The sequence below is a fragment of the Budorcas taxicolor genome, chromosome 15 (genome assembly GCF_023091745.1).
Source record: "Budorcas taxicolor isolate Tak-1 chromosome 15, Takin1.1, whole genome shotgun sequence".
NCBI lineage: Eukaryota > Metazoa > Chordata > Mammalia > Artiodactyla > Bovidae > Budorcas > Budorcas taxicolor.
Genome location: NC_068924.1, coordinates 48,583,253 through 48,655,341, shown reverse-complemented (window position 1 = coordinate 48,655,341; position 72,089 = coordinate 48,583,253). Strand labels below are relative to the sequence as shown.

Genomic DNA, 72,089 nt, shown 5'->3' with positions numbered 1-72,089 from the left:
CAGCTATACTCCAAAAAATAAAAAAACAATTCTAAAAATAGAAATGCAGAATATCAGGCAATTTGTAAGATGCCTAACAAACTCATTGGCGTTCACATTTGAGAAGCACTGATGTAGATCACTGGTTGGGGCATAGGCTGGGATTACCGTGATATTGAATGGTTTGCCTTGGAAACGAACAGAGATCATTCTGTAGTTTTTGAGATTGCATCCAAGTTCTGCATTTTGGAATCTTTTGTTGACCATGATGGCTACCCCATTTCTTCTGAGGGATTCCTGCCCACAGTAGTAGATATAATGGTTATCTGAGTTAAATTCACCCATTCCAGTCCATTTTAGTTCACTGATTTCTAGAATGTTGACGTTCACTCTTGTCATCTCCTGTTTGACCACTTCCAATTTGCCTTAATTCATGGACCTGACATTCCAGGTTCCTATGCAATATTGCTCTTTACAGCATCGGACCTTACTTCTATCACCAGTCACATCCACAACTGGGTATTGTTTTTGCTTTGGCTCTATCCTTTCATTCTTTCTGGAGTTATTTCTTCAGTAGCATATTTGGGCACCTACCAACCTGGGGAGTTCCTCTTTCAGTATCTTATCATTTTGGCTTTTCATACTGTTCATGGGGTTCTCAAGGCAAGAATGATGAAGTGGTTTGCCATTCCCTTCTCCAGTGTACCACCTTCTGTCAGACCTCTCCACCATGACCCGCCCGTCTTGGGTGGCCCCACATGGCATGGCTTAGTTTCATTGAGTTAGACAAGGCTGTGGTCCATGTGATCAGATTGGCTAGTTTTCTGTGATTATGGTTTCAGTGTGTCTGCCCTCTGATGCCCTCTCGCAACACCTCCCATCTTACTTGGGTTTCTCTTACCTTGGACGTGGAGTATCTCTTCGTGGCTGCTCCAGCAAAGCGCAGCCACTGCTTCTTATCTTGGATGAGGGGTATCTTCTCAGGGCCGCCCCTCCTGACCTTGAATGTGGAGTAGCTCCTCTCAGCCCTCCTCCACCCGTGCAGCCACTGCTCCTTGGATGTGGGGTAGCTCCTCTCGGCCGCCGGCCTCTGACCTCTAGCATGGGTAACTGGTCTCGGCCGCTGCCCCTGACGTCGGATGTGGGGTAGCTCCTCTTGGCCGCTCCTGTGCCATCGCAGCCTGGCACTCTCTCTCGCTGCCCCTGACCTTGGGCGAGGGATAACTCCTCTTGGCCATGCTTGTGCAGTCTCTCGCCGCCGGAGAGCTTCTGCGTGGTGTGTTGCAGCCATCCAATATGCAAAGAAATAGAGGAAAACAACAGAATGGGAAAGACTAGAGATATCTCCAAGAAAATTAGAGATACCAAGAGAACATTTCATGCAAAGATGGGCTCGATAAAGGACAGACATGGTGTGGACCTAACAGAAGCAGAAGATATTAAGAAGATGTGGCAAGAATACATAGAAGAACTGTATAAAAAAGAGCTTCATGACCCAGATAATCACAATGGTGTGATCACTCACCTAGAGCCAGATATCCTGGAATGTGAAGTCAAGTGGGCCTTAGAAAGCATTACTATGAACAAAGCTACTGGAGGTAATGAAATTCCAGTTGAGCTATTGCAAATCCTGAAAGATAATGCTGTGAAAGTGCTGCACTCAATATGCCAGCAAATGTGGAAAACTCAGCAGTGGCCACAGGACTGGAAAAGGTCAGTTTTCATTCAAATTCCAAAGAAAGGCAATGCAAAAGAATGCTCAAACTACTGCACAATTGCACTCATCTCACACACTAGTAAAGTAATGCTCAAAATTCTCCAGGCCAGGCTTCAGCAATACATGAACCATGAATTTCCAGATATTCAAGCTGGTTTTAGAAAAGGCAGAGGAACCAGAGATCAAATTCCCAACATCCGCTGGATCATCGAAAAAGCAAAAGAGTTCCAGAAAAGCATCTATTTCTGCTTTATTGACTACACCAAAGCCTTTGACGGTGTGGATCACAATAAACTGTGTATGATTCTTCAAGAGATGGGAATACCAGGTCACCTGACCCACCTCCTGAGAAACCTGTATGCAGATCAGGAAGCAACAGTTAGAACTGGACATGGAATAACAGATTGGTTCCAAATAGGAAAAGTGGTACATCAAGGCTGTGTATTGTCACCCTGCTTATTTAACTTCTATGCAGAGAACATCATGAGAAACGCTGGGCTGGAAGAAGCACAAGCTGGAATCAAGATTGCCGGGAGAAATATCAATAACCTCAGATACGCAGATAACACCACCCTTATGGCAGAAAGTGAAGAGGAACTAAAGAGCCTCTTGATGACAGTGAAAGAGGAGAGTGAAAAATTTGGCTTAAAGCTCAACATTCAGAAAACTAAGATAATGGTATCTGGTCCCATCACTTCATGGGAAATAGATGGGGAAACAGTGGAAACAGTGTCTGACTTTATTTTTGGGGGCTCCAAAATCATTCTAGATCGTGACTGCAGCCATGAAATTAAAAGATGCTTGCTCCTTGGAAGGAAAATTATAACCAACCTAAATAGCATATTCATAAGCAGAGACATTACTTTGCCAAGTAAGGTCCGTCTAGTCAAGGCTATGGTTTTTCCAGTGGTCATGAATGGATGTGAGACTTGGACTGTGAACAAAACTGAGTGCTGAAGAATTGATGCTTTTGAACTGTGGTGTTGGGGAAGACTCTTGAGAGTCCCTTGGACTTCAGGGAGGTCCAACCAGTCCATCCTAAAGGAGATCAGTCCTGGATGTTCATTGGAATGACTGATTCTAAAGCTGAAACTCCAATACTTTGGCCACCTCATGCGAAGAATTGACTCATTGGAAAAGGCCCTGATCCTGGGAGGCATTGGGGCCAGGAGGAGAAGGGGAAGACGGAAGATGAGATGGCTGGATGGCATCACCGACTCAATGGACATGAGTTTGAGTGAACTCTGGGAGTTGGTGATGGACAGGAGGCCTGGTGTACTGTGATTCATGGGGTCGCAAAGAGTCAGACACGACTCAGTGACTGAACTGAACTGAACTGAACTGAACTGATGTAGATCACAAAAATGGCAACCCACTCCAGTCCTCTTGCCTGGAAAATCCCATGGATGGAGGAGCCTAGTAGGCTGCAGTCCATGGGGTTGTGAAGAATCAGTCATGACTGAGTAACTTCACTTTCACTTTTCACTTCCACGCACTGGAGAAGGAAATGGCAACCCACTCCAGTGTTCTTGCCTGGAGAATCCCAGGGACGGGGAAGCCTGGTGGGCTGCTGTCTATGGGGTTGCACAGAGTCGGACACGACTGAAGCAACTTAGCAGCAGCCCCATACAATCAAGGGGAGCTAACAAAATATAAATACTAAAATGAGATTTTAGGAAATGAGGATTTTCCCATGGGGAGTTAGGGATGAAGGTAGGAGAGCAGAGGATAGAAGGAGATCAGTTCAGTTCAGTTCAGTCCCTCAGTCATGTCTGCCTCTTTGTGACCCCATCAATCGCAGGACACCAGGCCTCCCTGCCCACCACCAACTCCCGGAGTTCACTCAGACTCACGTTCATTGAGTCAGTGATGCCATCCAGGCGTTTCATCTTCTGTCGTCCCCTTCTCCTGCTGCCCCCAATCCTTCCCAGCATCAGTGTCTTTTCCAATGAGTCAACTCTTTGCATGAGGTGGCCAAAGAACTGGAGTTTCAGCTTTAGCATCATTCCTCCAAAGAAATCCCAGGGCTTATCTCCTTCAGAATGGACTGGTTGGATCTCCTTGCAGTCCAAGGGACTCTCAAGAGTCTTCTCCAACACCACAGTTCAAAAGCATCAATTTTTCTGCACACAGTCCAACTCTCACATCCATACATGACCACAGGAAAAACCATAGCCTTGACTAGACAGACCTTTGTTGGCAAAGAAATGTCTCTACTTTTCAATATGCTATCTAGGTTGGTCATAACTTTTCTTCCAAGGAGATAATAGAAGGTTAAAGAAATGCTGCAGACACAGGCCGCAGCTGTGGTGTGTTTTATCATAAAGGCAGATTGAGCACAATATTAGGAAATTGTGAAGCAGGAGAACTAAAATACAAAGTGAAAAAAAAAAAAAACCAAAATCAAAACAAAATTTTTAAAAATTCACAATACTCCACTGTCATTAATTTATCCTTAAGTTTGAAATTAGGACATCTAGGAGAAAAAAGCTATTTTAATACAAACACAAATTTCATGTCAATACAAAATAAAATCTCTTTTCTGCTAGCATTCGAGGCAGAATTTTGGAATAAATAAACACCTTAATATTACCTTGGAGAACAGAATGAAACAAGGCTTAGAGGAGGAAAAATAGAACATGTCATTTTCAGGGAGTTGAAGATGTGTTCAGGAGGGCTGAAGCAGAAAAAGTAGAAAGACAGCATTTCACGATAGAATTCTAGCTGGGTAGGTGTGTGCAGAGAAAGTATTTGAACTGGTCAAATCTTGGGACAGGTCATTAGACAAGACACTCTGAAGAAACATTGATCATTTTCCCCTCTGTCTGTGTACCCACTGCTTATTATTCCTGGGCTGATGAATAATTTAAAACCATTTGGCTTGTGCTGAGAAAGCTTGAGGTTCTGCTGTGTAGCCTCTCCTGTAGCCCCGCTCATGGACTGCTGCTGCTGCTAAGTCACTTCAGTTATGTCCGATTCTGTGTGACCCTATAGATGGCAGCCCACCAGGCTTCCCCTTCCCTAGGATTCTCCAGGCAAGAACACTGGAGTGGGTTGCCATTTCCTTCGCCAATGCATGAAAGTAAAAAGTGAAAGTGAAGCCACTCAGTCGTGTCTGACTCTTAGCGACCCCATGACTGCAGCCTACCAGGCTCCTCTGTCCATGGATTTTCCAGGCAAGAGTACTGGAGTGGGGTGCCATTGCCTTTTCTGGCTCATGGACTAGCACCATTCTAATTGGAATCCTTAGCATAGCCAGCAGGACTTTCATTTTTATATCCCTATAACAGCCTGGGCATCTCTGTTTGCTTTTATATCTTGGAAACTTATTTCAATTGTACATTTTTTTCCACCGAGTTTCAAATATTTCCCGGCAAACATATCCAGGGTTTTATAAAAAGCCTCCCCCATCTGCTGAAGTGCTTTCTGGGGGAAGACAAAGCTTCTATTAATGCAGAAGATATAAAAATTAGCAGCATATCTTATCAGGTTCTTGATGAACTCCTGGAAACAAACATGTCTTTTCAGACTTTCCTGGTATCTCGCTGAACCCAGGGCAGGCAAGGGGCAAATGGAGAAGCTGGAAAAAGACGTAAGGAACTGTAGGTTTATTCTCTGCTGGTTGGAAGGCAACAGCAGCAGCCATGCTGTACTCTCCTATGGTTGACCCAGTGGACACAGCCTACTCAACTCAACTACAAGAGCTTTTCAGGTTGTGTTGATATAGGTCATTGCATATGTGCAGTGCTATAAATCATCTCAGTTGTTACATAATCATGTATTTACTAAAGGTGGAGGGAGAGTGAGAGGGCATGGAGCAAGAGAGACTGACCACTTTTGACAAACTGCTCTTTCCTTACACTGGGAATCTAGAATCTTGCAACAGAAGGGGAAAAAATTGAATAGGATAAGTAAGGTCTCTGATCTGCAATAATTCTAGTGGTATAGTTAGCTCATCCTCTTCTTCCATATAGCAGACCTTTGCAAGGCAATGTTCTCTTAGCATAGCCTTCTATGCCAAGAAGCAAGTTTAATTCATTATTGGATTTGAAACTCACCAACCTCAGTTTACCACAAATTGTCAAAGACTGTATAAAGAGGACAAAGACTGAAAACCGCTAATGTGTTTCCATAAGTTTTGACAGAGACTGTCCGTTAAACATGGTTAATACCTCCATCATGGGCATGAATACACTAGTGGCAGTTTCAGGCCAGTCATCAGAATAGCCTATTACTTCTGTAAGCTGGCAAGGGACACACCAGGACATAAAGTTTCATCATCTTTAGCTGTTTTCTTTTAAAAAAAAGAATAGGCTTTACTCTTTAGAGAAGTTTTAGGTTCACAACAAATTGAGGGGAAGGTGGAGAGATTTCCCATTTATTTCTTGCCCCTACATATGTGTATGCTCTCTATCCATTAACAACAGTGACCCCCGCCCCCTACAATAGAATGTTTCATTGGTTGCAACTGATAAACCTACATTAATGAATACATCATTATCACCCAAAGTCAATAGTTTACATTAGGCTTTATGCTTGGTGTTGTGTAGTCTGTGGTTATGGACAAATTATAATGCCATGTATCCAACATTACAGTATCATACAGAGTATTATCACTGTCCTAAAAATCCTCAATGTTCCATGTATGAATTCCTCCCTCCCCCCAAATTCTGTTTATCACTGATCTTTTTATTATCTCCAATAGTTTGCCTTTTCCAGAAAGTCATATATAGCCATTATGATTGCCTTCTAACAGGTTTTCTTCATGTTTTTTCATGACTTAACAGTTAATTCCTTTTCAGCCCTACAAATAATCCATTTTTTGGATATATCAGTTTATCCACTCATCTACTGATGGGCATATTTGTTGTTTCCAAATTTTGGCAATTATGAATAAAACTTCTGTAAACATCCATGTGTGATCTTTGGTTTACAAACTTCAGATTTTGACTCTTCTGGGTATATAGTAAGGAGTATAGCTGGTTGGTTTTATGATATGAGTATGTTTAATTTTGTAAGAAACCACCCTTCCAAAGGGGCAATACCATCTTGCATTTCCATCAACAATGAATGGGAGTTGTTGCTCCAAATCCTCAACAGAATTTGATATCAGTTTTGGAAGTTTTGCATTTTACCAGGTATGCAGTGGTATTTTATTACTATCTTAATTTCATATCCCTGATGACTTATGATGTGGAGTATATAGTGGCATTTTATTACTAGCTTAATTTCATTTCCTTGATGACATGATGTGGAATATGTTTTCATATGCTCATTAGTTGAGTTGCTGTCTTGTAAGTTCTACAGTGGTAAAATTCCTTTCAATGAGAACTACAATCATAATCCATTTTCAGGATTATCTTTTGGGGGTAAAAAAAGAGAAGTTAGTCTGAAAAGAAACTGCTGTCCACAGTCAGTTGTTTGGGGAGTAAAGGGTTAGCAGGACACAACTGTGTGGAGTTCTCTCCTAGGAATTGTTTTTCTGCTGAGTAAACTGCTCTCACCCAGCAGATCCTGGGCTCCTTATAAAGTCTTCTCAAGTCTGAGAGTTTGATCATTCCAGAAAAGTCCCTATGAGTTCTCCTGAAAAAAGAGAGCTTCTTTGGAAATGGATTAAGGGGGAAGGGCTGATGAGGAAGTATTCCCCCAGCCTTAGGACAGAGACCTTTTTGCTTGTAAGTTTGTGAGGTGAAGATAATTCTCTCTTTTAAAGACTCTCTACTAATGCCTGGGCTGACTTTCAAAGGATCAAATCTCCTTTTCCAGACCCAGAAAGTCTTTGCTTGAGGTCAGTGTTTCAGTGCAGCGAAGTCTTTTCTGAATACATCAGGTACTGTATAAATCTTCATATAGTTTATAAAGCCAACTGTTCACAGGAAACTGGTGAACTCAGTAGTACATATTAAAGAGGTTTGTATATTATATATATATATGCATTTGTTGTTGTGTTGTTACTAAGTCTAACTCTTTTTGTGACCCCATAGACTGTAGCATAACAGGCTCCTCTGTTCATGGGATTTCCCAAGAAAAAAAAAACTGGAGTGGGTTGCCATTTCTTTCTCCAGGGGATCTTCCCAATCCAGGGACTGAACTGATATCTCCTGCATTGTAGACAGGTTCTTTACCACTGAGCCATCAGGGAAGCCCCCCATAAATATCAATATATTGTATCAATTGAAAACAATTGTTGTATTGTTCAAAATAGTTATGAAAATATCTACTGCAGTCATGAGCATGTACAGCATGAGCATTCCACATTTTTAAGATGTTTTAAAAATAAGTGAAGAGAACAGAGTGAATTCATAGAGAACACAGTTCAATTCTTAGATGTGCCACATGGATAAAAGTGAGAAAGTAACATGACTTTGCTGAATATTTGTTTTTTAGTCTTAGCCTCAATGTTCTCATCTGTGAAAAAGCTAGCTATACGCGATGCATGTTGTGACAGTAATAGATGTGAAGCTTTGTAATGGGGCAATCTGTTTACAGGTTCTTGGTGGTCTGCTAACAGGATGTTTAAGTCAAAGTCCTTAAAGAATTCCCTATGGGGGAAAAAAAGAGACATTTAAATGTATCTTTCCAAGAATAGTTATTTGTTAGTTGCTCATTAGTTTTTTTTTTTTTTTTTAACTTTTACTTTATTTTACTTTACAATACTGTATTGGTTTCGACATACATTGACCTGAATCCACCACGGGTGTACATGCGATCCCAACATGAACCCCCCTCCCACCTCCCTCCCCACAACATCCCTCTGGGTCATCCCCATGCACCAGCCCCAAGCATGCTGTATCCTGCATCAGACATAGACTGGTGATTCGATTCTTACATGATAGTATACATGTTTCAATGCCATTCTCCCAAATCATCCCACCCTCTCCCTCTCCCTCTGAGTCCAAAAGTCCGCTATACACATCTGGTCTTTTTTGCTGTCTTGCATACAGGGTCATCATTGCCATCTTTCTAAATTCCATATATACGTGTTAGTATACTGTATTGATGTTTTTCTTTCTGGCTTACTTCACTCTGTATAATCGGCTCCAGTTTCATCCATCTCAACAGAACTGATTCAAATGTATTCTTTTCAACGGCTGAGTAATACTCCATTGTGTATATGTACCACAGCTTTCTTATCCATTCATCTGCTGATGGACATCTAGGTTGTTTCCATGTCCTGGCTATTATAAACAGTGCTGCGATGAACATTGGGGTACATGTGTCTCTTTCAATTCTGGTTTCCTCGGTGTGTATGCCCAGCAGTGGGATTGCTGGGTCATAAGGGAGTTCTATTTGCAATTTTTTAAGGAATCTCCACACTGTTCTCCATAGTGGCTGTACTAGTTTGCATTCCCACCAACAGTGTAGGAGGGTTCCCTTTTCTCCACACCCTCTCCAGCATTTATTGCTTGCAGATTTTTGGATCGCAGACATTCTGACTGGTGTGAAGTGGTACCTCATTGTGGTTTTGATTTGCATTTCTCTAATAATGAGTGATGTTGAGCATCTTTTCATGTGTTTGCTAGCCATCCGTATGTCTTCTTTGGAGAAATGTCTATTTAGTCCTTTGGCCCATTTTTTGATTGGGTCGTTTATTTTTCTGGAATTGAGTTGCATAAGTTGCTTGTATATTTTTGAGATTTGTTGTTTGTCAGTTGTTTCATTTGCTATTATTTTCTCCCATTCAGAAGGCTGTCTTTTCACTTTGCTTATATTTTCCTTTGTTGTGCAGAAGCTTTTAATTTTAATTAGATCCCATTTGTTTATTTTTGCTTTTATTTCCAGAATTCTGGGAGGTGGATCATAGAGGATCCTGCTGTGATTTATGTCGGAGAGTGTTTTGCCTATGTTCTCTAGGAGTTTTATAGTTTCTGGTCTTACATTTAGATCTTTAATCCATTTTGAGTTTATTTTCGTGTGCGGAGTTAGAAAGTGATCTAATTTCATTCTTTTACAAGTGGTTGACCAGTTTTCCCAGCACCACTTGTTAAAGAGATTGTCTTTACTCCATTGTATATTCTTGCCTCCTTTGTCAAAGATAAGCTGACCATAGGTGTGTGGATTTATCTCTGGGCTTTCTATTTTGTTCCATTGATCTATATGTCTGTCTTTGTGCCAGTACCATACTGTCTTGATGACTGTGGCTTTGTAGTAGAGCCTGAAGTCAGGCAAGTTGATTCCTCCAGTTCCATTCTTCTTTCTCAAGATTGCTTTGGCTATTCGAGGTTTTTTGTATTTCCATACAAATCTTGAAATGATTTGTTCTAGTTCTGTGAAAAATATGGCTGGCAGCTTGATAGGGATTGCATTGAATTTGTAAATTGCTTTGGGTAGTATACTCATTTTCACTATATTGATTCTTCCAATCCACGAACATGGTATATTTCTCCATCTATTAGTGTCCTCTTTGATTTCTTTCATCAGTGTTTTATAGTTTTCTGTATATAGGTCTTTAGTTTCTTTAGGTAGATATATACCTAAAAATCCTCAATAAAATTCTAGCAATTAGAATCCAACAACACATTAAAAAGATCATACACCATGACCAAGTGGGCTTTATCCCAGGGATGCAAGGATTCTTCAATATCCGCAAATCAATGTAATTCACCACATTAACAAATTAAAAAATAAAAGCCATATGATTATCTCAATAGATGCAGAGAAAGCCTTTGACAAAATTCAACATCCATTTATGATAAAAACTCTCCAGAAAGCAGGAATAGAAGGAACATACCTCAACATAATAAAAGCTATATATGACAAACCCACAGCAAACATTATCCTCAATGGTGAAAAATTGAAAGCATTTCCCCTAAAGTCAGGAACAAGACAAGGGTGCCCACTTTCATCACTACTATTCAACATAGTTCTGGAAGTTTTGGCCACAGCAATCAGAACAGAAAAAGAAATAAAAGGAATCCAAATTGGAAAAGAAGAAGTAAAACTCTCATTATTTGCAGATGACATGATCCTCTACATAGAAAACCCTAAAGACTCCACCAGAAAACTACTAGAGCAAATTAATGAATATAGTAAAGTTGCAGGATATAAAATCAACACACAGAAATCCCTTGCATTCCTATACACCAATAATGAGAAAGTAGAAAAAGAAATTAAGGAAACAATTCCATTCACCATTGCAACGAAAAGAATGCTCATTAGTTTTGGAACAAGAACAGGCAAGAGTAGTTTAAGAATCAGAATTTTAAAAAGGGAAAGATATTTCTGCTCATGCATTTTAGTTAACAGTTCTCTGAATTAGAGTAGACCTTACTATATTTCCCTTTGATTTGATCAGTTGAAAAAAGATACCATAAGAAGCTTACAGAAGAGTGGAAAGATCAGGATGGGGGACATGTGTATATCTGTGGCGGATTCATGTTGATGTATGGCAAAAACAATACAATATTGTAAAGTAATTAACCTCCATTAAAATAAATGAATTTTTTAAAAAAGAAAAAGAGATAAAATGATATAAACTGTTTGGCCTGTAGAAGGCATTGAAATATTATCACTATTGTTAAGGAGAAGACTGCTGCTGCTGCTGCTGCTGCTGCTGCTGCTGCTGCTGCTAAGTCGCTTCAGTCATGTTCGACTCTGTGCGACCCCATAGACGGCAGCCCACCAGGCTCCGCCATCCCTGGGATTCTCCAGGCAAGAACACTGGAGTGGGTTGCCATTGCCTTCAAGGAGAAGACTAGCTTGGACATTTGGCTAATCCATTGAAGTCTCATAATTTATTTACTATAGTAAAAAGAACATTAACCCAAGAGCCTGCTTCTGCTATGGAACCAAACATGGGTCTGCTTGCCTTTGTGCAGTAAAGCTCATCTACTGATTGTGGTGAAGAAAAGTGCAGAAATTAGTGCAGAGCAACAAGCAAGGAGTTCAAGACAGCTCGAGCTCAAAACACTCAATTTCATGGATCACATGGGTTTCAGAGAAGCATTTTTTTTTTCAGTATACATAATTTTTATTCTATCCACCAGAAAAGCATTTTAAAGGCAAGGTGAGGGATAGGTGTCCCACGACCTGTAAATAGCTTGTGCACAATTTTCTGATTGGATGATGATGAGGGAACAGGGTATTGTCACAGGTTGTTAACATTATCAGTCCTTAGGTTCCAGTAAGTATGGGGCAACTTGTTCCTGGTCATCAAGTAGTAAATTTGTCCCACTTGGTGGGGGTTTAGCATCTATACATAAAAAAAAAAAAAAAAGAGGAAGGCTCTACACATGGACATCACCAGATGATCAACACTGAAATCAGATTGATTATATTCTTTGCAGCCAAAGATGGAGAAGGTCTATACAGTCAACAAAAACAAGACCAGGAGCTGACTGTGGCTCAGATCATGAACTCCTTATTGCCAAATTCAGACTTAAATTGAAGAAAGTAGGGGAAACCACTAGACCATTCAGGTATGACCTAAATCAAATCCATTATGATTATACAGTGGAAGTGATAAATAGATTTAAGGGCCTAGATCTGATAGATAGAGTGCCTGATGAACTATGGACGGAGGTTTGTGACATTGTACAGGAGACAGGGATCAAGACCATCCCCATGGAAAAGAAATGCAAAAAAGCAAAATGGCTGTCTGGGGAGGCCTTACAATTAGCTGTGAAAAGAAGAGAAGTGAAAAGCAAAGGAGAAAAGGAAAGCTATAAGCATCTGAATACAGAGTTCCAAAGAATAGCAAGAAGAGATAAGAAAGCCTTCTTCAGCGATCAGTGCAAAGAAATAGAGGAAAAGAACAGAATGGGAAAGACTAGAGATCTCTTCAAGAAAATTAGAGATACCAAGAGAACATTTCATGCAAAGATGGGCTCGATAAAGGACAGAAATGGTATGGACCTAACAGAAGCAGAAGATATTAAGAAGAGGTGGCAAGAATACACAGAAGAACTGTACAGAAAAGATCTTCATGACCCAGATAATCACGATAGTGTGATCACTCATCTAGAGCCAGACATCCTGGAATGTGAAGTCAAGTGGGCCTGAGAAAGAATCACTATGAACAAAGCTAGTGGAGGTGATGAAATTCCACTTGAGCTATTTCAAATCCTGAAAGATGATGCTGTGAAAGTGCTGCACTCAATATGTCAGCAAATGTGGAAAACTTAGCAGTGGCCACAGGACTGGAAAAGGTCAGTTTTCATTCCAATTCCAAAGAAAGGCAATGCCAAAGAATGCTCAAACTACCACACAATTGCACTCATCTCATATGCTAGTAAAGTAATGCTCAAAATTCTCCAAGCCAGGCTTCAGCAATACGTGAACTGTGAACTTCCAGATGTCCAAGCTGGTTTTAGAGAAGGCAGAGGAACCAGAGATCAAATTGCCAACATCCACTGGATCATGGAAAAAGCAAGAGAGTTCCAGAAAAACATCTATTTCTGCTTTATTGACTGTGCCAAATCCGTTGACTGTGTGGATCACAATAAACTGTGGAAAATTCTGAAAGAGATGAGAATACCAGACCACCTGACCTGCCTCTTGAGAAATCTGTATGCAGGTCAGGGAGCAACAGTTAGAACTGGACATGGAACAACAGACTGGTTCCAAATAGGAAAAGGAGTACATCGAGGCTGTATATTGTCACCCTGCTTATTTACCTTATATGCAGAGTACATCATGAGAAACGCTGGACTGGAAGAAACACAAGCTGGAATCAAGATTGCCAGGAGAAATATCAACAACCTCAGATATGCAGATGACACCACCCTTATGGCAGAAAGTGAAGAGGAACTCAAAAGAATCTTGATGAAAATGAAAGTGGAGAGTAAAAAAGTTGGCTTAAAGCTCAACATTCAGAAAATGAAGATCATGGCATCCGGTCCCATCACTTCATGGGAAATAGAAGGGGAAACAGTGGAAACAGCGTCAGACTTTATTTTTTTGGGCTCCAAAATCACTGCAGATGGTGATTGCAGCCATGAAATTAAAAGATGCTTACTCCTTGGAGAAAAAATATGACCAACCTAGATAGCATATTCAAAAGCAGAGACATTACTTTGCCAACTAAGGTCCGTCTAGTTAAGGCTATGGTTTTTCCAGTAGTCATGTATGGATGTGAGTTGGACTGTGAAGAAGGCTGAGTGCCGAAGAATTCATGCTTTGGAATTGTGGTGTTGGAGAAGATTCTTGAGAGTCACTTGGACTGCAAGGAGATCCAACCAGTCCATTCTAAAGGAGATCAGCCCTGGGATTTCTTTGGAAGGAAAGATGCTCAAGCTGAAACTCCAGTACTTTGGGCACCTCATGCGAAGAGTTGACTCATTGGAAAAGACTCTGATGCTGGGAGGGATTAGGGGCAGGAGAAGAAGGGGACGACAGAGGATGAGATGGCTGGATGGCATCACGGACTCGATGGACGTGAGTCTGAGTGAACTCCGGGAGTTGGTGATGGCCAGGGAGGCCTGGTGTGCTGTGATTCATGGGGTTGCAAAGAGTCAGACATGACTGAGAGACTGAAATGAACTGAACTGAACTGAAGATAATGTGCATTAGATGAATGACCCTAATGCCAGAAAGCAAAGAGGAACTAAATAGGCTCTTGATGAAGGTGAAAGAGTAGAGTGAAAAAGCTGGCTTAAAATTCAACATTCAAAAACTGAAATCATGGCATCCAGTCCCACCACTGGATAATGGGGAAAGAATGGAAACAGTGACAGACTTTATTTTCTCAGGCTCCAAAATCACTGTGGACAGTGACTGTAGTCATGAAATTAGACCATCAAACAAACAAACAAAACGCTTGCTCCTTGGAAGAAAAGCTATGACAAACCTAGACAGCATGTTAAAAATCAGAGACATCACTTTGCCAACAAAGGTCCATATAGTCAAAGCTATGGTTTTTCCAGTAGTCATGTATGGATGTGAGAGTTGGACCATAAAGTAGGCTGAGTGCAGAAGAATTGATACTTGTGAATTACAGTGCTGAAAAAAACTGTCCATTGGACAGCAAGGAGATAAAACCAGTCAATCCTAAAGGATACCAACCCTGAATATTCATTGCAAGGACTGAAACTGAAGCTCCAATCTTTTGGCCACCCAATGGAAAGAGCCAACTTATTGGAAAAGACTCTGATGCTGGGAAAGATTGAGGCAGAGGAGAAAGAGATGACAGAGGATGAGATGGTTGGATGGCATCATCGACTCAACAGATATGCGTTTGAGCAAATTCCGGGAGATAGTGAAGGACCGGGAAGCCTTTGTGTCCACGGGGTCACAAAGAGTAGGATATGATTGAGCGACTAAACAACAACAAAATGACTTCAGAAAAATTTGTTTTTATCATCAGATCTAAATTTGAGCAAAGTTCAAGTATTAAAGATAAACACCAGGTTAATAGGAAAATTGTTAGTTTATCTCCTATATTACTACATACTAGTATGTTTACCTGAACTCTACTTCTCATTCAAAGGGATCTATATCAGGAACTACAAAATGCCTGATATTAAGTGCCTAGGGTCTATCAGTATTATCAGATGCAATTCAATTCAGTTATTCAATAGATACTCTTACACACTATTTTTCCTAGCTCTGAGATCAAAGGTCTGAGAAAAACTGATGAAGTCCTTGCATTTTCCTGGGGTTCATTTACACCTTACTAGCCCTGCCTCTTGGAGAAGGCAACGGCAACCCACTCCAGTACTCTTGCTGGGAAAATCCCATGGACTGCGGAGCCTGGTAGGCTGCAGTCCATGGGGTTGCTAAGAGTTGGGCATGACTGAGCGACTTCACTTTCAATTTTCACTTTCATGCATTGGAGAAGGAAATGGCAACCCACTCCAGTATTCTTGCCTGGAGAATCCCAGGGACCGAGGAACCTGGTGGGTTGCCATCTATGGGGTCTCACAGAGTTGGACACGACTGAAGTGACTTAGCAGTAGCAGCCCTGCCTCTGCTGTCTCAATAGAAGGCGCTACTGGCTTTTCCTTAAATACTGCTATTCCCTAAGGCCTTTTTCTCAGTCCTCCTTATGCTTAGATTTTATTTTTCTAAGATATTTTTCACTGTTCTTTTGACTTCAACCCAGGTGTCAGTTTAACTCTCAATCAGTATTGTCAGGGCAGGAATACTTTGTTTAGAACGCAGAGGTAAGTACATATTCTAATTCCTGCAAGGCAAAGTGAGGCCTTTCTTGCAGCTGAGATCCAAGGGCTAACTTAAAATCCATGAATTTTAATTTTGTATTCATTTCCTCCTCAAATTTTCCAGTCACTTTTTTAGTAAGTCCTCCAAATGCTGCCTATATTGAACATTTTTTCTCGCTTCTTCTCAAACGCTCTCATCATCACAAGTCCTATAACCAGTTATTCCCACTGAAGTTGAAGCCACTCCTTGTTCATTTAGGCTGCAAAAAACTCATTAAATTAACTTACACAGGGATATATATTTTTTTTCCCAAATCATGTATCAGCCATGTTGGAGTGCTAGGTCTGATTCTAATTCTGTTTCTTCCACATTGTCATTTTGTCAGTTATTTATTAACACATATTCGTTTAAGGAACACATTCATGAATGAGAGAGGATATACACATACTTTAAAAACAAAGCATTCTTTCCACAGATAAAAACAGGGTATCAGAAAACTTAGGACACACTTAGAGGAACTTCTCTGATCCTAGAGATTTATTGATCTGAGTTGAGTATATGCTCATATCCTCAAACAGAGAAGATGGTTGAGAGTCATCATCCACCATCCGAATGGAGATGCATCCTGTCTTAATGAGGCTTTCTGAGGGTCCACAGCTCTACCTTCAAACCCCTCCATTCATTTTCAATATCTCTTCTGTAATGATGGGATCTTAAGAATCACACTTAGATAATTTTGCTCCAATTATTATCTGCTTGCAATGACTTCATTTGTTCTTGTTAAGGTTAACTTAAGCCCTATTTCTTCAGGGAGAATTTTCCTTAAATATTGTCAGGTTCACAGTTAACACCTGAATAAATGCTTTACCAACTATATACATTGTAGTCTATTTGTACAGATTGAATGACTTTTCTTAGTATTTCACTTTTATCATTACCTCTTGCATATTGTGTTCTGTAAAATATTTAATAGTATCTTAACTATACTGTTTTCATTGGATATGCAAAAACTTTTAATGGACCTCTTAAGGTTTTTGTCTTGGAAAATGAGAAGAGAAGTAGGAAGAATTGTCTTTTGTGTTGTCTTAGATTTGTGTAAAAATATTCTCTCCGCCCATGACCATAAAATCACAGATGTGGAAAATATCTTACCATTATCTAAACTAATCTCCTCTTATGTCTGTGTACATAGATATATACTGAAACCTAGAGGTAACAAGTGGGACACTGGTAAAACTCAGCTGCTCTGGATTTAGTCCTCTGTTTCTTCCCCTAAGTCAACCAAGATTAACTCTAAACCTAATAAGATTTAATAATAATGCACTTACAGTTAAGAACAAGACACAGTTCATTAGTGATTCTAAATTGTATGATACGTGGAAAGCATGAAATCATTTTTCTTCCCTGTTTTTGTAGGATTTGCTCATTTTTCCCAGTGAAATTTGCCTCCTTCACTCATCATGCCATCCTTCAATCAGAGCATTTTCTTCCCTACAGTCTTCTTTCTTACTGGCATCCCTGGTTTTGAAACCTACCATGGCTGGGTTTTCATCCCATTCTCTTGTCTCTATGTCATTGCTATCTCAGGGAATTGCATGATCTTGTTCGTCATCATCACTGAGTCAAGCCTTCATGAGCCCATGTACTACTTCCTCTCCATGCTATCCTTCACAGACCTAGGACTATGCCTTTCCACACTGGTCACCATGGTGGGTATTTTCTGGTTCAACACTCGAGAAATCAGCTTTGATGCCTGCATTGGCCAAATGTTCTTCATCCATGGTTTCACATTCATGGAGTCCTCGGTCCTCCTTGCAATGGCCTTTGATCGATATATTGCCATCTGTAACCCTCTGAGATATGCCACAATCTTAACCAATTCAAGGATCATTAAAGTGGGCTTTGCAATTGTTATTAGGGGGACAACAGCTCTGATTCCTTTACTCCTGCTTCTTAAGCATCTGTCCTTCTGTGGAAGTCATGTTCTGCACCATTCATATTGCTTCCACCCTGATGTGATGAAGCTTTCATGCACAGACACCAAGATTAACAGTGCATTTGGTCTGGCCATTGTCATCTCTACCGCTGCCTTGGACTCTGTCTTGATCCTCCTCTCCTATGTCCTGATCATCCACTCCGTGCTCGGCATTGCCTCCTCAGAGGAGCAGAAAAAGGCCTTTGGAACGTGTGTATCCCACATAAGTGCTGTTGCCATCTTCTACATCCCCATGATCAGTTTGTCACTCGTACATAGATTTGGGAAGCACGCCCCTCCCCTTGTGCATACTCTCATTGCCAACATTTATCTGCTCATTCCTCCTGTAATGAATCCCATAATCTACAGTGTGAAGACAAAGAAAATTCACAAGGCCATAGTCAAAATGGTTCTTTCTAAAAAAATTTAGAGCCATTTCCAGTGTATTCTTTCATTATGTTGTCTTCTCTGACTGATGTTTGATCATTCCGTAATGTAAGTTGCCACAGTACATTAAAATATGTTTATACATGGTTTAATCTTCTGATGATCCAGTAACTTACTATATGCAGAGTTCTAAACTGAATTTTTTGAGAACAGGATGTATGTCTTGTGTATATGTAAGCCTCTCACAAGTACTGCACCTGGCACGGAATAGGATCATGCTTAAAATATGTCTGTAAAAGGACAAATTAAACAATGAGTGAGTGAAGTGAAGTTGCTCAGTCGTGTCTGACTCTTTTCGACCCCATGGATTGTAGCCTGCCAGGCTCCTCCATCTATGGGATTTTCCAGTCAAGAGTACTGGAGTGCATTGCCATTTCCTTCTCCAGGGGATCTTCCTGACCCAGGGATTGAACCCAGGTCTCCCCCACTGCAGGCAGACTCTTTACCATCTGAGCCACCAGGGAAGCCCCAATTTAAACCATAAATTGGAGTCAAAACAGTCTCAGCACCTTTAGTGAATATAGCTATCAAGGCAAGTCTGATATAATTTTGATCAGTAGCAAAGTCTGATTTTCAACAATTCTCAGTTATTGGAAATGCTTACCATTCCCCCAAATAGACGGTCACGAATAAACACAATAAACAAGAGGGAATGTGAATTAAAATGGTACTTTTCTAATTCTTAAAAGAGTTCTTCAGCCCCTTTGGTTAATTTTTTAACACTTTAAGTATCTAATATCTAGTGATTCATCTTCTAAATATATGTTTAATTGGGGAAAGTGGGCAAGAATGTTATGATATGTTGTGAGATTCAACATGTTGTTATATGTTGTAATTTATATGATAATTACACCTGAAACTGTAACATCTACTTCTGATGTTACATCTAATATGAAACTGTAACATCTAATATGAAACTATAACATCTAATATGAAACTGTAACATCTAATATGAAACTGTAACATCTACTTCTGATGTTGCATCTAATATGATGTTATCATCATATTATCTGACATGTACTTCAGATAATTACATCTGAAACTAAACATCTACTTCAAAATATCTGAAAAATTAAACATGAACTATCATGAAAAAAGATATAGTATAAATAAACATATATATTAAGATAAAAGATTAAAATATAGTGTACTTATCACTGTTGTGTGTATATTTCATTTGCATATACACAAGTGTACACGTACATACATGGAGCACATTTGTTATAAAGGTGTGGAAAGATATGTTCCAAATGTCAAAGTTAGTTATTTTTTCATAATTGAGTATTGGCTTAGTTATACTTTTTCTTTACTTCCTGTACTTTAAAAATGTTCAGTAATGAGGTTTCTGTTGTTGCTATTTTTTAACTACAGATAGCAAAATGATCAACTTCCATTTAACAGCTCTCTAAAAAACACACAATTTGTTTGTTCTTCACTTTCCGCAGGCTCTTTGTTACCAAGGGTCTTCATAGTCTGTCTTCATACTGCCCACTAGATACATTTCCATTTCCATGGGATTCTCTGGTAGCTCAGAGGGTAAAGCATCTGCCCGCAATGTGGGGGGCCCAGGTTCGATCCCTGGGATGGGAAGATCCCCTGGAGAAGGAAATGGCAACCCTCTCCAGTACTCTTGCCTAGAAAATTCCATGGATGGAGGGGCCTGGTGGGCTATAGTCCATGGGGTCACAAAGAGTCAGACACAACTGAGCGACTTCACTTGTTGTTGTTTCCATTTCCATTGCATCCTTCACTGCTCTCAGTGTGGTCCAGTATCGGGGCATCAAAAACACTTGAAATTCTTTTATTAAGAGCAGATTCCTCAGCTCCCCTCCTCTCCCACAGAAGTACTTAGACGCTCCTCAGATGGAGTACAAGAATTTGCATTTTAACAAGTTACCTATAGAATATCACATATACTGCAGTAACACTTTTATAAGAGGTTTTCACATTTGAATAACACCATGATTAACCTTAACCCTTCAGTTCAGTTCAGTGGCTCAGTCATGTCCGACTCTTTGGGACCCCATCAATCGCAGCACACCAGGCCTCCCCGTTCATCACCATCTCCTGGAGTTCACTCAGACTCACGTCCATTGAGTCAGTGATGCCATCCAGCCATCTCATCCTCGGTCGTCCCCTTCTCCTCCTGCCCTCAATCCCCCCCAGCATCAGAGTCTTTTCCAATGAGTCAACTCTTCGCATGAGGTGCCCAAAGTACTGGAGTTTCAGCTTTAGCATCATTCCTTCCAAAGAAATCCCAGGGCTGATCTCCTTCAGAATGGACTGGTTGGATCTCCTTGCAGTCCAAGGGACTCTCAAGAGTCTTCTCCAACACCACAGTTCCAAAGCATCAATTCTTCAGCGTTCAGCCTTCTTCACAGTCCAACTCTCACATCCATACATGACCACAGGAAAAACCACAGCCTTGACTAAACGAACCTTAGTTGGCAAAGTAATGTCTCTGCTTTTGAATATGCTATCTAGGTTGGTCACAACTTTCCTTCCAAGGAGTAAGCGTCTTTTAATTTCATGGCTGCAGTCACCATCTGCAGTGATTTTGGAGCTCCAAAAATAAAGTCTGACACTGTTTCCACTGTTTCCCCATCTATTTCCCATGAAGTGATGGGACCAGATGCCATGATCTTAGTTTTCTGAATGTTGAGCTTTAGGCCAACTTTTTCACTCTCCACTTTCACTTTCATCAAGAGGCTTTTTTAGTTCCTCTTCACTTTCTGCCATAAGGGTGGTGTCATCTGCATACCTGAGGTTATTGATATTTCTCCCGGCAATCTTGACCCTAACCCTTAGCTATAGTCTTTAATCATTTTTCTCTCTCTGACTGAAACCTCCACCTCCTCTCTTTGATTTTTTAAGTTTTAAAATATATTTTCATTTTATTTTTTTTCCTGGTATTGCTGTTTTGTCCCCTTCTTTCAGGCGGCGTTAAAGAAATCTTTTTGTTACAGCTAGTTAGGCCGCTCTTCCCTGATTGATTTGAAACTGTTCATTTTTTTCTTCCAGTTTTACAGTGAAGTAATTGACACACAGCACTGTGTAAGGTTAATGTTTACATCTTAATAATTTAGCTTACATACACCATGAAATGATTACCCCAGTAAGTTTGGTGAACAATAACACCTCATATAGGTATAACAATAAAGAAATTAAAAAGAAAATGTTTCCCTTGTGATGAAAACTCAGAATTACTCTTTTAACAACTTCATAGATAACACTCAGAAGTGTTAATTATATATATCATGTTGTACATTACATTCCTAGTACTTTTTATCATCTAACTGGAAGCTTATATTTTTGATTGCCTTCATCCAATCCCCATGTCTGGTGACCCCGGAATGCTTTCTTATTCTATGAGAGTGTTTGGTTTTGAAGTAGAATTGACCTATAACACTATGTTAATTCCTGCTACACAGCATAGTGATTTGATATTTCCATAAAATCATCATGATAAGTCTAGTTCCTGTCTGTCACCATTCGAAGATGTTATATAATTATTGGCTATATTCCCCCACTGATGCTGAAGCTCCATTGCTTTGGCCACCTGATGTGAAGACCCAACTCTTTGGGAAAGACCCTGATTCTGGAAAAGATTGAAGACAGGAAGAGAAGGGGACAACAGAGGATGAGATGGTTGGGTGATCACTGACTCAATGGACATGAGTTTGAGCAAGCTCTGGACGATGGTTGAAGGACAGAGAAGCCTGGTGTACTGCAATTCATGCAGAGTTGGACATGACTGAATAACTGAAAAACAATATTCCCCATGGTGTATATTTCATACCTGTGACTCATCTATCTTATATCTGAAATCTCCCTCGCCAATTTCTTAATTTCCCTCTTCTATTTCTCTCCTCCCCTGACCCTCACACCCCTTCCCTCTGGCAATTACCTATTTGTTTTCTGTATTTATGAATCAGTTTTGATTCATTATGTTTGTTCATTTAAAAATTTTTTAGATTTCACATGTAAATGAAATTATATTGTATTTTTCTTTATCTGACTTATTTCGCTTAACATAATACATTTTGTGTCCATTCCACTGTCTGACTATACACCTCTAAACTGAAACGATATTTTAACCAGTTGTTTCTTATGCATGATACTCTGTGCACATCACTGTATCAGATAATAAGAGGACTCATAGTTGGTGGTCTCTTTCTATAGGAAGAACATGTAGTAAAGGGAAAACCATTAACCCAGGAAACACTGAGGCCTATATCCTGTTTCTAAATATATACTATTTAACAGAAGAGACCAAACACATATTCAAGTATAAGCAATAAAAGTAGACATATCATGATTCAAATTTCATGGATGCTCAGTGAAAGTATTGAAAGTGGAGAACCATATTTTTCACTGTATTTTAAAATAAATGTGTTAAAGAAAGTTCCCATGAAATTAACATACACTGTAGTAAGAAAGATGACTCAAGGTGTGTGAATTATATATGATTTTGTATAGTATAGTCATGTGTGTTGTTGTGTTAGTAGCTCAGTCATGTCTGACTCTGCAACCCCATGGACTGTAGCCTGCCACGTTCCTCAGTCCATGGAATTTTCCAGGCAAAAATACTGAAGTGGGTAGCCCTTCTCCAGGGGATCTTCCTGACCCAGGGATCAAACCTATATCTCTTGCATTGCAAGCAGATTCTTTACCATCTGAGCCACAGGGAAGCCCATAGTCATATGTAAAGTAACACAATCCATTTTAAAGTATACAAGTTTTTTCTTTTTTTAATATAAATTTATTTATTTTAATTGGAGGTTAATTACTTTACAATATTATATTGGTTTTGCCATACATCAACATGAATCTGCCACAGAGGTACACATGTTCCCCATCCTGAACCCCCCTCCCACCTCCCTCCCTGTACCATCCCTCTGGGTCGTCCCAGTGCACCAGCCCCAAGCATCCAGTATCAATTCACAGAAAATTTCCTTAGGATAGTCTTTATTTTTCCTTATGGGAAATACTTTTCTGTTAGCTATGTTTTTCTGTGAATTCAATGTCATCAACTAGAGACAGGTCTACACATTTTTATAGCTTTTGTATTTATTTATAGACTTTATGAAATAATGCTTTTTCGAGATTATCTGAGCAATGCTAAAAATAATAGCCTGGTTGGAAAATGATGCAAAATTTGGAAGAGTAAGTGATCAAGTATTCTGCTGAGACCTCATAAGCTAATTGAGGGTCTGTTTGAGAATGTTTCCTAAATTGACATTTCTGTATAACTGAGAGACTGTGGCCTAGAGGAAAAATATTATATTCTTATCATTCAGGTTGATACCGCACCAAGCAGGGAACTGCAGCATGTTATTGAGCCTCAAATAAGATGCCTGAAATCTTCAGTTACTTCATAAGGATGTGTAGAAATGTGTTTTTCTAGGAAAGGAGAAAGATTTGATTGCATACCTAGCAATTTCTATTACGTTATTCAGATACAAATGCTTTAGAATGCCTGCAAAGTCTTCTGCAACAGGGATCCTGCCTCCCTGTTTAGGTTCACTTGCCACTTGCTGTCCCGCCTGCACCCAGGGCTCCAAGCATGCTGAATACGCTGTTAGTCACTTTTCTTTTTCCTGTACTCTGTTCTTCCTTGTCTCCTGACAAACTTGGTGCTGACCCTCCTGCAGGATAAATATATGTCTTTCGATGCCTTCACAATAAATATGCCCAGTTGTCATCATGTTTTTGCCTATTTCTTCACTGGACTTTCAGCATTGAGAGGAAAATGACTCAGTTCTATTCCCTGCATTAACAGTGCAAAACCCTGGCGTGTGATACATACTTAACATACTTAACATTTATAAATAAAAGCTTTATAAAGAATTAATGACATTTTAAAGAAAAATAAATGGAAAGTATTGTTAGAAATGTACAAAATTCACAGGAGATACTGGAGGCTGATATATTTATCAGCTGGGTGTGGAGTAGTGTGGGGTCAGGGGTGAGGCTATACATAGACCAAGTGGTTTGTTTTGGATTTTTTACTCACAAATTTACTTTTAACAAACATTTACTGGGATACAAATTCAAGGAATGATCATACTAGTCCCTGTATAGAAATGACTAGAATAAGTTTGATGAAGTAGATAGGGAAGGCAGCCCTGAGGGAGAATGAACACTTGGGAAGCTTCATACTCTGGGGCCATAAAAATGTCCACGAGGATTTTTCTGATTAAGAGATTTCATACACGCTACATCTTAGCTGCTTATATATGCCACCAGTCCCTGAGTAGTAAACCTCCCCGCCTCCTGAGACCCCTTCCTGGAAAACAGGGCAGGAAAGAATTTACCACCATACTGTGTAAGTAGGATTGCTATGTTCAGAGAAAAAGATGAGATTTTACCCACATTGGCTTCTTTAAGAATGAGGAAGGTTTTAACTGCAAAAAGTACTTTTGGTGTCCAAGGAAATTTGTATTTCTGAGGACATAATATTTCTAACCGAGGGTGGGGGGTGGTTTCCATTGGTCTTTGGGCCATATGTCTTGCTGTTTAGAATGATTTGTAAGCATGTTCTGGCAATTGCGAGTTTTCTGGTCAATTGTACCACATTTCAAAACCATGTGCAAGGCCAGCTGGCACTATTACTACCATTCACCTCTCATCTCCATACTCATTTACCATTATTAAATGTCTCCCAAGGACTAGTTATTAAATGTTTACAAATGTTATTTTATTTAATCCTTATAAATTAATGCTTTGATAAGCTACCCATTTCTCAGGAGAAGAAACTTATGTTCAGTGTTCACTTGGAGAACCTCGTCTAGTTGTTGGTAGGGCCAGCATTTGAATCTAGGCTTGCCTGACCCAACAGCCATATTAGTATCTTTATGTAGTTAAAGGAGAGAGAGAAGTCAAGGTATTCAAGTCTAGAACTTGCAGCATACTCTGACAGTGAGACTGGAATATTACCTTCTTGTAAGGAGAAAATTATTATCAATAAATGGAAGGAAGTATATGAAAGTTTACCCTACAGTATTAGGACAGAGTCTTCCATTGAAAAATCTAATATGCACGTGTGTGCAGGACATACACACACACACACACACTCACTCATTTTGTGGGAATGAAGGAGAGTTCAGTGAGATTTCTTTGTCAGTTTACAACTCTTGGATTTAATTTATATCAAGAAGCATGGATTTTCTTCCTGCACTGGACATCATAGTACAAAGTAATGGGAATATAATGATGAATAAGCAAAAATCCACCTTCCAGTAGATAATTTTTGTTGGAGACACATATTTTCAAATAACCCACAATGGCATAACCACAATTCTAGGTGCTGAAATACAAAAGAATGTGACTCTAGTGGAAACTTTTTCTTCTGACTTGGCTTGGAGAAAGCGATGCCATCAAATATTTTCTAATGTAACTATTTAATGTTAAATGTAAACAAGTGAGATGAATTTACAAATGGTTCATTGCAGCAAGTAATGGGTCTAAAGTATGTTGGCTAGTTCAAAAGAGAAGAGGTGGTCCATCAGTTAAAACAATATGAAAAATTTGTGGGTAGTTTGGTGAAGTAGAAAAAGCCTAGGTTAACTATATTAAAAGGTTCCTGGGGCAGCAAAGAGGCTTGGTGGCAAAGTAGACTGGGGAGATCCTTGACTGCTATAAAAAAGAGATAAAGAGTTTTGACCTCATTTTTAAGGCAATCAAGAGCTCTGTGGAGTGACATGGAGGTGTATTTTTGATAGATCATTTTGGCATCAATATGGAGAACATCTGGAAACTCAGGGCAAGGAAATTACTTATGGGAATATTGCTAAATTCTGGAAAAATTGATGAGAGTGTTATGTAAAGTGATGGTGAAGGAGCTGGAAAATAAGGATAGTCAATCAAAGAATACTGAGGAAGGTGTAGCTACGGAAGTTTGGAGATTAGATGGCCAGGGCAACTTGGTAGGCAGAATTCTTAAAGAACCTTCAATATTCCTGCCTCTTACACACTAGGTCAGTACAAAACCCTTCCTTTGAGTTTGAGTGGAGCTATGAAAGTGGTGGAACACCACTTAGGGAGCTTCAGTTCAGTTCAGTCACTCAGGTGTGTCCGACTCTTTGTGACCCCATGAATCGTAGCATGCCAGGCCTCCCTGTCCATCACCAACTCCCAGAGTCTACCCAAACTCATGTCCATTGAGTCGGTGATGTCATCCAACCATCTCATCCTCTGTCATCCCCTTCTCTTCCTGCCTTCAATCTTTCCCAGCATCAAGGTCTTTTCTAAGGAGTGAATTCTTTGCATCAGGTGGCCAAAGTCTTGGAGTTTCAGCATCAGTCCTTCCAATGAATATTCAGGACTGATTTTCAGCCAGCAGGAAAATGGAGACCTGAACACTACATCACAAGCAATCACTCTTGCCTATAACTTGAATGAGTCTGGAAGAGGACACTGAGCTCCAGATGAGAATACAGGGCTGACTGAAACCTCAAAAAGGAACCAGACTTCAACTATAGGTATGAACCATTAAAGAGGTGGAAACCTTTAAAGAGAGGTGAGGGCAGACAAATATTCAATAAGTGGTTCATGAAGAGAAGGAGAAACTGTAACAGTGAGACAAGGTTATTAAGAAAAAGTTTCTTTTTCTTTATTTCTTCCCTTTCTCCCTTCCTTCCTCCCTCCCTGTCTTCTGCCCTCTCTTTTAAAAAATTTCTCAAAAAATTGCTTAGGTTGAGGAAGAAATTAGAATATTTACAGAATGTGGTAATGCTACAAATGAAAGAGAATGAGACTTTTAAAAAAGAGAGAGGGAAAACTGTTGGAATTATTTCACAGTACAAAAATAGTTCTATATATTCACTTTTTCCTTAGTGTTTAGGAAAAAAAACACCTATATTCCTTACCCTTTTACTGGTGAAAAGATAATTTGATACTGGGTCACTGTTACCTTTAAATACTACCTATTAATATTTTTATATTTCACAGTTTAGTGGCATTTTGAAAATATCTGAAGCTACAAACATTTGATGTGCTTAAAATTTTTTCACGGTGGCTTAAACTTATTAAATCCTGCACAAGTAATCTCCCTGTTCTCAAGGAATCCTTTTTTTTTTTCTTTCTAATACTTCTGCTATACAACTTTCTAATATTTGAGACAGATAATACCTCCATCTCCTCTCAGAAATCAGATAATAAGCTACGTGGATAAGTGGGGAGGGATATGCAACTTTTATTGAAGCATAGTTGATTTATAATGTTGTGTTAGTTTCAGGCAATACAACAAAGTGATCCTGTTATATGTATATGTATATATTCTCATTCAGATTCTTTTCCATTATAGGCTATTGCAAGATACTGAATATAGTTCTTTACACTATATAGTAGGTGCTTGTTGTTTATCTGTTTTATATATAGTATTGTACATTTGTTAATCCCAAACTCCTAATTTATCCCTAGCCCACTTTCCCCTTTGGTAACCATAATTACTTTTTTATTTCTGTGAGTCTCTGTTTTACAAATAGGTTTATCTGTATCATTTTGGTGAACTTTTGCATTGTAGTTGAGTGCCCTCCTGAACTTTTCACATACATTAATTTAATCCTCAAAATCATCCTTTGGGTTATGTATATCATGATTACTTTAGAGAGAAAGAAATTCAGACAGTTTAGTAACTTATCATACAGTTAGTTAACTCAGCCAATAAATATATTCATCTATGTTTGAACACATCAAAGTTTAGAATGAGAAATCCTAAAAAATTTATTGACATGCCAAAAAATTAACATGAAAATACCCGTAATTTGGAGAGCTTCTATACTCAGATTGTTCTGTTTGTAACTGTCTCGATTGCTTATACTCGCTATATGTTGTGAAAGTTAAAAAGGTACAGTTCAAGCTATGATACTGCAAATAGACTGTACATTTATAGATTATATTATCACAACCACTAGTAGGGACTCAACAAATGTTAGCTGTTTATTAAGATTGGAGATATCACTCTGGTTGAAAAGAAGTACGCAGGGAATGAAGAAAGGATTTCTTTTGGAGGCCAACAAAAGCTAACTTACTTTATTTACCATATTCAGAATCACTGTGTGTATTGTTCGCTGCTGATCTGATCTAAATTCCACTTAATTCTATAAACAGGTTTTAACAAATATTTAATGATTGTGTATCACATGAATTCAGGAAGTGATGGGTATAATCTCGTTTAACAGACATATGATTTAAATAAGACGGGTTGTTATGAGATGTGTTTGTGCACAAACTCTATATTCTTGTGTAATGGTTCATTTTATGTTTTCTGGGATTTTACTAAATGTGATCTTATTTTTATTTTTTAAAATCAATCTTCATGAGCTCTTTATATAATATGGATACTGCCTTGGAATACAAAATGAAGCATGGCAAATGCTAACAGAGTTTTGTCAAGAGAATGCACCGGTCACGACAAACACCCTCTTCCAGCAACAGAAAAGACGACTCTACACATGAATAACACCAGATGGTCAATACCAAAAATCAGACAAATTATGTTCTTTGCAGCCAAAGATGGAGACTCTCCATAGAACCATCAAAAATAAGATCAGGAGCTGACTGTGGATGAAATCATGAATTCATTATTGCAAAAGTCAGACTTAAATTGAAGAAAGTAGGGAAAATCACTAGGCAATTCAAGTATCAGTTCAGTTCAGTTCAGTCCCTCAGTTGTGTCTGACTCTTTGCGACCCCATGGACTGCAGCATGCCAGGCTTCCCTGTCCATTTTCAACTCCCGCAGCTTGCTCAAATTCATGTCCATCGAGTCGGTGACACCATTGAACCATCTCATCCTCTGTTGTCCCCTTCTTCTCCTGCTTTCAGTCTTTCCCAGCATCAGGCTCTTTTCAAATGAGTCAGATCTTCACATCAGGTGGCCAAAGTATTGGAGTTTCAGCTTCAACATCAGTCATTCCAATGAATATTCAGGACTGATTTCCTTTAGGATGGACTGGTTGGATCTCCTTGCAGTCCAAGGGACTCTCAAGAGTCTTCTCCAACACCACAGTTCAAAAGCATCAACTCTTTGGCGCTCAGTTGTCTTTATAGTCCAACTCTCACATCCATACATGACTACTGGAAAAACCATAAATTTGACTAGATGGACCTTTGTTGATAAAGTAATGTCTCTGCTTTTTAATATGTGGTCTAGGTTGGTCATAGCTTTTCTTCCAAGGAGCAAGCGTCTTTTAATTTCATGGCTGCAATCACCATCTGCAGTGGTTTTGGAGCCCAAGAAAATAAAGTCTCTCACTGTTTCCATTGTTTCTCCATCTATTCTCCATGAAGTGATGGGAGCAGATGCATGATCTTAGTTTTCTGATTGTTGAGTTTTAAGCCAATTTTTTCACCCTCCTCTTTCACTTTCATCAAGAGGCTCTTTAGTTCTTCACTTTCTGCCATAAGGGTGGTGTCATCTGCATATCTGAGGTTATTGATATTTCTCCCAGCAATCTTGATTCCAGCTTGTGCTTCATCCAGCCCTGCATTTTGCATGATGTACTCTGCATATAAGTTGAATAAGCAGGGTGACTCTGCATTCAATAGGTATATCTTTCCTTTTCTCCTTTGGCTTTAGCTGCTCTTCTTTATTAATGTATGACTAAAATCAAATCCCTATGATTATAAAGTTGAAGTGACAAATAGATTCAAGGGGTTGGTTTTGACAGACAGAGTGCCTGAAGAACTACGGACAAATGTTCCTAACATTGTATAAGAGGCAGTGATCAAAATCATTCTGAAGAAAAAGAAATGCAAAAAAGCAAAACAGTTGTCTGAGGATGACTTAGAGATAATTGAGGAAAGAACAGTAGAGAATAGCACAGGAGAAACGGGAAGACGAACCCAAGTGAAAGCAGAGTTCCAGAGAAGAGCAAGGGGAGATAAGAAGGCCTTCTTCAGTGAACACTGAAAAGAAATAGAGGAAAATAATAGAATGGGAATTACTAGAGATCTTCTTAAGAAAATTTGAGACACTAAGGGAACATCTTATCAAAGATGAGCACAATTAATGACTAAAATGGCAAGGACCTAACAGAAGCAGGAGAGATTAAGCAGAACTGGCAAGAATATACAGAAGAACTAAACAAGAACATCCTAATGACCCAGATAATAACTATAGTGTGGTCGCTTATCTAGAGCCAGGCATCCTAGAGTGTGAAGTCAAGTGGGCCTTAGGAAGCATTACTATGAACAAAGCTACTGGAGGTGATGCAATTCCAGTTGAGCTGTTTTAAATCTTAAAAGATGATGCTGTGAAAGTGCTGCATTCAATATGCTAGCAAATTTGGAAAACTCAGCAGTGGCCACAGGGCTGGAAAAGGCCAGTTTTCATTCCAGTTCCAAAGAAAGGCAGTGTCAAAACTGTTCAAACTACCATACAATTTCACTCATCTCATATGCTAGCAAAGTAATGCTCAAAATCCTTCAAGCTAGGCTTCAAAGTACATGAATTAAGAAATTCTAGATGTACAAGCTGGATTTATAAAAGGCAGAAGAACCAGAGATCAAATTGCCAATACCCTTTGGATCATAGAAAAAAAAAAAAAAGGACTTTCAGAAAAACAACTACTTCTGCTTCATTGACAGTGCTAAAGCTTTTGACTCTGTGGATAACAATAAACTGTGGAAAATTCTGAAAGAGATGGGAACACCAGACCACCTGACCTGCCTCTTGAGAAATCTGTATGCAGGACAAGAAGCAACAGTTAGAACCAGATATGGAAAAACAGACTGGTTCAAAATTGGGAAAGGAGTACACCAAGGCTGTATATCATCACCCTGCTTATTTAACTTATATGCAGAGTACATCATTGAAATGCTGGGCTGGATAAGTCACATGCTGGAATCAAGATTGCCAGGAGAAATATCAATAGTCTCAGATATGCAGATGATACCACTCTAATGGCATAAAGTAAAGAGGAACTGAAGAGCTTCCTGATGAAGGTGAAAGAGGAGAGTGAAAAAAATGGCTTAAAATTCAGCATTCAAAAAACTAAGTTCATGGCATCTGGTTCCATCACTTCATGGCAAATAGATGGGGAAAAATAGAAACATGGCCAAGTTTATTATCTCTGGCTCCAAAATCACTGTGGACAGTAACTGTAGCCTCAAAATTAAAAGACACTTGCTCCTTGGAAGAAAAGCTATGACAAACCTAGACAGTGTATTAAAAAGCAGCAAGGAGGTTAAACCAGTCAATCCTAAAGGAAATCAACCCTGAATATTCTTTGGAAGGTGTGATGCTGAAGCTCCAATACATTGGCCACCTGATGCAAATAGCCAACTCATTGGAAATAACCCTGATGCTGGGAAAGATTGAAAGCAGGATGAGAAGGTGGTGACAGAAAATGAGATGGTTGAATGGCATCATTGACTCAATGGACTTGAGTTTGAGCAAACTCTGGGAGATAGTAAAGGAGAGGGAAGCCTGGCATGCTGCAGTCCATGACGTTGCAATGTCAGATATGACTGAGCAGCTGAATAACAACTGTCTTTCATAAATGTTTACTTGTGAAATAATTTTATGTGAATGCATAGTAAGTGAATGAATACAATTTATCATTTTAGGACACTCAGATTAAATACTTCAGCTTGAGTTCAACATGTCAGCTTTCAAAAATACCACATCCTCTTCCATCGTTTTCCTGCTGACGGGTGTTCCCGGGCTGGAAGCCTTCCACACCTGGATCTCCATTCCCTTCTGCTTTCTCTATGCAACTGCTCTCTCAGGAAACAGCCTGGTTCTCTTTGCCATCATCACTCAGCCCAGCCTCCACGAGCCCATGTATTATTTCCTCTCCATGCTGTCCACCACTGACCTTGGCTTGTTTGTATCCACTCTGGTCACCATGCTGGGTATCTTCTGGTTCAATGCCAGGGAGATCAGCTTTAATGCCTGCTTGTCACAGATGTTTTTCATTCAACTTTTCACTGTCATGGAATCTTCAGTGTTGTTGGCCATGGCCTTTGATCGATTTGTGGCTATCTCCAATCCTCTTAGATATGCCAGTGTCTTAACTGATCTTAAAATAGCACAGATTGGAGTAGCAGTCGTCACCAGGGGGACCCTAATACTGACTCCTGTGGTGGTGCTTCTTAGGCGCTTGTCCTATTGCCGCAGCCGCGTGCTCCACCACTCCTACTGTTTCCACCCAGATGTGATGAAGCTCTCGTGCACAGACACCAGGCTCAACAGCGCGGTTGGTCTGACAGCCCTGATCACCACTGCTGGGGTGGACTCGATCTTCATTATCCTCTCTTATCTTTTGATTATCAGGACTGTCTTCAGCATAGCATCCTCAGAAGAGAGGAAGAAAGCCTTCAGCACAAGCATCTCTCATCTTGGGGCTGTTGCTGTATTCTATATTCCATTGATCAGCCTGTCTTTTGTTCACAGATTTGGGAAACGGGCCCCACCATATGTACATACTCTGATTGAAAATGCCTATCTGTTGATCCCCCCTGTAATGAACCCCATCATCTACAGTGTGAAGAGCAAACAGATACGCAGAGCTGTGCTAAAAGTTCTCCATACCACTGCAACAAAGAAGTAGATGTATTTCTCAATTTTTTTCTAGTCCTGGGCATCATAAAAAGTGAAAGTCACTCAGTCTTGTGTCCGACTGTTTGTGATACCATGAACTGTAGCCTGCAAGGCTCCTCTGTCCATGGAATTCTCCAGACCAGAATACTGGAGTAGGTAGCCATTCCCTTCTCAAGGGGATCTTCCTGACCCAGGAATCGAACTGGGGTCTCCTGCATTGCAGGCGGATTCTTTACCAGCTGAGCTACCAGGGAAGCCCATGGGCAACTTATAGATGAGTAAAATGCCATTTATAGAAGCAAAAATCTTGAGGCTCATGCTTGGGATGAAAACATCAAAAATATCACTTTAGCTTTAAGTAAGAAGACCCTCAGATAAAAAAGATAAATTTAAGCTGGAAAATCCCTGTTACCATGTTGCTCAGATAACCCCAATTATATTAATATTTCTTCATTCAAGATGAAAGATTTATAATCACCAAGATCCTACGATCCAGTTTTGGTTTTACATACGGAATTAGTTTTTGTTTTTGATTTTTTAGACAAAGATGGGAATGAAAAGTATATTAACAATTGTAAATTACCAAATTTTTATCATCTAAACCTGGCACACACAAACTGGCATTGTCCATGGCTATAGAATTTTTCTAAATATGCTTACTTTTCTTTATGCCTATGGCTTCCCTGACCTTTAATATGATGGCTGTTATCATCATCCATACATTTTTTACTGCTTTGTCAGTCATTTAAAATTTTTTGTCAAATATTCTTACCTTCACTTAGCTCTTCAGGTAAGATTTATAACACAATCATTCTGTGAAAATAAGTCTCCTCAGATCACCTCCAAACTGTACAGTTTATTTAGAAGTACTGATGTCATACTTGATGCTTAATAAATTTGTTGTTGGTTAGCAAACATCATCTAGAAATAAAGCAATTTTCTTTTTAGTCCTTAGTTTATCAGGAACCAAATGCAGACACAGTTCAATTTGGTTGGATTTATGTTGCTATATTTGAATTCTTCTGTCAAGAAGACTTGAAGTGGGTTAGGTAGTCTTGCTCCAGATAAGAAAATGGAAGTCATACCAGTGGTTAACACTGGAGTTATTTAATCTAAGGAACTGGATACACAGGATTGGAGAAATTCAATGGCACAAACGTAATACAAAGGTAATAACTGCAGGATGTCACTTCTGCCTTTAAGTCTATCTAAGCAAAAAGAAGAGTTTGAGGTTATGAAAACCTATACGCTTGGTGGAAGGTCTCCTCAGAGCTGACTCTCAGACCTGTAATGAGAGGTGCTACCCTGCTGGGTTAGTACCTCAGAAGTTCACAGGACAGACCACAGGGAGCCAAAACTCAAACCTCTATGGATGGGCACTTTGTAGGAGGAGCTTTTGCATTAGGGGTCCAGAAGAGGACCTTTCAGAGAACTGGGACTCAGATCCCTGGAAAGGAGCCCACTTATATTGGTGCTAAGAGTGTGGAAATACTTGAAATTGGAAAGTGGATCTGAAACTAGCCAACAAAGAATTATTGCTGTCCAAGCATTAGCAAGAACAGCAAGGAAACAGTGGAGATACTTGTCCTTCCAGTATAGCAGGGAACCCAGCTGTCAAGCAATGATCATGGTTATTTATTTTCTGTCTTCTTAGCAGCTTCAGAGCATAGAGAATGGTAGTTTATAAAGCTGAGGTACAATATTTTCATATACAGCACAGTGCAGTAATGTGCATGTAACAGAATTAAGTTTGATGGGGCCATTACAGGAATTTCCTTAGTTGCTCTAATCTGGATTGTTGATAATAATATCAGTATACAGGTGACTCAGAGGTTAAAGGGTCCGCCTGCAAGGTGGGAGACCCGGGTTCAATCCCTGGGTCGGGAAGATCCCCTGGAGAAGGAAATGGCAACCCACTCCAGTATTCCTGCCTTTAGAATTTCATAGACAGAGGAGCCTGGTAGGTTACAGTCCACGGGGTAGCAAACAGTTGGACATGACTGAGCGAGTTCACTTTCACTTTCATAGATAGAGACGTGCTTCCACACTTCACCAAACATTTCTACATACAATCTTTTGCAATGATGCTAATTGAACGTTTTCAGGAAACATGGAATGTGAACTATTCTTAAGATTAAATGGGCCTAACTGACATGCAGAACATTCTAGACAACAGAGGCAGAATGCATATTCTTCTCAAGCACAGGAGGAAATTCTACCAGGATAGGTCATATGTTAGGTCATCAGTTCAGTTCAGTCACTCAGTCATGTCTGACTCTTTGCAACCCCATGAATCGCAGCACGCCAGGCCTCCCTGTCCATCACCAACTCCCGGAGTTCACTCAGACTCATGTCCATCGAGTCAGTGATGCCATCCAGCTATCTCACCCTCTGTCGTCCCCTTCTCCTCCTGCTCTCAATCCCTCCCAGCATCAAAGTCTTTTCCAATGACTCAACTCTTCGCATGAGGTGGCCAAAGTACTGGAGTTTCAGCTTTAGCATCATTCTTGCCAAAGAAATCCCAGGGCTGATCTCCTTCAGAATGGACTAATTGGATCTCCTTGCAGTCCAAGGGACTCTCAAAAGTCTTCTCCAACACCATAGTTCAAAAGCATCAATTCTTCGGCACTCAGCCTTCTTCACAGTCCAACTCTCACATCCATACATGCCTACTGGAAAAACCATAGCCTTGAGTACACGGACCTTAGTCGGCAAAGTAATGTCTCTGCTTTTCAATATGCTATCTAGGTTGGTCATAACTTTCCTTCCAAGGAGTAAGTGTCTTTTAATTTCATGGCTGCAGTCACCATCTGCAGTGATTTTGGAGCCCAAAAAATAAAGTCTGATACTGTTTCCACTGTTTCCCCATCTATTTCCCATGAAGTGATGGGACTGGATGCCATGATCTTCGTTTTCTGACTGTTGAGCTTTAAGCCAACTTTTTCACTCTCCTGTTTCACTTTCATCAAGAGGATTTTTAGTTCCTCTTCACTTTCTGCCATAAGGGTGGTGTCATCTGCATATCTGAGGTCATTGATATTTCTCCTGGCAGTCTTGATTCCAGCTTGTGTTTCTTCCAGTCCAGCACTTCTCATGATGTACTCTTCATATAAGTTAAATAAGCAAGGTGACAATATACAGCCTTGACGTACTCCTTTTCCTATTTGGACTAAAATAAGTCTTAACAAAATTACCTGTCAGTCCTGCCAGGGATTCTAAGGATTTCACAGATCTTTTGTGTGGATGTGATGGCTCACGCATCTTGTTTCCTCTTGGTGGTGGACAGTTCTTTAGAATGTATGTCTTCTCTCCACCCTGCAGAGCCAGGCTGACTGTTGCTAGACTCCCATTTGCTCTCCCTGTGGTGTGCTATTAGTTCAACTTCATGTGCTTTCTTTTGATTCTGCCTAGTCCAGCTATTTCTCTGTGTGTGCTCATTGGCCATGAGTAAAAGCTTGCACTGTCCACCTGTGGGGACACACACTGGGAACTGTCTATGGAGGACATATAGTAAGGCATGTGAGCAAATGTGGGGCTGAAGTGAGGCGTCCCTAGTGGCTTTTGGGAAGGCTTCCTAGTAGTGTGCAAAGTGGTTAATAGCTTCTGAATCCCCTCTGTGAGTTTCAATCCCTGACTGCTGTGATCCCAGCTCTCCATGTCCCTGAGTCATGCAAATCACCTTAGTATTCTGTGAGGTGAAGAGCAGTTCAAAAAGACATAAGCCTCTTTTGAAGCATCGTTTACTGCTGGGGAAGGTGCCCCCTCACTTTCCTCTCATTTTCCCCCATGGAAGAGGTGACCTCTCTTGGCACTCATATCTCAGTGGAGTTATGCTGCCTTCAGGTAGCATGATGCAGGTAAAATGAATCTGTTTTTTTCTTCTTCAGTGGATCTATTCCTGGATGTTTTTGCTGAGACTTCTACCTAGAACTCCCAGACTCCCACAAAGTTACTTTTATCTGTAAGCAGTTGTCAAAACCAGTGTTCTTTGGAGGGAATATTGTAGAAAATTCCTACTCTACTATCCTACTCACAGTCATAGTCTTGACCCAAGGCTATGTCATCTTTCTGGAGCTCTGTCCTAATATAGTTCAAAGAGACCTGGAATAGTAGGATATCCCACAAAGCCTCACACTGGTCCATTACACTGATATAATGATGAAATCATGCTAAGCATGTGAGATGGACAAGAAACAGCTAGCAACACATGCACTCTAGAGCATGGCTGGCAAGCCTTTGCACATAGAGTCCTTCCATATCTGTAAAACTCTTGGTGGCTCAGTGTTCTGGAGTCTGCTAGGACATTTCTTGCTCAGTAAAGTAAAAATGTTGTGTTTTGCTCTCCAAACCCAAGAAAGATACCAATGTTTAGTAGGCCCCTTTGGGTTCTGAAGGCATTTACACTGACTCCTTCTCTCCTTACCTCTCTCCACACACTATTAGGTGCTGCCTCACTGACACTGAAATTTTCTTCAATACTCAGGGGATCCTCAGATATTTGTATGTATTTCCTGTTAAAGGGTTAGTTTATTTGGCTAGCTGTTTTCCTTCTGAGTGAAGGTCAGGGTACTCTATATTTACAGGCCTAAGGACTATAACTGGTTAAGAAATCTGACTCTGGTCTGACCTTGCCCTGACATGTAAAGACAGTTGTCAGCAGCTCTGTTTTCTCACGTGACCCCCCCCACCTACACATTTATATTTCTGGGCTATAAGTGAAGGTACACTTAGATATGGTACATGTATAGCTCAGATATAGGGACACCTCAAAAAGTATCTGGATTTAATATTCTATTACTTAATTCTAATGTTAAAGTGTGTGTGTGTGCATGCATGTGCCTTTTGCCTATCAATTCAGAGCTACTCTGAAATAATGTGTTTAGAAATTCTTCACTGTATGATCTTCTATATATCTACGATTTTCTGGGTATTGTTTCTGTTTTCTATAGACACTGCCTTTGATATATCTATGGATAGGATGACATACCTTGTCATGCGGAGGGCAATATGCTGTTTGTTCTTCATCTGGGCATAAGGGTTCTCTGTTCATCCCAGATACTGCCAAAAAGTTAAAGCGCAGACCTGCCTCGGTGGCAGAAACGTCCTTATTCATTCTTTTACATTTAAGCAAATTTCCCCTTGGCCTAAAATTTGGCACAAAGAGGGTCAGGTTAGGGTGAAAGGGGAAGAAGTAAAATCACTGGATGTTTGATGGAGTTCTGCAGTCCAGCACCTCAGAATTTGAAACAGCGCTTAGAGCAGCCTCCGTTTCCCCTTCAACATGCCCCTGTACATATCGTGGGCTTCACTTTTTTACATTGGCAGGTAAAGAATCTGCCTGCCGATGTAGTAATCACAGATTTGATCCCTGGGTCAGGAAGATCCCCTGGAGAAGGAAATGACAATCCACTCTAGTACTCTTGCCTGGAGAATCCATGGAGAGAGGAGCCTGATGGGCTACCGTCCATGGGGTTGCAAAGGGTCGGACATGCCTAAATAACTTTCACTTCACTTTCACTCACAATTGTCAAAATGGCTATTATCAAAAAGGCAAGAAATAACAAGTGTTGGAGAGAATGTGGAGAAAAGGGAATCCTCATGCACTGTTGGTGGAATGTAAATTGGTGCAGCCACTACGGAAAAACAAGAGATGAATTTTTATAATTAAAAATAGAATTACCATATGATCCAGCAATTCTATCCCTCAGTGTTTATCCACAGAAAATGAAAGACTAATTCGAGTAGATCCATGCACTTCTATGTTCCCTACAGCATTATGAATAATAGCCAAGATATGAAAGCAATCTAAGTGCCCATCAATATTTGAGTGGATAAAGATGTAATAATATAACTAAATGTTATTCAGCCATAAAAATTAAGATCTTTCCATTTTTAACACTTGGATGGACCCAGAAGATCTTACGCTAAGTAAAATAAGTCAGATGGAGAAAGACAATCACATTATGGTTTCATTTACATGTGGCTCTAAAAAACAAAGCAAATGAACAGCTATAGTGAAACGGATTCAGATACAGAGAACAAACAGTGATTGTTAGAGGAAGACAGTTTGATGGTCAGGGGAGGAGAGAAATAGAGAGGAAGATTAAGAAACTGGTGAGGGAGAATTCATATATAAAATGCATTAGTCATAGGTATGAATTGAAGAACATAGGGAATATAGTTAATAATTATGTAATATCTTTGGGTTTCCCTGATGGTTCAGACAGTAAAGCATCTGTCTGCAATGCAGGAGACCCGGGTTCGATCCCTGGGTTGGGAAGTTCCCCTGGAGAAGGAAATGGCAGCCCTCTCCAGTATTCTTGCCTGGAAAATCTCATGGACGGCGGAGCCTGGTAGGCTACCGTTCATGGGGTTGCAAAGAGTCGGACACGACTGAGCGATGGTCAGGGGAGGAGAGAAATAGAAGAGGAAGATTAAGAAACTGGTGAGGGAGAATTCATATATAAAATGCATTAGTCATAGGTATGAATTGAACAACATAGGGAATATAGTTAATAATTATGTAATATCTTTGTATGGTGACAGATGGTAACTAGATTTGCCGTGATTACATTGAAATTTATGGAAATATCAAATCACTATGCTGTGTAACAGGAACTAACAATATTAAACATAAATTCTACTTCAAAAACAAACACTTAGAAAAAAAAATCATATCTGTGGTTACCATACATGGAGATGGGGAAAGGGGGAATTGGTTGAAAATTGTCAAAATATAAACTTCCACTTAGAAGATTAACAAATACAACATGATAAATATAATTAACCTTGCTGTAAGTTATCTATGAAAATTATTAAGAGTAAATTCTGAGTTATCATTACAAGGGAAACATTTTTTCTATTTATTTATTGTTTCATCTTTATGACATGCTGTTGTACACTAAATTTATTATGCTAATCATTTCATGTATGTAAGTTATATTTTCAATGTAGATATTAAACTTACATGGTGCCATGTGTCAATTATTTCTCAGTAAATCTGGGAGAAAAATTAATTTCAAATCAGTCAGGGAAGAGAAGCCTTACTACCTACAAAAAAAAAAAAAAAAAAAGATTTCTTAGTGGCGCCTGGATGAAGGAAAGAAAGCAATACCAGCAAGAAATAAAATAAATATATTTTTAAAATTTCAAAAATCAGTAACAGCATGTGGATAATGTAGATAGAGAGCAAAATGATCGAAGATGATGGGAAAGAGTTAGGGTGTTATCCAGAAGTAAAAATGTCTTACAAGAGTGTTACACTTATATGTGTGATATTGTATAAGGTAGCTTGTTAAAATGCAAATTCTTGTGCTGATGGGTGTCTGATTAAGTAGTTCTGGGGTAGAGTCAAGGAATCTGCACTTCTAAAAGAATTTCAAGTGGTTTTGATGACCTGGTGCTGGACCACACTGAGAACGGTGAGAGATGCTAAAGGCAAGTGGATGTCATATTCTAAATGTATCCAGTGGGTAGTATGAAGACTGATTGTGAGGACACACAGGAACAAAGAGCCTATGGAAGATGAAGAACAAACGAGTTGTATTTTTAGATAGCAGTTAAACGGATATTATTTTGTTGCCTGAAGTTAAAAAACAGCAACAACAAAAACCTAGCTAATGAGCATTTTTAAGTTACGAGAAAGGAAAAAATATAAATCAAATGTAATTAACTGACATTTGGAACATATATTTCCATATGAAATATGTTACGTACATGTATGTGTACATTTTTGTGTATATTCACAAGAAATATACATACAACAGTGATAAGTACACTGTATACCAATCTACCATTTCTCTTAATATATCATTCATATCTATATTAGTATTTAACTTGTTGGATGATAGTTCATATATTATTTTACCAATATTCTCAAATAAACATTTAAGTATTTTCTAAATTATCTTTGCAATATATAATCATGTGTTGAATATGACAATGCATCATTGCATTCTTGCCACTTGCCCCCATTAGACACATATTTAGAAGATGAATCACTAGACATTAGATACTCAAAATGTTAAAAAATTTACCAAAAGTTCTGAGGAACTCTGTTAAAAATTTTAAAAGTACCCTTTAATTCACATTTCTTCTAGTTTATTGTGCTTATTCATGATTCTCAGCCATGAATAATCTATTTGGGGAAATAGTAAGAATTTCCAATAGCTAAGAATTACTGAAACCTAGACTTTGCTACTGATCAAAATTATATCACACATGCCTTGATAACTGCATGCACTAGAGGTGATGAGACTGTTTGGACTGCAATTTCTGAGTTAATTTGTCCTTTTGCAGACATACTTTAACTATCATCCTATTCTGTGTCAGGTATGGTATTTGTGATAGGCTTACATAACATAAGACATACTCCCTGTTCTTAAAGAATTCAGTCTAGAACTCTTCAAATTGTATTTTACTGGATCATTAGAAGAATGGAAGCATGTGCAACTATATTTCAATATATAGTGGTAACTCACATTAGTGAATGATCAAAGTAATCAGGACAATGTAAAGAAAGAACACAGCGATAATGTCCTAAATTAGCTTGGAAAGAACCATTTTGACCATGGCCTTGCGAATCAGCTTTGTTTTCACACTGTAGATTATGGGATTCATGACAGGAGGGATGAGCAGATAAATGTTGGCAATGAGAGTATGCACAAGGGGAGGGGTGTGCTTCCCAAATCTATGCACCAGTGACAAGCTGATCATGGGGATGTAGAAGATGGCAACAGCACTTGTGTGGGATACACACGTTCCAAAGGCCTTTTTCTGCTCCTCTGAGGAGGCAATGTTGAGCACGGAGTGGATGATCAGGACATAAGAGAGGAGGATCAAGACAGTGTCCAAGGCAGTGTTAGAGATGACAATGGCCAGACCAAATGCACTGTTGATCTTGGTGTCTGTGCATGAAAGCTTCATCACATCAGGGTGGAAGCAATATGAATGGTGCAGAACATGACTTCCACAGAAGGACAGACGCTTAAGGAGCAGGAGTAAAGGCACTACAACTGTTGTCACCCTAACAACAATTGCAAAGCCCACTTTAATGATCCTTGAATTGGTTAAGATTGCGGCATATCTCAGAGGGTTACAGATGGCAATATAGCGATCAAAGGCCATTGCAAGGAGGACCGAGGACTCCATTAATGTAAAACCATGGATGAAGAACATTTGGCTAATGCAGGCATCAAAGCTGATTTCTCGAGCATTGAACCAGAAAATACCCACCATGGTGACCAGTGTGGAAAGGCATAGTCCTAGGTCCGAGAAGGATAGCATGGAGAGGAAATAGTACATGGGCTCATGAAGGCTTGACTCAGTGATGATGACGAACAAGATCATGCCATTCCCTGAGATAGCAATGACATAGAGACAGCAGAATGGGATGAAGACCCAGGCATGGTAGGTTTCAAAACCAGGTATGCCAGTAAGAAAGAAGACTGTAGGGTGGAAAATGCTCTGATTGAAGGATGGCATGATGAGTGAAGGAAGCAGAGTTCCCTGAGGAAAAGGAGCATGTCCTGCAAAAACGGAAGAAAAATGTTTTCATTCTCTTCTACAAATCTTACAATTTTGAATCACTAGTGAACCTTATCTTGTTTTTAAATGCAAGTGCCTTACTATTTATTCTTTTATTAGATTCAGAGTTGTATTGATGACTTAGCGGAAGAGACAGAGGACTAAATCCAGAGCACATGGGTTTTAGCAAGATTCTCATTTGTTACCTCTCCTGCTGCTGCTGCTGAGTCACTTTAGTCGTGTCCGACTCTGTGTGACCCCATAGACGGCAATCCACCAAGCTCCCCCGTCCCTGGGATTCTCCAGGCAAGAACACTGGAGTGGGTTGCCATTTCCTTTTCCAATGCATGAAAGTGAAAAGTGAAAGGGAAGTTGCTCAGTCCTGTCCGACTCTTAGCGACCCCATGGACTGCAGCCTTCCAGGCTCCTCCATCCATGGGATTTTCCAGGCAAGAGTACTGGAGTGGGGTGCCATTGTATATTAAATATATCCATGCTTGCGTGTGTGCTGTTGCCTCAGCTGTACCTGACTCTTGTGACCCTATGGACTGTAGCCTACCAGGCTCCTCTGTTCATGGGATTCTCCAGGCAAGAATACTGGAATGGGTTGCCATTTCCTTCTGCACGGGACCTTTATGACCCAGGGATTGAACCTGCATCTCCTGCATTGGCAGGCAGTTTCTTTACCAATAGCGCCATCTGGGAAACCCTAAATAGATTCATTCAGTTCCGTTCAGTCACTCAGTCATGTCCAACTCTTTGCCACCTCATGAACCGCAGCACGCCAGGCCTCCCTGTCCATCACCAACTCACAGAGTCCGCCCAAACCCATGTCCATTGAGTTGGTGATGCCATCCAACCACCTCATCCTCTGTCGTCCCCTTCTCCTCCTGCCCTCAATCTTTCTCAGCATCAGGGTCTTTTCCAATGAGTCAGCTCTTCACATCAGGTACACACATATAAAAGAGGATGTTAGACTAGATAAGTTAGATTGGATAATGGTAATATATTTCCCATGTGTATGATTCTATGTTCATGGGCAGATAGGACATTTGTACAAAAATATAGGAGAACACAAAGCCAATCCATCCTGTTTCTTCACTTCTCACTTTTCAAGGAAAAATTCCTTAAGAGGACCATTAAGAGTTTGCATACCCAGTAAAAGCAGTATGGTTAAGATATTTTAAAATATTTTACAAAAAAAAAAACAAAAAACCTACTTGTTTAAATATGTAAGAGCTTGGACAGCAAGAAGATCAAACCAGTCAATCCTAAAGGAAATCAACCCTGAATATTCATTGGAAGGACTGATGCTGAAGTTGAAGCTCAAATACTTTGGCTACCTGATGCGAAGAGCAGACGGATTGGAAAAGACTCATGCTGGGAAAGATTGAGGGCAGGAGGAGAAGGAGATAGCAGAGGATGAGATGGTTAGACAGCATCAGCAACTCAATGGACATGAGTCTGAGCAAACTCTGGGCAATGGTGAAGGACAGAAAAGCCTGGCACACTGCAGTCCATGGGGTTGCAAAGAGACATGACTGAGAAACTGAACAACAACATTGATAAAAATTAAATATTAAGAAAGACGTCATTCAATCAGTACATATAGACTATAGTGTGTGTAGTTGGGAAAGCATTTGTTCAAGTAGTAGTTATGAATCTGATATTGTTTAAGAGAAATTCTCCCTGAAGAAATAGGGCTTAAGTTAACTTTAACGAGAACAAAGGAAGTCATCGCAAACTAACAGATAATAATTGGAGCAGAATCATCTACTAAGAATATTTCTTTAGAACAAAAGGACATTGAAAATGAACTGAGGGGTTTTGAGGTGGGTTTACGGTCCATCAGAAAGTCTTATTAAATTTGGATGCATTTCCATTTGGATGGTGTTTGATGACTCTGAACCACCTTCTCTGTTTGAGGTTATGAGCATATACTCAACCCAGATCAAGAAATCTCTAGGATCAAGTAAGTTCCTTTATATTGGGTTTTCCCTAAGTTTTCTGACACCCTATTTTTATCTGTAGAAAGAATGCCTGGATTTTAAAGTACGTATATATTCTTTCTCTCATTCATGTATGGATCCTTTCAAGAAATATGTAAATGATTGACAAAAATGCCAAAGTGCAATGAACAGGATTAAAATTAGGCCTAGTACATAAAGATAGCTTATATGTTACACGGGAAGAAAAAAATCTCAGTTTAAGTTAGTTTAATGAGTTTCATGCCAGCTCCTTAAAGAACATGGCACAGCTTCAAACTGAGTGCGAATAACTAGTTACAGGACTTGTACTAAAGAGAGCATTTGAGAAAAAACAAAGAAATATGTTCAATATAGGTAGCCCCTTGAGGACTTACTTTTTAAAAATGGGTGGAAATTTTAAATTAATAGGCAATGCATAAAAAGTAAAATCCATGGACCTCATTCGAAAGAGAAGGCACACTTTTTCACATTTGACTTTAGAACATGTACTTAATCTCTACATTCCCAACGTCAACTTAAAAAATATTCACAACTGAAAAGTTGAGAGTTTTGTTTTACTCGGTGGGTATTGTTAGGACATCAAGCCAGAAAGGTGGCATCTCAAGTAACCCTGAGAGTAACCATCTCAAGTAACAGTATCTAATGCACATTTCCAGAATTGTTTTTCTTTTCTTTTTACAGATGCTAAAATCCTCACCATATGGAAGAACTTAACTACTTAATTATGATGAACACATTGCCCCCAGATTTATTGAAGCTGGAGGATTGATGTTAACAATTCTAACACCAAACTGTTTCCTCACTACCAACCAACTAGAGTATTGTACATCAGCTGATCACAGAACCTGGGACACTCCTCCTTCACCATGACTTAAAGGTGCTTCCCTGAAATCCATCAGATATGGGAGTTTGCTTGTTTGAACACAAGCTGTCCAGAACCCCTTGCTTAATGCCCTGAACTAAATGCTGCACTTTCTTCACCACAGCTAGTTAGTGGGCTGTACTGCACAAAGACAAGGGGACCTAAGTTTGGTTCCATAGCAGAAGCAGGCTCTCAAGTTATAGCTCCTTTAATTATAGTAAATAAATTAAGTGACCTCATGGATTGTCCAAGTGTCAAAGCTAGTCTTCTTAACAATAGTGATAATTTTTCATTGTCTCCTATGGGCCAAAAAAGTTATATCATTTTACCTCTTTCTTTGAATCATTCTTTCCACTATTCTCTACGCTTCTTATGATGTCTTTTTTCCACTGATATAATGAAAGGGAAACATAGTAGGGCTAGTCTAACTCAGGGAACTCTGTTAGTAAAAAATGTGGGCAGGAATGGCTTTCCCTTTCTTAATTCTGTGGTTCTTAAACTACCCTTAGTTGTTCTTGCACTAAACTAATGAGCAAATGATAAATTACTCATCTTGGAAAAATACATTTATGTCTCTTTCTTCCCCATGGTGAATTCTTTAAGAATTCTTAAAGAATCCTTGTAACCAGACCACCAAGACCCTGTAAATAGATTGCCCCATCACAAAGCTTCACATCCATCACAGTCACAAATGCATAGTATATTATCAGCTCCTTTTTACAGATGAAAACATTGAGACTAAGATTATGAAACCAAGGCTCAGCAAAATCATGTTACTTTCTCACATTTATCCACACGGAAAATCCAGGAGTTGAACTGTGTTCTCTCTGATTTCACTCTATTCTCTTCACTTCTTATTTTAAAAAGAACTTAATGAAATATGTGGAATAATGAGCACACGTTCATGACTGTAGTCACTATTTTAATAACTATGTTGAACAACACAGCAACTGTTTTTAAATTGGTACATATGAATATAATATACTAATCTCTTGAATATGTACTACCAAATGCACCAATTTCTTTTGAACTTTGGCTTTATAAACTATCTAAAAATTACATAGTTCCTCATATATTTAGAAAAGACTTCAATGCACTGAATCATTGGCCTCATGCAAAGAAGACTTCTTGAGTGTGGAAAGGGAGGTCATTTGACCCTTTGAAAGCCATCCCAGGCAGCAGCAGTCTCTTAGAGAGAGAGAAAATCTCAAACTCAGAAACAGTTCCTGAGCAGTCCTGCCCCCTTAAACCATCTCCAAAGTTCTCTTTTGTTAGAACTCACAGGCATTTCTCAGGAATGAGAGAACTCTCAGATCTGAGAAATATTTTATAAGGAGTCCAGGAGTTTCCTGGGAAAGCCATTTACCTTGCAGAAAAACCATCAATTCTTAAGAGAGAACTCTAGCTGTGTCCTTCTAACACTTTTGTCCCAAACAACTGACCGTGGAGGGCAATTCATTTCAGTCTAACTTTTTTTTCCTTCCTCCAAAGAGAATCCTGAATGGATTATGATTGTAGTTCTCATTCAAAAGCAATATTACCCCTGTACAATTTACAAGACAGTAACTCAGCTAACAAGCATATGAAAACATGAGCCACATCGTAAGTCATCAGGGAAATGAAAATAAGACAGAAATAAGATACCACTACACATCTGTTAGAAATGCCAAACTCCTTAACCCTGACATCAAATCCTTGTGAGGATTTGAAGCCACAGGAACTCTCATTCATTGCTGATGGGAATGCAGAATGATAAAGCCCCTTTAGAAGACAATTTGGTGGTTTCTTACAAAACTAAACAAACATGCTCATACCATGCAATCCAGCAGTTGTACGCCTTAGTATATACCCAGAAGAATTGAAAACCTATGTCTGTAAAAAGACTTGTTACGCTCATGTTTTTCATTTCTATGCAAGGACTGGTATGATATTTCCTTGACTTTGTATCCTTGTAAAAGTTTGTTAAAAGTAAATTTGTGAGTAGAACATCCAAAACAAACCACCTGTTCTATGCCCAGGCTCACTTGTGATCCCCACACAACCCCGCACCCAGCTGCGAAATCTACCAACCTCCAATATCAAGTGCATGAATTTTGTACCTTTCTAAGAAAACTTTACATTTCTTTTAAAAATCTCATTAATTATTTCATAAAGCACTTTAAGTATCTATCACATACCCAGGTTTTGCGCTGGTAATGCAGGGAATGGAACTGAGTCCATTGAGTTCATGCAAACCACTTTTGATGTGTTTGATCAGTCACAGTACCTTCTTCATATGTTGCACAATTTTTTTTTTTTGCTTTTCAGTTGTATTCTTACATTTTCTGAAATAATAAAACATAGTATGCCAAAAATTTTGCCTTTTTCCTTCCAGCTTCAATAATAAAATGTGTTCACAAAAGTTCCCAATTTTGAGAAGTATTTTTTAATGCATGCTGATATGATAGCTGTCACAATACAATCTAACAGAATTGTGAATAAGGTTAAAGACAACTAAGCACCCCTGGAGCCATCTTATGGGAAAAAACAAAGTAACCTTTTGTCAAACCCAACCCTTTCTGTCTCTGTAGATTTGCCTACTTTAGACACTTCATATAAATTGAATCATATACTGGGTAGTCTTTTGGTACTGGCTTTTTTCAATTAGCATCATATTTTCAAGATTCATCCATCTTGTGGTAAGTGTAAATGTTCACTCTTCTTAGTGGTCAAATAATGTTCCATTGTATAAATCTATTGTGTTATATATAAGCATTTTTCAGTTGAGGGACATTTGAGTGGCAGAAACATTTGTTAACCCTGTTCTTTCCTCATTGAATTTTATGCATATCTGTGTCAAAAATCAATTGAAAAGAAGTGTGAGCTCTTATTTCTATATTCTCAATTTTATTTCATTAAACTATATGTCTATCCTATGCCAGTATTAGACCACCTTGATTACTGTAACCGTATAGCATATTTTGAAATTGTTTAGTGTGACTCTTCCAACTTTGCTGCCTTTTTATGATTTTTGCTATTCTGGGTGCCTTAAAATTTCATATGTATTTTGAGACCAGTTTGTCAATTTATGTAAAGAAACAAACTTGAGTTTTAGTAAGAATTTCACTACAACTTAAGAATCAATTTGGGAAATATAGCCATATTAAGTCTCTAAATTCATAACCATCATATATCTTTTTATTTATTTCCAACCTCTTTAATTTCTTTGAGCAGTGCTTTTGTCTACAATGTTTTCAGTATATAAGTTTTGGACCTCCTTGGCTAAGATTATTTCCAAGTATTTTTATTCTTTTTGATTCTATTGTAAATGAAATTACTCCTTAATTTCAAATTTGAGTTGTTCTTTGTTAGTGTATAGAAATACAATGAATTTTTAACATATTGATCTTGTTTTATTGAACTTTATTGATGTGATTTATTAGTTTTAATAATTTTTAGAATAGATTTCTTGGGATCTTTTAAATAAAAATATCAGATCATATGCAACAATGTGGATAGACTTGGAAGGTTATGCTAAATGAAATAAGTCAGAGAGAGACAGACAAATACGGTATGATATCACTTAAATGTAGAATCTAAAAATACAACAATTTAGTGAATATGATAAAAAAAGAAACAGACTTACACATACAGAGAACAAACTTGTGTCCTCCAGTGGGCAAAGGGCAGGGATGAGGGGCAATATAAGGTTAGGGGACTAAAAGGTACAAGCTATTATATATGAAATAAGCTACAAGAATGTACTGTGCAACATGGGGAATATAGTCAATATTTTATAACAACTATAAATGGAGTATAAGCCTTAAAAATTGTAAATCACTGTATCATACACCTGTAACTTTTATAATATTGTACAACTAAACTTCAATTAAAATAAATAAATAAATAAAATTTAAACACTAAAAAAAGGTAAATTTTCACCAAACTACATCCCCATCCCACCCATCCAAACTTCTACTTTTTTTGCTTTTGAGTTAGATAGAATAGATGATATTAACTATACTAGGTTTTAGAAGTCATAGCTAAGGAGTAGCTTTTATTACAGAGTTGTTAGAATCAAACTCAAATCCCTTGGGAAAAAGGACCTTTTTAATGGTTCTAATGATCTGTTTGGTTTTCACACTGTAGATAATGGGATTCATCACTGGTGGAATAAGCAAATACACATTGGCCATAAGAATGTATGCATAAGGAGGTGCCTTTTCCCCAAATCTATGGGCAAAGCACAAGCTAATGAGAGCAATGTAATGCTCAGCTTGGCCTTAATAATCAAGACATAGGAGAGAAAGATAAAGATGGAGACCACTCCGGCAGTAACTATGAGGACAATAAGTCCTTAAACACTGTTGATCTTATTGTCAGAACATGAAAGCTGGATTACATCAGGATGGAAGCAATAAGAATGATGGAGCACATGGATTTTTCAGAAGGATAGATATTTAAGAAGTAGGGCCATAGGCACTAGAATCACTGTGCCTCTGACTAAGATGGCAAACCATACTTTGATAATTCTGGAATCAATCAGAATGGTAGCACATCTCAGTGGGTTACATGTAGCAATGAAGCGATCAAAGGCCACTGCCAGGAGCACTGAAGGCTCCATGACAGTAAAAAGTTGAAAAAAGAATGTCTGGGCAACACAGACATAGAAACTGATCTGTCTTGCATTGAACCAGAATATGCCCAGCATGGTGACTAGTGTTGAAATACACAATCCCAGGTCTGTGGGAGACTTGACTCATGGATGATGACAAATAGAATTACACCATTCCCAGATAAGGCAGTTATGCAGAGACAGCAGAAAGGGATGGGAAACCAGGCATGGGCAGCTTCTAGTCCTGGAACTCCCATCAGTAAAAAGATCAGAGGAGAGGAAGTAATGTTAGGAAAAGGTGACATTTATACTATGGATAAATAATAGTGTTGAAATAAAATGTCCTATAATGATAAATGAAAACACCATTCAGTAAATTCATTATGATTTTTATTAACTACAGTTAGATAAATCAAATTGGAGATTTTCCTTAGGACCTTATCTCCACTTTTTTGCTCTCTAGTCTTTAGTTTCTTTGCTGTACTGAACTTCTCTTGTCTCCTGATTTGTAATAACAAAGAGGGCATTTTTAATAATATCTCAAGAGTACTTTTTGTCATCTTCCACTTTGATCCTAAGAGTTTTTCCCCCCCTTTCTTTGTACTTCCTACATAAAGGAGAATTGGATCAAGATAATCTGAAAATACCGAGAAGTTAATGGAGACCTCAAAGTAATAATAGGTTATAAAAGAAAGATGTATTACTTAATAAAAATATATCATATGCTAGAATATTTGTATTAATTCTAGTACATTATTGTGAAACTTTATCATACATTTAAAAATATATAGTTTTCTAGGAAGCAATTTTTTAAGGAAATAATTTTATACATGTTGAAATATCCTAATTTATTATTTCTTGGTCAATGAATCTTACCCCTGAATTGATTGGGTTATTTCTAATCTAGAGTTACATTTCTGATCTTTATTTTTTTCCTTTTATGTCTGTTGTCATTGTAGTTGTGTTGAAACATAACTGGTTAAGATAATTTTCTGTGATATTGCCTTTAGCAATTACTCCTTTCAGAGGCAACTATATTAAATTTCAGGGTTAAGAGTAAGGTGTGCAGATACCTGGTATTAGATACTCCCTCTTCAGCCTAGTCTTATTGCAGTTATCACCACCCTTTACTTGCCTGCAGTCTCAGAACAATACCCTTACAGAGCCTGGCTTTCTCAAAGTAAATAATATATTTGAACTTCCAGTTCCACCAGTGGATTTTTTTGTTATGTAAGTTATGTCCTGAAAGTATTTGTTTTTTCTCTTTCACATGTTGACTTAACTCTGATCTAGTCCCCTTGTGTACTGCAAACTCTTGCTAAGATCCTCACTAAGCCAATCTGGTGGTGCTGTGTATATTCTTAATTTTCTTCTCTTTGCCTCTTGAAGATTGGATGACTTCCTCATAGTCCCAGTCATTGACTGGAATTCCATTGGTCACTCATGTATATTGGAAACATGATTCTCAAACCACTTAATTTGGAGAATATACTCCTATAGCTGTGTTATGCCTACATGATTTTACTTCCTTAGTGACTGAAACATTTTTGGCTCCAAATCTTAGTTTGAGATGCCTCTTGTGACTACTTTTATTTTTAATCCCCAGCTATTATTGCTATCCAGTCTCAAATTTTATTCCTGTTCTTATAGGCTACTGAGATCCTTGGAGAAGGAAATGGCAACCCACTCCAGTACTCTTGCCTGGAAAATCCCATAGACGGAGGAGCCTGGTAGGCTACAGTCCATGGGGTCGCAAAGAGTCGGACACGACTGAGTGACTTCACTACACTACACTACTGAGATCCTAACATATCTTACATCTGAGGCTGCTCAGTTTTTGTTCAGAATAGCCACGTCTTTGGTCTTGTCATTTGATGTTGATATATTAAGGTGATTGAATTAGTCATCTCCGTGATTGTTTTCTTGTTCTATTCAGTTGCAATTTAAAAAGACTTCAATGGTACATGGTTATGGACACTACTTAGTATCTTAAATATATGAGAGATTCTAAAAGGGCTCCACATACAGAAAAATTCAAGTGCATGTTTTATTGATTATGGAATGGCTACTGTCATGATATAAAATGGTTAATGTTCTATTAATTTTATAATTATTTGATGGAAAGGTATATTAAGTAAAATTAAATCAATTTCTCACTCAGTTTTCTGGCATCATGAAAAATTGATATGCAAAAATTTTGAAATCAGAGGACAGGATATTCTTGATAACATTGGTAAACTGGAGATATTAATAGTTAGAGTTATTTTGAAAGGAAGTTAAGACCTATCATTCATAGAATTCCACAGTATGTCAGGCCTGTTATTTAGCTCTTTAAGTGAAGATTCATTTAATTTGAAAATCATATTGTTTTTAAGACTCAGGCTTTTCATCCAGGAAAGTAAAAATTAGATAAATAAATTTTGTAATATTTCATACAATGGAAAAGCTAGGCTTTGAATTCCATCTTGGTATATTCAAAATTTGTTAAAGTCCACAATGGTACATACCAATGCTTCTCGATGGTGGTAAAATTGGTAGAAAAACATTAAATAAATAAACTTCTATGTTACATATATATGCAGATTACTAAAATGTCAATTATTCATGTGATTATTTTCTTCAACAGCCATATGCTGTCATCTTTCTTTGTCTCTAAATAATTGTGTAAATGCATAGACATTAGCATTTCAAACACTTGGTGTTTTATAGATTTTTTGGTGTGTGTTCTGATTTCTATTGTTCTACTTATAACATTTCCTTATCAACATTCAAGGGAGATGAAAAAGCATTATTTTGTCACATGCTAAATTATTAAGATGACTGGCAAGATTAACATTGTATAATGAGACCTACTGGAATCATAGACTTGAGCTAAAATACTAAAAATTAGTCCTATTCATTTCCATAGTCACTGCTGGCATATTTAACCTAAGTTAAGTGACTTCAAATGCATCTCTTTGATATCAGTCTGGCTTGAATATCTTAATCTCTTGAAGAGTATTATAGTCTGTTATTCTGAATGGAACAATATTGTTACAAGGAAGATAGTAATGAAACTTTCATGCTCTACTACTAATAAATCACTATTGTTTCAGATAAATTATTTATCACTTTGAAGCTCAACACCAGGATTTGAGCATATGACCCCAGATATCCCATAGTCAATATTTTAACTTAAAGAAATCAAATCTCACTTTTCATGGCAGAATTATACATTGATGACTGAAATTCAGCTCTTTGGGCTATTTGAGCTCTCCATATTCAGTACCATGAATAATATATTTTAGGTATCTAAGGACTCCTAGTCAGTTTTCTAATTGATCACATAACCTGGATTACTTTTTGATTTTCAGAATTTCATTGCTTATAAATTTTTCAGAATGGAGATTCAGTACATTGGAAAGAATATCTGTTTTTTATTTCTAAGCTGCACTGAAAACAATAAAGTGCTATTTTATTGTTTTCAGGTAATGGAATATAGCTGATTAACAATGTTGTGATCGTTTCAGGAGCACATCCTATGGTAAATTCTTAAATAAAAGGCAATTCTACAACATCTTTTGTTTGCATGGCTATTATAATTTCCTCTTAAAAATATTTCCCCTGAAGAAGCCAAATCTCTTACAGCAAAATGAGTCTACATAAACCTTCCAACATTAATACACATCCATGTCTCTCTGATGCCCTTGTACTTACATCAAGTGAAGAGAGTGAGGAAGAGACAGGGCTATGTGATCTCCTTCAGTTCCCAGAGTAGAGGTTCTCTATGAAGAACCCACTCTCGGGAGACTCATTTACCCATCAGAAAACCCTATTCCTAAGGGCTCTCTCTGGCCAGTTGTGTTTGCTTGTTTTGCCACCTTCATTCTTCAGAGTCACTCTGCATGCCTAAATTGGCTTGCTCTCCCACAATGTTTGGTGTACTACGATTGCTGAGGTTGTTTTCTTTTTGACTTACAATGGTTCATATTGAAATTATATAACAGGAAAATATAAATATTGAATAAACATGAGAAGTCTGCGAATACAGTTTCCATGCATGCTTTGGAGAAGGAAAAACATCATCCTCCTATACTAGGATTTTAGATCTGGTTATTCCACAGACAGGATTTCCCCAGTGGCTCCATGGTAAAGAATCAGCCTGGAATGCAGGACACTCAGGAGACTAGGGTTTGATCCCTGGGTCGGATGATCCCCTGGAGGAGGGCATGGCAACCTGCTCCAGTATTCTTGCCTGGAGAATCCCAAGGATGGAGGAGCCTGGTTGGCTACAGTCTATAGGGTTGCACAGAGTCAGACATGACTTAAGCCACTTATCACATAGCACATATTTCACACAGAGGAAGATTTAAATTTTCCTTCACATGAGATAACGAAGATACCACAGATATTGTACAACACCTTGTTGTATCCTGTTATATCTCAGTGGCTCCCCAAACCGGCTAACTTTTAGATATACCTGAGGAATCATATTATAGATATAGATTCTTAAGCCAGAACTGGTAAAATAATATATTCTGGAGGGGGATTGAAGGAAGGTGAATTTTTGTACATTAAAAAAATTTTTTTGAAGTCTTTATTGAATCTGTTGCAACACTGATTCTGTTTTATGTTTTTAGTTTTCTGTCCATGAGGCAGGTGGCAGCTTAGCTCCCTGACCAGGGATCAAACACAGATCCCCTGCATTGGAAGGCAAAGTCTTAACCACTGGAGCCAGAAAAATCCCTAGATTTTGATTATTTTAGAGCAGTTGTAGTTTCATATCAAAATCAAGTGAAGGCTCTCCATGGTGGCTCAGTTGTAAAGAATCCACCCACCAATGCAGGAGATGCGGGTTCCATCTGTGGTCCGGGAAGATCCCACATGCTGTGGAGCAATGAAGCCCATCCACCACAACTATTGAGTCTGTGCTCTGGAGTCCAGGAACCACAACTATTGAAGCCCACGCAATTTAGAGACTGTGCCGCTCAACAAGAGAAACCACCACAGTGAGAAGCCCGTGCACCACACCTAGAGAGTAGCCCCTGCTTGCTCCAACCAGAGAAAAGGCCACACAGCAACGAAGATCCAGCACAGCTAAAAATAAGTTTCACCAATTAGTTTTAAAAATTAAGTGGAAATTACACAATGCCATATACATCCCACTCTAACACATGCACAGCCTCCCCCACCATCAACATCCCTCGCCAAAGTGATATATTTGTTGCAATCAATAAACCAACACTGACACACCATTATCATTCAATGTTCATAGTTTACATTACGATTCATTCTCGGCGTGGTTCATGGTACATATTTTGACAAATGCATAATGACATGTATTCACCATCATAGTATCTAATTGCCCTAAAAGTTCTCTCTGCTCCATCTATTCATCCTTCCCTCTCCCTAAGTTCTTGTCTCCATGGTTTTACCTTTTGCCAAAATGTCATATAGTTGGAATTATATAATACATAGTTTTTTCAGATCGATTACTTTCACTTTATAGTATCCATTTAAGGTTCGTCAATGTCTTCTGTGGCTTGATAGCTCTTCTTAGCAACCACTGTATGGATGAACCAGGGATCTGTATTTTTAATAAGATGCCCATCCATCAATATGTATCTAGCCTGTATTACAATCCTATGGAAAGGACTTTGGGGAATACATGAGAGACAAGAGGCATTTTCTTTAAAATTTGAATGTCAGTTAAAATTATATATAGTGGATACAACATTCCCATTGAATTATTAACTAAATTAATATGCCACGTTATTACTTCTCATTTTAACTTGGTCCTATCATTTTTATTTTGCTTGTTCCTATCGACTTCTGTATCATGGTTTATGATTTCATATCATGGTTATAATAAAGTAGAATTGCTATTTAAAGTTCTTTGTAGATTGAATGAGTCAATGTTTATGTCTTTTACTGTCTCCTGGAAAGCAGGAACATTTCTAATAAGCATCTTAATGCAACTACATCTTTGCAAATTATATTCCTTACTAAGCAATAGCTCGCTTAAAGTAAGAAGCTAATCTTGTTCACGTTTATAGTCTCAATATCCAACCTAAAGTCTGTTTTGTTAGAGATACTAGGTGCATGTTACTACTGGAAAATGAATAAGAATGTAATTTGAGGTGACCATGTCCTTAGTTTTATTTGTTCTACTTTTGTGGCTGAAAAACTCTGAGCTGGTGATATCTCAGATGGCATAGTGTGCCACTGTCTTATCATCACCTGTGAAGAAGTGAGAGAGTGAAGTGGAGTGAAGTAGAGTGGACCAATCAGACTAACAAATCCAGGGCGTTGCTTGGCAATGAGCTACAATAATTGAGGGAGGGTATTTAATTGAGTCTGGGGAAATAAATCTTCGAGAGAGCATTTCAAAGCACTTCTATGTCTATACAAAGTAGCAGCTCAGTGCTAATTTACCAAATAGATACTACAGACATATACAGAAATAGACAATGAGGTTTGAAACCACACTGAGCTAATACCTAGGAATGATTGAACTTGAGGGAATATATCAAGGAGGATTTTGGCTCTTTCTATAAAATCTTTTATTAGTGGGAATATATTTATTATTATTTCTTGTATAACTAAAATTTAACTCAAAAGACATTTGCAAAGCCTTTTTCTGACTACTTGATAGCAAACAGGAGGAAAAGGGACAATGCTAGAGGTCTATAAATTTAAAAGGAAGCCAAAATTTAGTGTAGAAACTTAAGTGTTGTAGATGAAAGATATTTTGGTGTTAGAACTGTCAAGAAATACAGATTCATTGCATGCAGAAGCAAAAGGAAAGTGAGCATTTGAAGATGGTTTATAAGTTTTTGTCTCTGGCATCGGAAAAAGTTTCCAAACTTACCTAACAGCAGCAGTTCTGGAAAACACATTAAATTTTTTAAAAATGGCTTAAATTATTCTTAGTCAAATTGAGCTTTATGGAAACTGGGATAAGTTCCTGAGAGTGCAATCTCAAGTTCCAAAATAACCCTTTCTCTATATAATTGAGAAATTCAGAACTGATCAATTACTGGATAACACAGGCAGAAAAACTGGGATAAGTTATAAGAGCGATTTCTTATGTTATACATGCCAAACACTGAATTGAAAACTTATCGCTGGAATTGTTCAGAAGGACAATTTGATAGTCTATTATGTTCAGTTCAGCTCAACAACTATCACTGCGTCTGCTCTGTGAGAGACGTTTTGCTATGTGGCATAGAAGTTTCAAAGAAAATCAAGGCATTTTTTTTTTTTAAATTTAGGGAATTTATAGCCTTGTGGAAAGTATAATAAATATATACAAATGTATGGTCAAAACATTTAAAGGCAAAAAGTATACAGATAAGGCACTTAAAAGGTAAATTATGGGAAGGAGAGATCAAATGTCACCAAAATAATCAGAAAATCTTAATGAAGAAGATATTTAAAGAGGAGCCTTGAGATATCAGTAGAGTTTCAAGTTGTAGTTGTAGTTGTCAGGATTGAAGTGGAGTCAACAGTAAACATCAAACAAACAGTAAACAGTCAACCATTAGGAAAGTTGCATGTACATGATGGAGCATTTCAGTTCAGTTCAGTTCAGTCAGTCAGTTGTGTCTGACTCTTTGTGACCCTGCGAATCGCAGCACGCCAGGCCTCTGTGTCCATCACCAACTCCAGGAGTTCACTCAGACTCATGTCCATCAAGTCAGTGATGCCATCCAGCCATCTCTTCCTCTGTCATCCCCTTCTCATCCTGGCCCCCACTCCCTCCCAGCATCAGGGTCTTTTCCAATGAGTCAACTCTTCACTTGAGGTGGCCAAAATACTGGAGTTTCAGCTTTAGCATCATTCCTCCCAAAGAAATCCCAGGGCTGATCTCCTTCAGAATGGACTGGTTGGATCTCCTTGCTGTCCAAGGGACTCTCAAGAGCCTTCTCCAACACCACAGTTCAAAAGCACCAATTCTTCGGCGCTCAGCTTTCTTCACAGTCCAACTCTCGTATCTATACATGACCACTGGAAAAACCATAATCTTGACTAGACAGACCTTTGCTGGCAAAGTAATGTCTCTGCTTTTCAATATGCTTTCTAGGTTGGTCATAACTTTCCTTCCAAGGAATAAGCATCTTTTAATTTTGTGGCTGCAGTTACCAGCTGCAGTGATTTTGGAGCCCAAAAAGATAAAGCCTGCCACTGTTTGCCCATCTATTTCCCATGAACTGATGGGACCAGATGCCATGATCTTCATTTTCTGAATGTTGAGCTTTAAGCCAACTTTTTCACTCTCCACTTTCACTTTCATCAAGAGGCTTTTTAGCTCCTCTTCACTTTCTGCCATAAGGGTGGTGTCATCTGCATATCTGAGGTTATTGATATTTCTCCCAGCAATCTTGATTCCAGCTTGTACTTCTTCCAGCCCAGCGTTTCTCATGATGTACACTGCATAGAAGTTAAATAAGCAGGGTGACAATATACAGTCTTCACATACTCCTTTTCCTACTTGGAACAAGTCTGTTGTTCCGTGCCCAGTTCTAACTGTTGCTTCCTGACCTGCATATAGGTTTCTCAACAGGTAGGTCAGGTGGTCTGGTATTCCCATCTCTCTCAGAGTTTTCCACAGTTTCTTGTGATCCACACAGTTAAAGGCTTTGGCATAGTCAATGAAGCAGAAATAAATGTTTTTTCTGGAACTCTCTTGCTTTTTCAATGATCCAGCAGATGCTGGCAATTTGATCTCTGGTTCCTCTTCCTTTTCTAAAGCCAGCTTGAATATCTGGAAGTTCATGGAGCATTTAGCAGACTGATTTTCTTTTGCAGAATATGTGAAGAGATAAAAAGATGGATTAAACTTTATAGCAAAGTTGAACCAGAATTGTGGAGGAATTCATCACAGACAGGAATTTCTTCTTCATTTAGTTGGTGAATGAGGAATAACCATTAAAGGGATGCTTGTTGGTTTGTTTTTAAATTTTAATACAAATTGATTCAGCTATTTGGAAAATTATCTCAAAGTGAATGATGGGTGTTTTGGGGCAAAAATATGATTAGAGAAAGAAATTTGGTTAGTCATCTGTAAAATTAGGCTAACTGAGAGATAGTGAGATTCTGAATTCATATTTTAGTGGTGTAAAAGGTAAGATTGCCTTAGATGGCATTAAATAAATCATGGAAATAACTGAATTGGATAATATTTATTTCCACTGGACTATAAAATTGCATATGCTTAGTGGAAAATTCTGAAAGAGATGGGAATATCAGACCACCTGACCTGCCTCTTGAGAAACCTGTATGCAGGTCAGGAAGTAACAGTTAGAACTGGACAAGGAACAACAGACGGGTTCCAAATAGGAAAAGGAGTACATCAAGGCTGTATACTGTCACCCTGCTTATTTAACTTTTGTGTAGAGTACATCATGAGAGACGCTAGGCTGGAAGAAGCACAAGCTGGAATCAAGATTGCCGGGAAAAATATCAATAACCTCAGATATGCAGATGACACCACCCTTATGGCAGAAAGTGAAGAGGAGCTAAAAAGCCTCTTGATGAAAGTGAAAGTGGAGAGTGAAAAAGTTGGCTTAAAGCTCAACATTCAGAAAATGAAGATTATGGCATCTGGTCCCATCATTTCATGGGAAATAGATGGGGAAACAGTGAGAACAGTGGCAGACTTTATCTTTTTGGGCTCTAAAATCACTGCAGATGGTGACTGCAGTCATGAAATTAAAAGATGCTTATTCCTTGGAAGAAAAGTTATGACCAACCTAGAGAGCATATTGAAAAGCAGAGACATTACTTTGCCAACAAAGTCTGTCTAGTCAAGGCTATGGTTTTTTCAGTGGTCATGTATGGATGTGAGAGTTGGACTGTGAAGATGACTGAGTGCTGAAGAATTGATACTTTTGAACTCTGATGCTGGAGAAGACTCTTGCAAGTCTCTTGGACTGCAAGGAGATCCAACCAGTCCATCCTAAAGGAGACCAGTCCTGGGCGTTCATTGGAAAGAATGATGCTGGGGCTGAAACTCCAATACTTTGGCCATCTCATGCAAACAGTTGACTCATTGGAAAAGACCCTGATGCTGGGAGGGATTGGGGCCAGGATGAGAAGGGGATGACAGAGGATTAGATGCCTGGATGGCATCACTGACTCGATGCACATGAATTTGGGTGAACTCTGGGAGTTGTTGATGGACAGGGATGCCTGGCGTGCTGTGATTCATGGGGTCACAAAGAGTCGGACACGACTGACCGACTGAACTGAACTGAACTGATAACTCCAATTTGTGATAAATCTTCACTGACTTTGAAATAGATATTTATGATAGCAGAATTGTTAAAAATTAGTTCCCTTGAAATGTAAAAGTTTGAGCATAGCTTTTTGAATTGGCTTTGTTTTTACACTATAGATGATGGGATTCATCACAGGAGGGATGAGCAAGTATACATTAGCAATGAGTGTGGGCACATAAGATGGAGCATGTTTTCCAAATCTGTGAACAAAAGACAGGCTGATCAAAGGGATGTAGAATATGGCCACAGCAGTGATATGAGAAATGCAGGTGCTGAAGGCCTTCTTCTTCTCCTCTGGGGATGCAATGTTGAGAACCGAGCGAATGATCAAGACATACGAAAGCAGGATAAAGACAGAGTCCACCCCAGCAGTAGAGATAATTGCAGTTAGTCCAAATACACTATTGATCTTTGTATCTGAACACGAGAGCTTCATCACATCAGGGTGGAAGCAGTAGGAGTGATGGAGCACATGACTATGGCAGAATGCTAGACGTTTAAGAAGCAGGACTAGTGGTGTCAGAATGACTGTCCCCCTGGTGATGACTGCTAGACCAATCTGTGCAATCCTCGTGTGTGTTAGAATGGTAGCATATCTCAGGGGGTTACAAATGGCCACAAAACGGTCAAAGGCCATAGCCAGGAGCACCGAAGATTCCATGAAAGTGAAGAGGTGAATGAAGAACATCTGTGATAAGCAAGCATTGAAGCTGATTTCCCGGGCATTGACCCAGAAGATTCCCAGTACTGTCACCAGTGTTGAGATGCATAAGCCAATGTCGGTGGTGGACAACATGGACAGGAAGTAGTACATGGGCTCGTGGAGGCTTGGCTCAGTGAGGACTATGAACAGTATCAAAGTATTTCCAGAAAGAGCAGTCAAATAAAGGCAGCAGAATGGGATGGAGATCCAGGTGTGGGCCCATTCAAGTCCAGGGATGCCAGTCAAGAGGAAAGTGGGCAAAGTGGAGTTATGGAAAATTGGCATTAATGTATGCAGGAGCGGAATTCTCTTGTTTGATCTTGACTTTCTAAATTTAAAATTTATTTTTAGTGTAAGTTTACTATAAATTTAATAAAGTTCACAAAACTTCAGAGTACAGCTAAGTCTGGCATCTATATATACCTATATAACCACTTCCATGATCAGCTGATACATCCTTGCCACCAACCCAGAAGGCTTCCTAATGCTTCATCCTTACAATATCTTCTCCTGAGGTAACCACTGTTCTGACTTCTAGCACTACAATTACTTCTCTCTGTTCTTGATCTTGATATAATAGAATCATGTAGTATGTACTAATTGCATCTTGCTTCTTTCACCAATATTATGTCTGTGAAGTTCATCACTGAAATAAGATATTGAGTTCAATTTAATTTCAATTTACTTAGCTAACTCTATTTGATGTTTATCACTTATTATCTTATACTCTTACCAATACTTTTATTACATATTTTATTCTTCAACTGGATTGTAAACTTCTACTTGAGAACGGGAGTTAATCTTAATTCTGCTACATGAGAACAGGAGTGAATTTTAGCTAATCTTTGCTTCATAGAATTCATTGCTCATAGTAGATATTCAATATGTTTATGGTAATTGGTTTATATTTTATTTGCCTTCCTGAAATACTCTATTTAACCATGAGCAGAACTTGGTCTAAGAAAACAATTGACTAATTTTGCCTTGGAATTTTAGAATTATTAAACTCAGATTATAAGTGAAAAGTCATTTTAACTTAGCAGGGAAATCTGTCTTTGTCAGGTCCCACATATACCTAAGACTCTATCCCAGATAACATCAGTTTATCCTGCCTCATTACATTTATTTACTAAAGTGAACTAGACGGAAGATGCTTCAGGTCCTGTGAATCTGAAGCTTGATACTGTTTTTAATTTGTAACATTAAAATACTGCCTTGTTTACCATTATAGACTCTCCCTTGTTGTGCTAAAAATCAATAGGGAAAAATCTTCTTTTGTGTCACGTATTCCCTGGTCCTTAATCTAGTCTTTTATCTCTTATAGGGTTGTTCAGGTATACAATATTGTGTGACTCTAAGATACTGTTCTGTATAATGTTATAGGTATTTTACAAAGATTATTTCATTTGAACCTATGATAAACTTTAGAGAGATATTTTTATTACAGATAAAACAAAGAGAAATTCAGAAGTTATTATAAATTACTAAATGTCATAAAATCTGGAAGAGATTACACTGAGAATCAGAAAATAAGACTTTAGAACTTGTGCTATTAAAAACTACACTATATTTCCTAATGAAAAAATAATTATAATAATAATAATGATAATTACTTATATTTCAACAATAATATAATCCTCTATTAATAAATATGGCAACCATGTTAGAGGTATCTATGTTTTCAAATCTCCTGTATAATATTTTAATGGTTCAGAGATGAAGCAACTGTATTTCTGGATTGCATATGTTTTGGAGGACATGTATATAAATTATTGAAACAATTTAGCAAACAGGAAATTCTTAAGCATAATATGGGATACATTAATTCAAATTAATCTATAGTGGACATAAATTTATTGTAAAAATAAAGTTATTGTCCAAAATATATTTTGAGCTCATTTAAGAATTCTGATTTTCCTTTAAAAGACAGCCAAGATAATTTCCATTAAGTATATCCATTTTTGCACAATTTTATCATCAAATTAACTATACAACTTACTTATGGATGTAGTCAAAGTTTAGTTTGACTATTTCTCCAACATGTTGTTATCTATTTATACATACTTTCAATTCCATAGGCATCTCATGGATAATGTTATTTTATTCATTTATTTTCCAACTTTAAAATATTTATTTAATCTGAAGCTAATCTAAATACTTCCCTAGTAGCTTAGTGGTAAAGACTCTGCCTGGCAATGCAAGAGTCATGGGTTCCACTCCTGGGTCAGGAATATTCCCTGGAGAAAGAAATGGCAACTCACTCCAGTATTCTTGCCTGGTGAATCCCATGGACAGAGGAACCTGGTGGGCTATACAGTCCATGGGGTCAAAAAAGAGTCGGACACAACTTAACAACTAGACGACAACAAAAAATCTCTTAAACATTAGACCCATCTCCCTAACTCTTGGATTTCTCCATTTAAGTATCTCAGAGTCAACTCAAGCACCAAATGATGGCATCTGAATTATTTCCCACAACTTTTATATTCTATTTCTTCCCATTTTGATTAACAGCTCTATACATCTATTGTCAATCTATAGGTCTATGGTAACTTAATATATCAGGTTGCCTAATTCAGAAATCTGAATGTACTCTCATCTCCCATCTGTTGATCACCCATATCTATCTATGTTGAAACTCTTTCTAATTTGTATAGCATATTGCTTTCAGAGTTTTCTAAGATTTAAAAGAGACTTCGGGATTAAAATATACACATTACTATACATAAAATAGACAACCAAAGAGGACCTACTGTATGGCATATGGAACTATATTCAATATTTGGTAATAACCTATAATGGAAAAGAATCTAAAAAAGAATATGAATATAAATGTAGATACATATATACATATATATATATATATATATATACACACACATACACATATGTATATAGGTATAACTGAATCACTTTGTTCTACACCTGGAACTAACACAACATTGTAAAACAACTATGTTTCAGTGAATTGTTTTTAAAGATAAAATAGAATAGACTTCCATTTTAAAGTATCTTTAGCCAGTACTTACTGAAACCAGTCTCTCCCAATTTTCTATTAAGTTTTCAAAAAAAGATAAAGGGGAAGAGAAATAGACCAAAGAAACACTAAAGTTAAAGACAGATAGTCTTCATTCAGAATTTTTTGAAGGTGATTAACTGCTCCTAACTAAGGAATATAGACATGAATTGAGTCAAAACATAGGACAGCACTTAATGCCATTTTGACAGACTACATTCAGGAATCAAGAGTCGGTATCAATAAATAAATAAATAAATAAATAAATCACCTTTTTTTAAAGTATATTTAAAAGGTGACCTAGGGCGTTTTTCCTCCCCAGACATCTCGTCTCAAGAAAAACAGGCAAAGATGATGGTGTGAGAGGTGTCATGAGTAGAGACATGTTGAATTTTGAAATATTCACTAAAGTACATCTTTGTTAGCAGAAGTGAAAACAGAAGAAAATTTGGCAACAGCATAATTCTGGAATTTAGGTTTTAATTGCCTCTCTTTCCAAAGTGGCAAAGAGCTAGAAGTGTTGGTAGCATGGGTGTCAGTGGGACTGTAGGTTCTAGAAATTGGAAAATAGGTCAGAACCTGCATTCTACATGATCATAATTTGTGAGACAGCATCCAGAAGCAAGTTGCATGAGTAGTTTATTGGGGATAAAAAGGTGTGAAATGATCTTTCTTTGCATTACAGAAAAAAAAAAAAAGCTAGTATAAAATCTTTAAATTATTGCGTATAAATAAAAAGAGAATAGCATCTCAGTCTGCAGTATCAAAGCTGTTAAAACCCCTGTAGAATGAAGAAGAAAATATCCTAAGGTAATTCAGGTAATAGACCATAAGGCATTATGAAAGAAAACAAATGGGAAAAGAAAGGCCAAAATAATGAGATACTAGTAACATAAAGAACTAAAGCAAATATTAGATGTAATTCAAATCAGAATTGAGGTATAATAATTTATAGATTGTATTTTGAGGTTTTGTTATTATATGTGCCATGAAATACACACATTAAAAAAACATTTTTTTTTGCTATGATTAACTAAACAGATAAAAACAAAACATCTATATGGGGTTTGGGATTTCTGAGTAGATATAAGAGCCATAGAAGTCAACAAAACAGTGGAAGTAAGAATAACCAGGAGCTCCGAGGGCCTGGAGATCAGGTACCATGGTAAGTGGGGGAACGTCTTACCTTTCAAGATGTGGAAAATTAGAAGGCATGTAAAGAAAGATGCTGAAGTAGCAATGCCGGAAGACTAGATAAACTGTTGTTTTCACTTCTGAAAAAAAGTCTTCCTTTTATTTAAGCTAAATTGCTCATGATTCAGCCTTATTTCATCAGACGTATTTTATAGTAGACACAGCCAAGTACTGGTTCTGATCTGAAAGCAGCTGCTTGACTTGGCCTTTAGACAAGAGGAAAGAATTCTCTTACTCTTAGTTGAGGTGAGTATATGAAGGCTACCCCTTTACCTCTAAGAAAGGAGAATTTTATAAGCAAACTTGCTGATATAGGAATTTACTCAGTGGGAATAAATATACCCCAGGGGAATTGCTGTGCCCTTCTGTTGTGCTTTACCTCCCTGCCCCCAGGTTATCTTGCTGGCACCTGGAAATGTGATGCTAAGACAGACACAAAAGAACCAAGAAGAATGAACATCGACACAGCAAATCTGTGTTTACATGCTTTAATTAAAAATGAATTGAATCATTATTTGAGCATGGATATGTCATTTAATGAGGATCCAGTAATCCTTAATTTTCATTCTCTGTGTTTCTCTTAAAGAATCTATCACGCAGCTTTTCGTGCACAACTAAGTGAAATAATAGATGCTTTGAAAGTATCTCCAGGTAATAACATAGCAGCAGGGTCATAGTGCATATGCATTAAATGTTAAAATGAGCAAATACATTCCTATAATTCAGAAGTAAGCAGTAAAACAGAATTACAAAGTCAAGTGACTCCATGAGTGTAGCCTTTTTCATACAAGAAGAAAAATTTGGCAACATGGTGCCCTGGTGGCTCAGATGGTAAAGAATTTGCCTGTAATGCAGGAGACACGAGTTCAATTCCTGGGTCAGGAAGATCCCCTGGAGAAGGGAATGGCTATCCACTCCAGTATTCTTGCCTGGGAAATCCCATGGACAGAGGATCCTGGCAGGCTATGGTCCATGTGGTTGCAAAAGAGTTGGACACAACTTAGCATCTAAACAACAATAAATCATCTAAGATGCTTCTTTCTACCAAAACTTTCTTCCATCCTTCTCTCCTAAACTCAAGGTCAACCTTGCAAAGTATGACAATTCTTCTAGCCCCTTTGTCATCCATTCTTGTCTTGTTTTTGTTATAAATGTTACCTAGCTAACCCCTTGGTTATTTGTCTATTTTGTCCCAGGGATGTCCCACTACTGCTTGGACGTTAAGCTCTCTTGTCTACCCTTCAGACTTTGGGGGTGCTTATAATTGCAGCCTCCTGGTTTTTTCTGATTAATCACTGCTATCTGGCCTCTGTTATGTCAAGGCCTTACCATGTGCATGGATATTAATGAGCCTGGCTCTATGACTGCGTCTCCAATGGTCACTCCTGGTCAGCAGAGGACAGCCACTTCTCAACTTCTTAGTGAAGCTATCATTTTCACATGTCATTCCTTAATAGCCTTTGAATGGCATGTCCTCTAGGCCCTCTTCAAGGACACACTCAAGGGTGGGTCTTATGGCTGTACACAATCTACTCATAGCAGTTTGCCCACTTTTGTCAGCTGCTTTATTATGTTTGTTAAAGAATGGTTCATAGAAGAGGTAGAATTTGAATACAATGTAGATTAAAAACCAAAGAGGAATGAATGTGATCTTCTAGAGTAGGAAGTAGTAAGATTCAATGAGGAGTTAAAAAATTCGAATTCAAGCCTACTTAGAATTCCTGGCCAATGAAGTAGATAAGCAAGCAACTTATTTCCAGGCTGAGAGATGTCAACTAGATCCATCCTTCTGCAGGAAAAATGTTAATTTTTTCCACAAATTGATCAAATTTGAATTACTGGACAGAATTGGAAAAAGGGAAAGACAGAGAACACAACAGATGTACATAAATGAAAGAATCAGGGCATATGTAATGCACAGAAAAACATGGTGAAACAATGTTATGCCTTCACATTCACATAGCTCTCTCTTTTTTTTTCCCCTTGTCAGCTTCTTTTATTTCTACATGTGACTTAGGGAATGAGCTACTCTGATCTACAAGATTCTCCTGAGTATCTTTTAAACGGGGCCTCCTTGAAGTACTGAATTTTATTAGAATGCTAATTTAGTAAATTTACCTCAAGTCCACTCTGCATCTAAGTGAAGCACAAGCCAACCTCCTTTACTGATTTACAGTAAATAGCATGTATATGTGGAGAAGGAAATGGCAACCTACTCCAGTATTCTTGCCTAGAGAATCCTGTGGACAGAGGAGCCTGGTGGGCTGCTGTCCCTAGAGTTGCACAGAGTCAGACACGACTGAAGGGACTTAGCATGCATGAATACATTGAAGAAGGAAATGGCAACTCACTCCAGTATTCTTGCCTGGAGAATCCCAGGGACAGAGGAGCCTGGTGGGCTGCCATCTATGGGGTCACACAGAATCAGACACAACTGATGCGACTTAGCAGCAGCAGCAGCAGCATGCATATATAGTATCCTAGATAATTTGTAGACCAATACAACTCAAGCTAAGTAAAATTATCCAAGTTTCTGCTTGCACCTCATGAAATCCCCAAATATATTTCTCCCTTCCCATCATCTTGTGTGTACATATGTATGTGTTTGTGTGTGTGTGCACATATTCAGGTCTAGCCAGAAGCATCCAAAGAGATATAGAATCTTTTCTTTAGCAGGTTTAGCTAGGATTACACTTTACAGTGCTATAGTCCCTTGGGCATCTCAGAGTAAAATTCCTCAACTTTAACATTTTTGTGTGTTCTATATTTTTGAAGCTCTATGCAGGAAACAGGCATGTAGAACTGTCAGAACAAAAGTCCCCTATGTATACAATTCAGGAATAACAATGGAATTTCTAAACCAAATCTATAAATCAATTCTTAAAATAATATTGTTCAAGCAAAAGATGTTCTTTAAGCAACTAATGAAAATCTTGTAGCCTGAATTCACTTGGAAGAATCTGATGGAGAGAAAAAATCAGAAGGAAAGAGAAGGAAGTATTTTATGTTTTCATATTCTTTGATGCTATGCCTAGATAGGACCTATGAATTTATAATTCAGGAGAGTATTCTTCCATGAAGAGTGAAATGGTGACACAATGCCTCTTACATCGTTCCACAGAATTGCTTCCAGAATACTGTTCTCCATTTACCTTTGGAAATATTTTCAGCTTAGAAGGCAGCACAAATAAGGGGTGTAATTTTGTATTAGCAACTATCGCAACGCTTCATACATTATTTTATAACTTTTTTGTCTCTATAATTACTTCACACGTTAGATTTTAAGGGCATTATCTTCTAATTTCTATTGCTTTTCACAAAGCCAAATGTAAGACAGACCCAGTCACTGGTGTGCTGGCAAACTGAAATCCTAGGAAAAAAGAAATAAAACTTTTGAGTTTTAATAGTACAAAAAGTCAAAATAGATATGCCATGGCATGCAAGCCATAGGTCATTATCTAGTACTGAACAACCAATAGAAAATCTGACAAAACAAATGAGTTTTATTTGCAGTATTTACCAGTGCCATAGTATCAGTGGTGATTCTAGCTGTCAATGTGGCGTTATTAATGCAGAGTTGAGAAGAGACGCACACTATGGCTTCGGGCAAACTAGTGTGAGTTGGCTCCAGCTCACAGCTTCCCCCAGTGTTTCTGGGATTCATGGCTCACCCCTCCTATCTTGGACCACTTTTCCAACAGCAATAATATTGATGGGTCTCCCATCAGGTTTCCATTTCCTTTTTCCTCCGTATTTTTCAACCATTTTGTGCAACTGAGTTTTAAGTTTCTGTCTAAATTGATATTGTCATCATGCATCTCTTTTTAGGAACCAAACTTTTTAAGCCTAGCTGTGTATCACCATTTATAGCCTAAAAATTATGAATTATTTACTTTGGTTCTTTGACTAAGAGAGCCATGTAGGCCCTTCATGGCATTTTGTGAATCCTCTGACATTCTATGGAAAATAATATGAATGTTTTTATATGTTATTGTTCTTTGGAAAAGGGTTGATGGATTTCATTAGGTTTCAAAAGGACCTTTGGACACAAGAAAGTTAACAAATTCTACCTCAAAGGTCATGCCACTTCATGATCTCTCCAGTTCTCTAAATTGCTGTCGTGAATTAGCTGATGTCCCTAATCCTTGCAGATTTTCTACTGGTTGTTCAGTACTAGGTAATGACCTATGGCTTGCATGCCATGGCATATCTGTTTTGATTTTTTGCACTATTAATTATGAATAAAGACTAAAAGCTAAAATATACTGCTAGAAATTCATTACAATATTTTAAATGCATGATACACAGATGTGAAGACCAAGTTCCTACTTCTGATCTTGTGACATTTTTGTAGTTGCTTTTGGAAGAGTACACAATAAGTTTGTGAAGAACACAGTATCCAAGATACAAAAAGCATGAATTCAAACCTCAATCCTGCTCTGTTAGATGTCTTACCTTTGATGGCCTAAATGTCTTTGTCTGTTTCTTCACCTCTAAAATATAATTAATCATTTCAATGAGCAGTTTTGAAGAGTAAATAGTATATATTAAATGCAGTTAATAGAATGCTTAGTATAAAATGGACAATAAATGTTAGTTACTACAGGCATTACTTAAATTATTTCATTATTATTATTTTTATGCTTCTATTATTAGACTGTAAATTCCTTAAGGTATATTATATATGTATTTTATGACTGAAAACTCAAAAATGCTTACTGAATATTTGTTGAACAAATGGAAAGATGAGGAAAAAAAAATGTCTGAAAGACAGTAACCTAGCAGAACTGCTTTTCTACAGTGAAAGCCACTTCTATCATTATTTTCTCAAACTTAATTATCTCTGTCTATTTCATAAGAAGAAGCCTGAGTATAGCATTGCGAATCTGCTTTGTTTTTACACTGTAGATGATGGGGTTGAGCACAGGAGGAAAAAGCAGGTACATATTGGCCATCATTGAATGGACAACTTTGGGGGCTGATTGCCCATAGCGATGCACCAATGACAAGCTAATCATGGGGATGTAGAAAATAGAAACTGCTCCAATGTGGGAGACACAGGTGCTAAAAACTTTGTGTCGTTCTTGAGGGGAGGAAATACTGAGAACAGAGTGAATGATCAAGATATAAGACAGGACAATGCATGGCGTATCTACTCCTGTGGTCAAGATGAGATCGATTAATCCACAGATGCTATTGGCCCGAGTATCTGAACATGCTAATTTAATCACATCTGGATGATAGCAATAGGAGTGGGAAAGCACATTCCCTCCACAAAAACTGAGGGGCTTAAGAAGCAAAAGTAGTGGTACAATTAATACTACAGTGCGTATAACCATCAAGAGACCCATCTGGATGATTCTATAATTAGTGAGAATGGTGGTGTACCTCAGAGGATCACAGATGGCCACATAACGGTCAAAGGCCATAGCCACCAGCACCCCAGATTCTATGACGGCAAACCCATGAAGAAAAAACATCTGAATAATGCACATATCTAGACTGATTTCATTTGCATCAAACCAGAGGATACTTAATGTGGTTGACATTGTAGAAACAGTCAAACCCAAGTCAGCAGCTGACAGCATGGAGAGGAAACAATACATGGGCTCATGCAGACTCTGCTGGGTGATGATGACAAACAGGATCATGCTGTTCCCAGAGAGGGCAGTGGCATAAAGACAGCAGAAGGGAATGGAGATCCAAGCATGGGCAAACTCTAGGCCAGGAATTCCAGTCAACAAGAAAGTTGGAAATTTAGATGTTGAATTATCTAAGATTTCCATGTTTTCCTGGACTGGTAGCATTTATCTTCACAATGCATACATCCTATAGAAATAATACATTATATTGTTACATGGAGATATCCAGATAAATTTTCTCTTGGTTAGGAGAGTTATCTAAGGTCATGGGTAAGTGATTATTTATATTATATATATATAACAGAGTTTGATTTATAGCTTTCACGATATATATATAACATATTTATTCTTAAATTTAAGAAAATACATCCAAATAATTCCATACATTTTAATAATAATTTTTATATTGATAGAATTTTTAGCTCCATCATATTATAAGATTAAAAGGATAGAGAGTTAAGAAAAATCAATACATTGAATACATTCAATTTTGAATATCTTATGTAAGAAATGACAAAGAGAAATTCAGCTAAAGATGTTGAGTCTGCTGTGCCCATGTAGGCAAGACTTTCCCAGCAAACATTTCCAGATTTTTGCTAGTAATACACATTTGGAAGCACAGCAGTGCTTGTTAACCCAGTGCCATGTTAATCCAGTAGTGTGGATGAATACCATCAGGGAGTAGATTTCTATAAGAGAAAACCAATAAAGATGGAATTTGATAGAAGTTATTGGAAAGGACTATATAGACTAAAGCAAGATGAGGCTGGATAGCCTTCCTGGAACCACTAAAACCAAGAGAGTCTAGTGTCATGTCTGGATCTTACATGAACAATAGTACTGAACTGCTTGAGTGGGTCTTCTAAGGATCAAAAATATCAAATGCTGCTGAGAACACATGAATGACCCTAAGAAACAAACAAACAAACAAAAAAACCAAACAAACAAAACTAGCTGAAATCCAGCAATGAAAGCTGAGATTCTGCCACAGTGGCTTGGGGAATAAATGGAAAACTCCTGGAGGCATGGCATATATTACTTTTGGAAACTTGTCAGTGAAAGCAAGGAGAAAAATAAGCCATGATGAAGGGTGACCATAAAGTAGTTGGAGGATATTTGTAATATAGGAAAAAGAACTGAGCATATTTATAAACTAAGGTTAAAAATGTTACATAGTGAGAGATTAAAACTATGGAATGACAAGAGTTAATTGGCATAGAAAATTCCCTAAGGAAATAGTGTGTGTCTGAATATTTGCGATTCTGTGGACTGTAGCCCGCTGGACTCTTCTGTACATAGAATTTTCCAGGCAAGAGTACTGGAGTGGGTTGCCACTTCCTACTCCAGGGGATCTTCAAGACCCAGGGATGGAACCCACAATGCCTGCATCTCCTAAATTGGCAGGTATATTCTTTACAACTGCGGAGATTGAATATAAAGCATGACAGTATTGGGTTGGCCAAAAAGTTCCTTTGGGTCTTCTGTAAGCTGTTATGGAAAACACAGAACTAATTTTTTTGCCAACCAAATAATTA

General features: G+C 38.3%; 5 protein-coding genes and 1 pseudogene across 5 annotated transcripts; 2 read left to right on the top strand and 4 right to left on the bottom strand.

The window, feature by feature from the left end:
• The first annotated feature begins 17,256 nt into the window (after window positions 1-17,256).
• Window positions 17,257-18,201, top strand: LOC128060453 (olfactory receptor 51F2-like). Its single transcript, XM_052652857.1, has one exon. It carries the CDS (start codon window positions 17,257-17,259, stop codon window positions 18,199-18,201), a length of 945 nt encoding a protein of 314 aa, XP_052508817.1.
• Window positions 18,202-31,827: 13,626 nt separating this feature from the next.
• On the top strand, window positions 31,828-32,778 carry LOC128060410 (olfactory receptor 51F2-like). Its single transcript, XM_052652812.1, has one exon. It carries the CDS (start codon window positions 31,828-31,830, stop codon window positions 32,776-32,778), a length of 951 nt encoding a protein of 316 aa, XP_052508772.1.
• Window positions 32,779-41,306: 8,528 nt separating this feature from the next.
• Window positions 41,307-42,251, bottom strand: LOC128060395 (olfactory receptor 51F2-like). Its single transcript, XM_052652796.1, has one exon. The coding sequence runs from the start codon at window positions 42,249-42,251 to the stop codon at window positions 41,307-41,309; it is 945 nt and encodes a 314-aa protein (XP_052508756.1).
• Window positions 42,252-49,165: 6,914 nt separating this feature from the next.
• LOC128059901 (olfactory receptor 51F2-like) lies at window positions 49,166-50,042 on the bottom strand (annotated as a pseudogene).
• Window positions 50,043-60,042: 10,000 nt separating this feature from the next.
• LOC128059900 (olfactory receptor 51F1-like) lies at window positions 60,043-60,987 on the bottom strand. Its single transcript, XM_052652162.1, has one exon. It carries the CDS (start codon window positions 60,985-60,987, stop codon window positions 60,043-60,045), a length of 945 nt encoding a protein of 314 aa, XP_052508122.1.
• An 8,772-nt stretch (window positions 60,988-69,759) lies between these two features.
• Window positions 69,760-70,719, bottom strand: LOC128060389 (olfactory receptor 51F1-like). The gene has a single exon (XM_052652791.1). The coding sequence runs from the start codon at window positions 70,717-70,719 to the stop codon at window positions 69,760-69,762; it is 960 nt and encodes a 319-aa protein (XP_052508751.1).
• Between the last annotated feature and the right edge of the window lie 1,370 nt (window positions 70,720-72,089).

What these genes read in the sequence shown, in the direction of transcription:
- LOC128060453 (XM_052652857.1), top strand. Translation starts at nt 17,257, where the DNA reads ATGCCATCCTTCAATCAGAGCATTTTCTTCCCTACAGTCTTCTTTCTT.
- LOC128060410 (XM_052652812.1), top strand. Translation starts at nt 31,828, where the DNA reads ATGTCAGCTTTCAAAAATACCACATCCTCTTCCATCGTTTTCCTGCTG.
- LOC128060395 (XM_052652796.1), bottom strand. Translation starts at nt 42,251, where the DNA reads ATGCCATCCTTCAATCAGAGCATTTTCCACCCTACAGTCTTCTTTCTT.
- LOC128059900 (XM_052652162.1), bottom strand. Translation starts at nt 60,987, where the DNA reads ATGCCAATTTTCCATAACTCCACTTTGCCCACTTTCCTCTTGACTGGC.
- LOC128060389 (XM_052652791.1), bottom strand. Translation starts at nt 70,719, where the DNA reads ATGCTACCAGTCCAGGAAAACATGGAAATCTTAGATAATTCAACATCT.